Source organism: Lutjanus erythropterus, chromosome 4, assembly GCF_056507025.1.
Source record: "Lutjanus erythropterus isolate fLutEry1 chromosome 4, fLutEry1.hap2, whole genome shotgun sequence".
Taxonomy (NCBI): Eukaryota; Metazoa; Chordata; class Actinopteri; order Lutjaniformes; family Lutjanidae; genus Lutjanus; species Lutjanus erythropterus.
Window position 1 is genome coordinate 32,726,685 of NC_139320.1, and position 54,642 is coordinate 32,781,326.

The window sequence follows — 54,642 nt, forward strand, 5'->3', positions numbered from 1 at the left end:
TGGATGATTCTTTGAATAATTACAGTTTACAGCCTCATGATTTGTTATAGTTTATGTTTCTTGTCTTTTCTGTCTGATGTTGGTTTTTATTTTAAGATTATGACTGTAATCAGATTAATGAAACTGCTTGTCTGTAATTTGCTGTAGACTACACTGTGAAACCAGCTGCTCAAACTAATTATTTGTGAGTAATAAATTAAAACTTAACTTTTGTTTAAAGGTTCTACTAAGTTAAAACTGTTGTGTGCCAGAGGAATTTTGTGTTTATTGAACTCATAATTTTTAATTAATAAGGGAAATGGGTCTAAAACATAGATATTTTAAAATATTTCAGAAAACTATTTTATGTATTACTCTAATAAATAAAATGAAAATGAAATGAGTGAAATTTGGTACTTTTAAATTATTGCAGTGAGAGGGGAGAATAAAAACTCTGAGCTGTAATGACACTGCGCCTTAATCAATGATTTTAATTAAACTGGAATCAAAGAGCACATGTAACACTGGTCTCCTAAAGTCCCAACATACCGTCACTCACTCACACACACACACACACACACACACACACACACACACACACACACACACACCCAGTTCAGAGTCTGTGCACATGAACGTGGCTCCAGAATAAAGATGTACAGTGAAGATTCGGGATAAAAACGTGGTGGAAAAAACAGTTTTTTAATCAACTTGACATGTCGGGGCTTTAGGAGACTTGGATTACAGCAGACGAGCAGCATGGAAACATTTTATGTTTTTAATTTGTTGTTTTTTGATTCTGAAAGTTTCCCAACAAACAACAGACGGAGATGAAACAATGAAAAGACTCATTTAAACGATAGAAAAAGATGTTGTGGTGAGTTATTCAGGAGTGTGTCGGTCAGTGAGATTATCTTCAGGTTTCAGCTTCAGGACTGAAACTGGATCCATCAGACAGGAAACGGTTCTGGTTTCACTGGTTTCTGTAGGAGGGACGAGAACTCTGCTGAACTGGCTCATTCAAACCTGCAGAGACTCAAATCCACACAGAGACCATCTGAAGGATCTGAACCGTGGACACTAACTGAACCAGACTGACATCAGTGAAGACCGTCACACCTGTCCTCCGTGTCCCTGTGTGTCCTGACAGTGTCTGTCTCGTGTGAACTGTGTCCCCTGTAACCGCAGAACGATCACCTTTCACACAAAGCTGCACTTTTCAGGAATTAGCTGCAGGATTAACGGAGAACAAACAGCTCGACGCCTCATTGACGCCTGCAGAGTCTCAAAGATTTCAGTGGACAGAAAAGATAGGTAGTTCAGATTCACCCCACAGACTGTGAGTCCTCTGCAGCAGCCGTGGGTTTGAATCCAGCCTGTGGCCCTCTGCTGCATGTCCTCTCTGCTCTGTTTCCTGTCCTAACATCAGCTGTCCTATCAAATTAAATATATAAAAACACACTCTCAGACATGTTGACCTGCAGCACCTCAGACCTAAAGATCTTCCACTGTAATTCTGTGAGAACGCTCCTCGCTGTTCTACTCAGAACCGTAGAACCCCACAGAGAGAGGAGGACCATCAGATCTACAGTCCAAACTCTGCAGGACAGAAGGTGCACAAGTTCTGCAGCTAAAAGTCCAATACAGAGACACTCAGAGTGACCTCTGACCTCTGTAAATCCTTGTTATTGTGGTTCCTTCTGTGTATGACGTGTATGACATCACAGTTACATCACAGCTCAGTGATAACGTGGTAACAAAGAGGTAATAATTACTAATACAGCAGTTTGGTATTAAGAATGTAATGTATGTATTACAGTAATAAATGAACAAATACAAAATAAATAATAAAAATAAATACAAAGTAATAAATAGAAACTAATTTAAAGAGAACACAGAGGCAAAAATAGTAATATTTTAGTAAAAATATTCTACTAAACAAATACATCATCAGTGTATCAGTGCAACATTAGTATTAAAATGGTCAAATGGTGACATTAATGTATAAATAAATAAACTGATGATGAGCTAATATAAGTTGATGTTTTCATTATATTTTCATTTAATTATTTTTTTATTAGTGCAATAACAGAAGAAGTACTCAGCGGCCACTTCATTACGTATACTTGTTCAACTGCTTATTAACGCAAATATAATTATAATAATATAATAATAATAACAGAGCCCCTGTGGGATGTGGTGGAACAGGAGATCTGTGTGGTTACATCATGTTAACATGGACCAAAATCTCTGAAGAACGTTTCTTGCACCTTGTTGAATTTATGACACGAAGGCGGTTCTGAAGAAAAAAGGGGTCCAACCTGGTACAAACAAGGTGTATGTTAACAAGAGAAATAAAAGAAGCAAAGTGTGCAGGTGAGATTAAAAGTATTAGTAAATATTAGTAAAATACCTTCAAAATATCATGAAAATGTTTGTTATTATTACCCTGTTATATGTTACCATGGTAACATGGATCCAAATAATTAGAATCAGAATCAGAAATATTTTATTGATCCCCAGGAGGAAATTGTTCACGTTACAGATGTTCCCATTCAAGAACAGAAAAATATATTACATAGAGAACAAAATGACAATATAATAAAATATTTACAGTAATGTGCCTTATTTTCCCAAACAGTGATATACTGTTGTAGATCAGTATAAATAAATAAATAAAGTTTGCTTTGTGACATTTTATGTTTTCATGAAAAACTGAAAACTCACCTTCTAACAGAGACAATATACACCGCAGGATTTTACTGTTATTTATATTTCTGTCTTTCAGTTTTCTAACCCTATATATTTTTTTGTTTTTCTTATTGGACAATATTTTTTTTAATTGTCCTCTACATCAATTTATTTTACCTGAACCACACCATGAAACAATTATATCACTCATATCACATCCATCCAGGGTCGTAAACAGCTGTTCAAACATGATTAGATTTCAGGTATCAGAATCTGTATCTGGAAGGAAAAATGATATTTTGACATCTTTAATGAAACGTTTGAATACTGAAGAAAGATCAGAACATTAGTATGAACATAAGTTTTTCATCAAACTTAACTTTTCAGTGAATGAACTTTGTGTTTTCTCACTGATGAAGAAATAAGAGTGAAATAAAGTGAAGAGTGAAACACAGATTGGTCTCAGTTCAGCAGTCAAACACTGACACCTGCTGATTCACTCAGTCACAGCTGATCTGTGCTCAGCTTTCAGTCTCTTTCCTTCATGTTCACACCTGAAGTCACCTGTAAACACACGACTTTCAAAATAAAGCTCTGAATCTGGACCTCATACATTTATTGTGAAATTTTAACTGTTCAGCTTCCTGTCTGATGAGAAGATTTTACCTTCTGATCATCAGTCAGAAGGAGCAGGAATCCCCTGAAGATGAAATCAAACGCTCCTCACAGCCAATAAAAAGGAAGCATTAAATCTGCGAAATCTGCAAACACGCTGAAATTTATTCAAGATTATACAAAAAAATCTAAAATAAATCAAATTAGAGAATAAAAATGACATCTTTATAGCTCTGTTTGCTCTGTTTGATATTCCATCAGCTCAGTAAAATGTGAAATATCAGTGTTGATTTTGCCAAAATGATCATTTTTAATCGCAGTTAGTGTGTTTATTGATCTGTGATTGATAAATATTGTGTTTCCATAACAGCCTCATTATCCTTCACTGATGTATTTTTGATTAATACTCAGTTTAACGTCTTTCCAGGATGATTTTAATGATTTTTAAAGCTGAAAGTGTGCAGGATGTCTCGACTCATGATGCAGCTCCACCAATCAGACATCAGGATCTCTGTGCAGCCTGAGAGGAAAAACCCAGGGCAAAAAAAAAGCAAAAAAAAAAAAACATGCATCAGAGTTTATGAACTCATGTGAATGATGTGGACAGAAAGAAGAAGTCTGAGTGAAGAAATGACGGAAGTGAAACTGAAAATGTGACAAAAACACACGATGAAAGAAACATGAGGGAACTCCTGAAGATTAAACAGACAGAAATAAAACTTTTCTTTTTGAATATAAATCTTTATTCATCTAAACCTCAGTAAACATCGTGAAGTCGTCAGTGTGTCGGTACAGACAACATGCAGATCATCTCATGTTGTTCACTGACAGCAGAGAGGAGACGTATTCCTCATTATTGATACCTGTTACCTTCAGATCAATGAAGTGGTTTTTTCCTAATCTATCAGACGTTCAGAGTGTGACCGGATGTTTCAGTGTTGGAGGAAGTTAAACAGGAAGTTTTTACTCACTGCTTGTATGTTTCTTTGATGTCACAGTCCTGGAAAACACAGCAGCACCTGTCAGTCAGCTTTTTAATCTCACCTGTGTGTGTGTGTATGTGTGTGTGTGTGTGTGTGTGTGTGTGTGTGTGTGTGTGTGTGTGTGTGTGTGTGTGTGTGTGTGTGAAGTGATGACACTTTAGAAATAAACAATAAAACCAGCAGATTTTTAACAGAAGCCCTGAAGAGAAAAAAATCTGGTGATTCATTTCCTCCATGACCAATCAGCTCACTGGACCGATCTGCAACAGGTTGGTATTTTTCCAGTTTTAGTGTTTTTGGAACTGAGGGATTCAGTAACTGCAGCTGATTTTATCCTGCTTAAAACTTTTTAATATATCTGTTAATTCATAAATACAGAAGAAAAAAATAATTTAGATTAGACTCAGAAAATGAATCACCAGAATCTTTTTTCTCGCTTGTCTCTCAGGGATTCTGTAGGTTTTATTTCCTGTTTCAAGAACAAAACAATGTAGAAACTGCTCTGAATCAAAGTGGTGATAAACATAAATCTACTTAAAAAAAAAAAAAAGATACAACAGCAGGACCCGATCAGATTCTATAACATGTGAACAATTTAAAACCTGATTTAAACATCAATAAATGTGACACATTAAATCCAAAGATTTAAAATCAGACATCAGAACATGTTGGATCATGTGATCAATAACAAACATTCAGACTCAGTTTCAGGTTCAGGACAGAAATATAAAATAAGGCATTTTCATTTTACATGTAGTGAGTTAAATATTTTCCATTACAGGACATCACGAAGTTGCATATTTGATCAGAGTTCATGCTGTTTTTACTTTATGTTGGAATCAGCTGAGATGATTTCATCTCACCTGCTAACAGGAGTCAAACGCTACGTTCAGGTTCTGTGGGACAGATGATTTTCACACCATCAGAGAGTGAAAGATGATTTTAACAAACATCTGTCAAGCTCAGTGGGGGACATCTCCAGCCGCTGCTCCCCCTGTCTGTGGGCCACAGTATGATGTCAAAAATTAAATATGATCTAGCTCTAGACATTATTTTGTTTGATTTAATTATTTTTTTCTAGTTGTTGAATATGAAATTAAACTACCTTTCAACTACAACTGACTGTTCCTTAGTCTTGCTGCTTTTTCATCTTGGCTATGTTAAAAAGAAAACAAAATTCTGAAGATGGTTCAAAGACATTAGTGGAGGACCTGTAAAATAAGATGTAGTCACATTTTAAGATGGCTAATGTTAGCAAAATGCTAACTAATGGTCTATCTAATGATTGATATCAAGCTAGCCTTTTGCTACAGAGCAAAACACTACCTAGTTAGCTTATGATTAATGTAGCCTAGATTAGCTAGTTAGTTGGCTAGTTCTTTGCTAACATTAGCTAACTTAATATGTGACTTTTGTCACATTTACAGGTCTTCCGTCTTCAAAATGTAGATTTCTTTTCAACATATACACAGATCTACGTACAGGAAACACTAAAGGACTAAAGTTGACAGAGGTTCCAGAAGGGACGGGACTTAAGAATGTCAACTGACATATAAACACAATTCTGCATTTGACAAAAGCTCAGACAAAACACCCAGCTTCCATTTTCATCAGAGGTATTAATGATTCAACGTGTCCAACGGAATAAAAAATATATAGAAGCTACTTTTTGTTAAGTATGATGAAAAAATATTTTTAATGGAAATCTAATACATTTTCAGAAATATTTTTGCTTTCTTGCAGTACTTGAATGCCGACATGGCCCCCATAGAAGATGACAACACCATCAGTGGCCCCAATTTGAGTTTGAGACCCCTGGTCCAGTTGAAGTCTGTGACGGAGCAGCAGAAACTGCATTAGCATTAGCATGTGTTAGCAGTAAACAGTGAGGCTGACATCAGTCACATCAGATTACAAACAGAATTGGATTACATGATACATCATTTCCTGTCAGTCCTTCATGTGTGAGAAGGTTATTTGAATCCAGCGTCGGAGTGGCGGACTCCGCCACTAACAATAAAGACTAATGTAATGTAATATAATAAGATAATTACAGAATGCAAATACACTGAATGTCTGTTGCTAAATAAAAGAACATCAGTAGAATAAAAGCATCTGATTTAATGAAGATATGAAGTTTAATAATTCCATGATGTTTTTCCGTATTTCCGATGTAACTTGAACGCAGCATTACTCACAGTCTCAAAGGCGCGGTCACACAAATGCTAATTCAGGGGAGTGGCCATTGCCTGCTGAGGCGAACATCTTTGCTGCTGCACATTTGTGGTCACACCCCCTTGTTAGTGACGGGCCAAAAGGCTCAGTTGGGTTTCGTGTGAAGCTGCAGAGTCAGTGTCATTTTAAGCCCCTCCCCTTCTTCTACTGACATCAAATTTCCACAGAAATCTGCGAACCGATCATCTGCTGTTGTTTGTGTTTCACTCCAGCGTCGTCTTGCTGACAGGTGGAGTGGGCGGAGTCAGAGTCTGGGTCAGGTGCAGGGTTGTGGGCGGAGTCTGGAGTCGGGGTGGGTTCCGTTTCTGGAACAGGGTCCGACCGGGTCTCTGTCCGGTCATGTGACATCTGCTGCAGCTCTGTTTCTACTGTTAGCTCCGCCCTTCTGTCCTCCACCTGTGCAATAAAACCGGCGCACCCTGAGCAGCTCCTGCTGTGCTGTGACCCCTCCTCCCTCTTCAACCTGCCCCTCCCTCTGGGCAGGACCTGTCTGTCTCTGCCTCTCTGATTGGCTGAAGCTCGCCTGCCACTGCGGCTCTGATTGGCTCTGTCTCTCTGGCTCTGGATGCGTTGTGCTCTCTGCAGCGCCATGGCGGCGAGGTCTGAGTGAGACGACGTGCTATCGATCAACCGCCGGCCCAGAGCGAGGGGCCGCACGGGCAGCGCCAGCCTCAGCCGCAGCCAGAAGCGGGACCGCCGCGGCTCAGATCGACTCCCTCGCCATGTGACGGTGGTGGCGGCGGCCTGACGGAGCTGAGCAACCTCCACACAGGGCAGTTTACTAATTGAGCGGTAACCAATGGCGACGATGGAGGCCTGGTGGCTGTGTTGAAGGTACAGACCCAGACGACACTCCAGGAGGCTGAAACTCTTCTCCGCCAGGAAGTCTGGACTGAGGACTAAGACGAGGCGGCGGCTTCGCTGCATTGAGTGCAGGATGGCCTCTGATAGGTCTGAAGACAACAAACAGGAAGAAACAACTTTATCAACAACTTAAAGGGATAGTTCAGGGTTTTTGAAGTGTGGTTGTAGGAGGTACTTCTCCATAGTGTATTACACTAAACCGACAGAATGAGCTGATGTGAATGGAGTCAGCAACAAAATATATTTTAGACACTTAATAAAAGTCCACCCAAAAAATCAATGTCAGTCAAGTATGTGGCATATTTAAAATATTTTCACCACTTAACAGAGTTTTCTGACAGAAAACCACTGTTTTATAAGCCAAGTATCACTCTCTCCAAACCGACCAAACTCCATTGACAAAATCAATAATTTTACCTCAGAACAAAGGAGCTCTTGGTCTACTGCTGCTTCAATCTGTTTATTTGTGTAATTATGTGACTAAAGCGAAACCAAACTAACATTTTAAAACACAAAACTCACACAACACAAACAAACCGATGGAGGCAGCTGTAGACCAGAAACTCCTGTGTTCTGTGAGCTAGAATAACCAATTTCCTCAACGGAGTTTGGTTGGTTTGTAAAGAGTGATATTTGTCTTATATAACGGTGGTTTCCTGTCAGAAAAGTCTGTCTGACAGCAAAGAGGTGAAAATATAATGATTATCACATACAATTAAACTGGTGTTTAAAATCCGTGTTGCTGCTGACTCTGTCCACAGCAGGACGTTGCTTATCTTCCTACACCAGTAACTCCTGCTGCTTCTCCAAACTGTGGCCGTGTCGACCTCCATCTACTGCAGGTAACACACTGACTGTGGAGAAGAACCTCGTAGAACCACACTTAGTGATGGTAGAATTTCATCCCAAACAAGTCTGGTGATCGCTGACTTTTCTTTTTATCAAACTGCATTCATGTTAACATTATTGTGCTGTGGTACTGCAGGTGCAGATAAATAGTTGAAAAATTTGGCACGTTTAATTTAATTATTACAGCGTCAACTTGAGGTCGGAGCTGTCAGAGTATCGTGTGTAATTTGCAGCACACCTGATAATTGTTGGTGTTTCTTATGTTTTTTTGCTGCACAGTTTAATCAGAGAAAAACAAACAAAAGTAAGTTTTCACAGGGTCGCATTTAGGTAACATTCAACTAAACATGACTTCAGTAAGTAGACAGTTTTTGAAAACATGACTTCAACATTGATGGCAAGTTGGACTTGAACCCTGGTCTTTCAGGTCTCACAACATACGTTTAGACCACTGGACCATGAAGACAACATGTCTGTCAGCAGCTGCAGTCGACACTAAACATAAACTCAGTTCTGCAAACAAATAAACACAACATTTTGCCTTTATTCTGAAAAAGACAATTTTCCTGCTAAGCTGTTTACATGAATAATGAAAACAAATATTCCTCTAATATTCCTGTCTCCATGCAGCTGTGCATGCTCTGATTATAGACCCTTCTTTCTGTCAAAATAGTATTTCTTTCAAAGTTTGGCAGTTTTTTGAGCGTACAAACACAGCCTCCCTCTTTCAGTCATTTAACCACCTTCTTGAAAAGGTCAGCATTGTGATATTTATGCATATCCAAAAACATGTTCTAAATATTTAAAGACAAATGTTTGAAAGACTAATCTGCATCTGCATTGGGACACAACTTGTTACACATCTTCTTATGTTGTGAGGCAATGACTTAAAGTGAGATATCCAACATATCTGTTGAGTTTAGCAACTGTAGCAGTTTAAGTTTCTTAGAGCCAGAAATGTTAAGGACACAAGAAGAAGATTTATTGACGATGTCAAAGCTCAGTTTTAGAGAAGAAGGGACTTTAAAAAGCTTGAAGAGTTGATCAGGACTTGAACCAGGAGCTTTCTCTTCTCCAGTGAGCTGACTTCCACTCTGAGCTTTCCAGGAGTTTCCTTCAAAGCTGTTTAAAGAAGAAGAAGAAGAAGAAGAAGAAGAGTCCTCAGAGATACAACAGAGTTCAAGAAGCTTCTCCCCTAAAGACCCGGAAAGTCCATCCCAGGTTTAGTCTGTCAGGACTGATGAAGGTGAGTTCCTCAGTACTGAAGATGGTCCAGTGGGGAAGGACGCAGGCTGCCGCTCTGGAGACGTGGGATCGAACCTCAGCTCGGACTACCTGAGGTATGTGATAACGCTGTGTGTGTGTGTGTGTGTGTGTGTGTGTGTGTGTGTGTGTGTGTGTGTGTGTGTATGTGTGTGTTCAAAACAAAACCCAACTAAAACTAAACTCAAAATCGCTCAGACCGCCGTAATCGCTTCGCGTGCATTTCCCGTCGTGAATTTCCGCCGATCTCCAATTTCAACACAGCCGATCTTCAAGGAACCCAGGAGCAGGTAAGTCCGGTCCAGCTAGCTGGCTTGGTAAAAGCCAGCTGGTGAGGCTGGTCTCTTTTCTCATCTGAATGATTTTTGACTTTTTATTTACAGAAAATGACAAATGTCAGATGCAACAGTTTTTTCAGTGTTTTCACAAATTTGTACGTTGATCATGACGTGACTTGAACAGCAGTCGCTAATCCCTCCTTCATTTATACATGTTGATTATGATGCTGCTGCAGCTCCACCTACTGGCCAAACAGCACCGACACAGATACTTCCAAAAACCTTGACTTGATTATTGCATATTTGACTTTTTTTGTCTGAATAATAGGTGAGATTTCCAAGTAGGGCTGAATGATTTTAAAGAAATATCTAATTGCAATTATTCTGACTAATTCTGTAGTTGTGATATGATTTGTGATTTTAGAAGAAAGGATCATTTTTACCTCATTGTTCTCATTTTCATTGAAAAACACATTAAAATGATTTTGGTGTGTTACTCTGAATTTGATGTGTTGCCACCTCTGCAGCACCACAATATTTAATATAAAATGGTATTTTGAGACACTTTTCACCTTTTGACCATTTCAAAAATTATTTCAATTCAAAGTTAAGCCTTATTTCGTTTGGGAGCTGCTGCTGTCACAATCACTAAAACTCAGAAGAAGATAAAGAACAATCCTACGAGACAGGAAATCGGCTCCCGTCATTATAGATTTAACCACATATGAGATTATCTTGTTTGTGTATTTGTGCAAATGAAACACATGAAATGAAAAACACTGAAGTGAATGATGATGGTGACATGGCATTAGATGAAAAAGTCATTTATTCTAAAAAATAGATGAAATACTGTAAAAAACCTAAAACACAACATTTAGAGCACAACAAAGTGCAGAACACATTCTCCTATTACAATACTGTTCTTTTAAAGTGTTAAACACAAATAACAGTGTACGTTTTAAAATAAAATTACAACTTGATGTAGCTGATCTATTGCAGATATACTGAGTGTGTAAAACAGTGAAAAAACAACAGTTAAAATATAAAAAAATGCAGAATAATAGCAACATTTTTAAATTATTAGGTACTTTTTACTCTAAATACATTTTCTTTGACTGATATTTGAAACGTTGCAGAACGTTTGCAGTCCTCAGTGTTTCCTGTTACATTTCATAGCTGTGGTGGTTTATAAAAGATTGTGAACATCCCTCTACGCAGACGACACCCAACTTTATCTCTGTGTTAGAAACATTCAGGCTCCTCTGAGAATAAATCTCACTGTGTTTGATGACTGTTCACCTTCAGTCAGGCAGGTCAGAATTTTCTGTTTTCAGACATTTTTGTTTGTCATGAGAAACTAATGACTCAGTTCTTTTCAGTCTGAGCTGTCGATTTATGAATTATGCAAATACTGACACTGATAATATACCCCGACACACTGCTGTTAGCATGTTTAACATTAAATATGCTAATGCATGCTAATGCTAGCCTTAGACTCAATGAATGTTTGAGTTGAAATGTTAATCCTATTTATTACAGGTTCAGTTTATTTAACCTCTTGTGTGTGTCTGGTGTAAGAAGGCGCAGGTGTACAGTATATTTTTGATTTGACTCACAGGTGTTTCAGCCCTTTGGCTGCTGTGATTGGTCATTTCTACCTTCTCTGCACAAACAGCAAGAGGTAGACCCAGAAAACAAGCTTCAAAGTAAACACATAAAACACCAGGTTGGCCATTTCACTGAAATACTGCAACCAGTTTTCTTAAAGGTCACACAATGTTCTGTTGTCCTGACAGAAACTAACATAAAGTACACACTGAGAATCAATGTGATGATAGTGTGCAGATGAATGTGATTTATGGTTATGATGCTGAAAATGAAAGAAAGCTCATACTAATACTGACAAGTTCATTAAAAGTAAATGACATTAATCTGATGAGCACCGTTTCGTTCATCTTGGAGCTGCTGATGAGCGTTTAATCACCGTTTACTTTTTTAATATGTTCGTCTGAACTCTGTTTTAAATTGTCCCACTAACACTTTCATATCTGATATGGAAGCGTACTGCATAAAGCACATTACCATCTCAACACCACCTGTTCGTGGTGGGACAAGAGTCCAAACACCTTTTGAAACACCAAAATATAATTTTCTCATGAAAACTGATTTGTTACAGTATTACCAAATTAGAATTTTAAACTTTAGGAACCCATCTTCTACACACACTGATGCATTTAAGAAATATAGCTAGACTTTAGCCGTGCTAGCAGCACAGCTCTGTGGATAGTAACGTTAGTCCAGACTGAAATATCCAAACAACTGTTGGATAAACTGTCATGAAAGTCTGTACAGACGCTGACGGTCTGCAGAGGATGAATCCTACAGATGTTTTCTCCAGCAGCAACATGAGGCTGACATTTTTGATTTTAATTGAAACACTGAAACAACTATCAGATGGATTAGCATTATCCTCCGACCCTCCTTCTGGCGCCATCCTCAGGTCAAAATTTTCATTAGTTCAATACTTGTGCTACTTGAAATACTGGTTTATCGTCAAGTACCTGCAAAAACTAAAGTCAGCTGGCGTCCTGATGTGAAAATGTTTCATCTGTCATTGTAAATCACAAGTAAACATCCTCACAGATCAGCGAGCATCGCTGTCGATGAAAATAAAGTTTAAGTAGAAAAACACTGAAGATTAGTCAGGCACTGTAAAACATATTGTTTTGTATTAGAGTCTTGAGTCTCAGTCCCTGTCTGAGGTGACGTCCGTCTCGTCTACGCTGCAGAGTTGAGGACTTTCTGCGGGTCTTTGACCGTGTTGGTGATGAGCCCTGTCTGTGAGTTTGTGCTGTTCTGACTGTGCAGCCTCATCAGGACCGCCTCCTTACTGCTGCCCTCCTCGTCCTCCCTGCTGCTAACCCGCCTCACGGGTAACTCCACCCTCAGCCTCTTCCAGAAGCGGGACGTCAGCTCTTTGGACTTGTCCCCCTGCCATCGGACCAGCGCCAGGGCCACCCGGGCCCTCCTCAGCTCCCTGACCCAGCTTTTCCTCCGGACCGGCTTGTACTGGATCAGGATCACCCGCAGGTGCCCGCCCCGCGCCATGCCGTCGATGCCGGCCTTCAGCTCCAGCAGCGCCTGCGAGCCCTGAGAGGCATAGCCTGGACTAACGACCACCAGGAGGCGCCGGCTACGAGCCACGAAACTCAAAGTCTCATCTGTGATGGCTGCAGGGAGAGAGGCGGGTTAATGATGGATGGATGGATGGATGGATGGATGAATGGATGTGTTTCAGTTTGTGTGTGTGTCAGTAAAGGACCACAGGGAATAGCAGCAGCAGCAGCAGTAATGTTTCTGGATAAAGGTTTAGCAGTAGCAGTGTTAGCATCAGGACTGGACTGTGTATAAAAGCAGATGTAGTAGCTGAACCTGCAGCTGTAATAATAGAAGAAGAGGTAGTAGGGGTTCTCCTACATGACCCGGTATCTGTGGATACCTGCAAAAAACTAATGTAGCAGGTAAATATCTATGTAAACTCACAGTCACAGGAAGAAAGTCATGCAGGCAGCAGGTGAGAACAGAAACATTTTTTTTGTGAGTGAGTGCGTGTAGTACTGCAGTGTGATTGTGTGTAGTACTGCAGTACAGGTAGTACTCACTCCCTCCTGGCAGGCTGTCTCTGTCAAAGATACACACTGAGTATCCCAGCTCGTTCTCCAGAACGCTGCGCAGCGTCGACAGAACAAACTGCTCCTCCTCGCTGTTCCTCGCATACGAGATGTACACGTCGTACTCCTTATCATCTGCACACCCACACACACACACACACACACAGAGTGTTTCTTACAGATGGGCGTTTTCAGTTTGGGGAAGAACATTTCCATGTTCTTATCTTCACAGGAAACAGTCAAAAGTTTCATGAAATGTCAAAACACTGTCTGATCTGATCGACTTCAGTCAGCAGTTTTAGTTTTAGATAAAATCCTGAACATGTACATAACTTACATAATTTAAAACTGTTCCATCAGTCTGAGAGTAAAAAATATGCAGAGTGACATCAGTTAGAGCTGCAACTAACAATTATTTTTATAGCCGATTAATCACTCGATCTTTTCTCACTGGTTGTTCGCTTGTTAAATGTAAGAACATGGTGGAAAATGTTGATCAAAGCCCAAGATGACGAGCAATATTTGAACATATTTCTTTGTAAAATGATTGTGGTGCTGCAGAGATCATTTTTATTATTAAATGATTAGTTGTTTGGTCAATAAAATATCAGAAAATTGTGAAAAATTTAACCTGTCACAGTCCATAATATGCCAGAAAATGTCCAAGATGATGTCCTCAAATGTCTTGTTTTGTCCACAACTCAAAGATATTCAGTTTGTTTGTCAGAGAGGAGGAAAGAAACCAGAAAATATTCACATTTAAGAAGCTGAAATCATAGAATTTTGATTTTTTTTCCTCAAAAAATGACTCAGTCTGTCTGGTCTAGTATTTGGCTTAATGTAAAACTGGTTTAAAAGTTTTTAAATCAGACAAACCTGAGTGTTTAATGATGAAAATAACCTGCATCGCTCTGCACGCGCTCACCAAATCAAGATATTTACAAACAGTACTGCTTTTGTCCACAGGTGGCGCCAGATCATCACAAAATAAAAGCTCCTTGCAGCTTCTTTAAGTAATAAAAAATAAAAAACTTTTACAACCGCTCTGTTTGTTTTCCTCTGGTCCAGTTCAGGTGTAACTCAGTCAGAGTTAAAAGCTTTAAAGCCATAAAGTGAGAAGACGTTTCAGCTCCAGACTCGCAGTTTGAGGGTTTGATCGAATAAATCTGTCAGGATCTGTTCGACTGATTCCAGCTTTAATAATCTAAATGCTGCGACCGCAGCCAGATAGAGAAGATCATCACCATTAAAACCCAAGAAATTTAGTATCAGGACGTAAAAACTGAAGGAGAAGCGGCAGATTTTACAGTTACCTCCCACAAATGTGTTTTTCAATTAGACAAAAAGGTGCTAAATAATCTGTGGACACCTGCAGGTTAACGAGACTGATGGTAACAGGACACACATACAAAGAATAATTAACTCAAAACTACTGCAAGGAGCTTTTTGATTTTTACTCTTTAATTATTCTGGAAAATATATTTTAAAAGATCAAACTCTTGTAACAGGCCAACCTCCTGGTGATTAAAGGTTTTTAATAAATGTAGACGTCAGATGAAAAATCTGATGTGAGGAGGATTTGAACACATATTTAAAATGTCTGAAGTTGTGAATTCTTCACCAGAGCAAGTAAAGAAATTAAAGAAATGACAGCAAGGTAACTGTAAGTCATTTTTTTGGTTGGACATGATTTGATTTGTGAATTATAAATAAATAAAAATGAGCTGATCTTGTCACCTGTGTGTCTCTCGTCGGTGCCGAACCAGGAGCGATAAAGCAGCAGCAGCTCCAGCCAGAAGACGTGATAGATGACGAAGAGGAGCAGCATGAGGACCAGAGTCACACCGAGACCACAGCCCAGCTCCACGGACGGCAGGGACACTGAAACACACCTGAGGGTCAGCACCTGTCCAGGCTGCTTTAAAGGAACACTCTGTCATTTTTTAATAAATCAGTCAGTTTCATCTCTGTGCTTCTCGTTCTCTCCTCATCTCAGATTATGTTTTCTTTCAGTGGCAGTTATGGGCTTCCATACACCACAGTGTCTGCTCGTACTGTCAGAACATTTCTGAAACATCAGATACTAAACAAGGACAAGGACTGAACCGTTTTGAAGAAATATCTAATTGTGATTGTGATATGATTTTGTGATATTCGAGGCAGGTATGATGTAACACATGAAGTCTGGATTTACTGCCTCATGTACGAGTCTCTGCTTCAGGAGCCTCAAATGTTTCAAACTGTTTAAGCTTCAGTGTCACTTCAAAATAAACAGGAGCTTCACAGTGATCAAAAACCAACAAAGAAGAATCGTCCAGCTCAGAGATCAAACTGATCTGTATCTTCAGACGCTAACAGGGGGATTTATCATAACGTCTGAGTATTAGATTTTGATGTCGCAGCAGAGAGGAGACAGATTCATTAACTCCGTGGCTCCTGTCAGAGTTCGAGGTGCGCTCGTTTTCCTCACCCTCCTCCTTCAGCTGAGCCCTGCGGGTCAGGAAGCCGACGGTGTTCTTCACGGAGCAGTTAAACTCTCTGTTCAGGTCTTCAGACTGGAAGTCCTGGATCAACAGCTCACACTCCATCTGCTGGTCGCCGAAGTCGTACGTCAGCTCTCTGCAGACAGACACGCACATCGTATATTTCAAAATAAAATTACATTCAGGCTGAACTAATAAATCCTGTGTTTGACCCTGCAGAGACCTGCTGAGCTCTAGACCATGATTCAAACACATCACTGATCCTTGACTGTGAGGGAGAACTACATTTATCAAGCAGGACACAGACTTTATTTTGAAGAGACTCAACAGTGTGAACGCTGCAGACCAGAACGGCTTTATGTCTTTATGAGGCAAATCTGAGTCAAGTTTTTCATCATGAGTCCGTTCATGTCTTAGGTTATGTTGTCTGAGTCATGTCTTCAGTTTCATTTGCGTCTCTTTGCAGTCATTTTGTGTCTCTTCGTGGTCATTTTCACTTTCTAAAGGAAACAGTTGACTGACCAAAAATCCCAAACTGAAAGCTAAAAAAGGATAAAAAGCTGTGCAGAGCTGCAACACTGTTCACGTTAAAAAGTCATTTTATCCACTCTGGATATGAAAATATTGATCAGTGCAGCTTCAGGTCTCAGAGAGAAATCAGTTCAGTTAATGTTCCCTCTAACATTAATCAGTAAAAATGAATCAGCTTTAATAAACCGAATCAAACTCAAATCAAAACTTTCTGTCTATATTCTAAAATGAATCGACTGCACGGACTGGAGCTTTAATAAAATCAAATCATTTCAATCTGATCATTGTTTCCTTTTCACCTGGCGTTTTGGAAGAATCGATGATGGTCTGGAAGTCTGTCCAGCCTCTGCCCGTCAACCGTCCACCAGATCTCCTTTGACTGAGGCTCCAGGTAGGGGAACAGAGCTTTACACCAGAGACGCACCTTCGTGTCTGACAGGGACGAGAAAATTTACAGTTAGACCTCAGCAATTTTAATTAAAACTTCATTTAATACATCTTTGAATAACGATACAGCTGGTCTGTACGTTACGACATGAGCAGGATCAAACGTCATGTTTGGTCTCATAGAAAGATGATGATGGTGATGATGATGATGACCACACTTGTGTGTTGTGTGTTGTTGTTTTGCATCTGTGGTCGTTTTGTGTTTGTTTGGTGTCTTTGTTTCACAGTTTTGCATATTTATGGAGCTCATCTTTTTATTCGTTTTCACAGTTTTCACAGGATCTTCCTCCCCGACATAATGACTCTGTGGATCCACCTAGTTTGGGGTTCAGTGATCCCCTGCAGCAGGGCAGTGTCCCCCTGTACGTATACCAACCCATGACCAGGTCCGTATTCTCATGAAATGCTGTCCACCATGTCTGAGCCTTCAGACAGGACAAACAAAAGGTTTCTCCACACCACCAGCATGCTGGGTCCCCTCTAAACCCAACCCTACACAGGCTGTTTCGCATTTCTGTAGTTGTTTTGTGTCTCTCTGTAGTCATTTTGTATCTCTTTGTAGTCATTTGTGTCTCTTTTTGGTCATTTTACGTCTCTTTCTGGTTGTTTTGTGTCTTTTTGCAGCCAGGGTGTGTTCCTTTGTAGTCATTTGCGTATCTCGGGTCATTTTGACTCTCTTTGTCTCTTTGTGAACATTTTGTGTTTCTTTGCAGCTGTTTTTTGTCTCTTGAGGAACATTTTGTGTGCTTGTTTTGTATACATTTCTAAGAAAGTGAGGTTAAGTGTTTTGCTGAAGGACATGTGGACAGGAGGAGCTCAAGGACTGAACCATCAGTGTGCTGTTCCTGTTTTACAACAGAGGCGTTAACATGCTGCAAGTCTTGGATGGAGATGACTGAAGTTCACTGAATGACCATCAAACACTGAGGAACTCTTTGTCTCCCTGTCTCTTTGTCTCTGTCTCCCTGTCTCTCTGTTGCTCTGTCTCCTTCTCTCTTTGTCTCCCTGCCTCTCTGTTTCTCTGTCTCCTTGTATCTTTGTCTCTCTGTTGCTCTGTCTCCCTGTCTCTTTGTCTCTCTGTTTCCCTGTCTCTTTGTCTCTCTGTCTCTTTGTCTTTCTGTCTCCCTGTCTCTCTTTCTCCATGTCTCTTTGTCTCCGTGTCTCACTGTCTCCGTGTCTCCCTGTCTCTGTCTCTTTGTTTTTCTGGCTCCCTGTCTCCCTGCCTCTCTGTTTCTCTGTCTCCTTGTCTCTTTGTCTCTCTGTTTCCCTGTCTCCCTGTCTCTCTGTCTCCATGTGTCTTTGTCTCTGTGTCTCCCTGTCTCTTTGTCTCCCTGTCTCCATGTCTCTTTGTCTCCGTGTCTCCCTGTCTCTTTGTCTTTCTGTCTCCCTGTCTCTTTGTCCCTCTGTCTCTTTGTCTTTCTGTCTCCCTGTCTCTCTGTCTCCCTGTCTCTTTGTCTCCGTGTCTCCGTGTCTCCCTGTCTCTTTGTCTTTCTGTCCCTCTGTCTCTTTGTCCCTCTGTCTCTTTGTCTCTACATGCAGCACACTGATCAGAGTGAACTCAGGCTGTAACCCTGCTGTTCACTGACTGTCTGCTCTCATCAGCAGTAATATACACCATCTCTACAGTATATATGAACATGTGACGCGCGGTTTGATGGCGAGTGCGTCCGAACACGTCGTTAACGGCTTGTTCTGTTTTATGAGCTCCTGCAGCCTAATTCTGTACGGACGATTAACTTTTCGAATGTTGAACCTCCTGCGAGCTGCTCTCAAAAAACCAATTTGCAGGAAGTTGTTGGCAGAGGAGGTGCTGCCTCTCCATCACCGCCACAGCAGCTTTATGTGCTCCAGCTGCAGGTGGAGGAGGAGAAACTGTAACGCTGCTGGAACAGACGAGTGGAAGCTCCCATCTGGATCCACTGCACGCACTAAAAAATGATTACAGCAGCAATTATTTAATACCTGCTCACGGTGACTGCAAAGTAAACAGAAGAAAAGCTGAGTTTTCTGTTTGTGTCAGACTAAAACAAACTCAAGAGACGAAGAACAACTCCATCATTTTTTTTTACCTTATTAAGATGTAATCTAGTTTTTGCATCTAATATTTTAGTTTATATTGTGCTCATATGATTAATATGATCATTGATACAAAGCTAAAAAAAAAACACCAGTAAAACCAGTAAATAAGGACTTATAGATAATAAGGCTGCTTTGTGCCTCTGAAGTTGTTTTGTGTCTCTTTGCAGTCATCTTCTGCCTGTTTGTAGTCATGTTGTGTCTCTGTGGTTGTGTTTTTGTCTCTCTGCAGTCATCTTATGTCTCTTTGCCGTTATCTTGGGTCTCTTTGTAGTTGTTTTGCTTTTTTGTAACTCTTCTATGTCTCTTGTAGCAGTTGTTTTGTGCATCTTTAGGGTCATTGTGAGTCTTTTTGTGGGTGTTTTGCATCTTTTTGTGGTCATTTTGCATCTCTGGGGTGGTTGTGCATTTCTTTCTAATCGTGCTGTGTCTATTTGTGTGAGTCTTTTGTGGTTGTTTTGTGTGTCTTTGTAGTCATTTTACGTCTCGTTTGAGTACAAGAGACAAACATCCTGTGAGGAGAGCTCACAGCTGTTGTGAGCTCTAAACCAAAAACATTCATCAGTATTTTGTCACAATGTCAAGAATATTGCAGAATATTTTGGTATTATTTTAGGGCCGTATTGTCCACCCCTGGTGTCCACTTTTCTCATGGTGGACAGAGACATTTTCCAGAAGCAGCTCCTGCATGAATGGCAGAGTGTCTCCTGCAGGGCTGCTGCTCCTATAAAGACATCAACCTCCAGAGGACAAATCACAAATATCAGCATTATTATTAAAACAAATGTCCGGCGGCCGGATTGGACCTGTCTGGTTTGACACTCCTGAACTACGGTTTTAAAAATCTTAATTAATGATACTTCAGTTTAATTCTCTGACATGTGGCGCTGTGGTCCTGATGTTGACTCACGCTGTCTGACAGTGTAGAACTGGTCTTCAGCCGGGTTCAGGATACTGGGAAATTTGGACACAGCGGACGGGTCTGACAGAAGAAAACAGAGCACAGTTTCATTCAGTCATGTCTGCAGCAGCAGTAGGGTTTCTGTTAACAGTACGTTCTGGTCGTTGTCTCACAGACTGCGGTGATGTTGATGCTCCTGGTGAAGTTGAGGCTCCGCCCCTTCCTCTGGTACTGGACAGTGCAGTAGTAGGAACCCTGATGTGTAGCATACATAATGTGAAACTCCAAACTGTTTCCTGTAATCTCAGGGTCATTGTGGAACACTTTTGGTACACACCGCTGAGACACAGAGGACAGACAGAGACAGGACGAGACAGAGCAAAATAAGTTTAACATTAACATCACTGACAGGTTCAAGTGGCGTTTAAACAAGTTGACAGAAATGGTTTAATACTGTCACTGTGAGCTCAGTTTCTAACGTTTAATCAGAGAGGTACTGAAAGGTGATGCTAGGCTAACAGCTAACAGTCCCCTTGCCTCCAGTCTTAGAGCTAAACTAGAATAAACAGGGAGTAAAGTGATCTTCACCCTCTCAAAACAGACAGTTAGTGTTTGTCCTAAAACTGAAGACAGGTTTAAGTCATATCTAAATAAACCTGAAGTCCAGTGTGACTCTCGTATGACCGCAGACAGACCAACACGTTTCAGCGTCTCACTGAAACTATTGGAAAAGTCTGTTCACAGTGAAATCAGCAGAAACATGAATCATTATGGAGAATCTAACCCTTTCAAAAACATAAGGCTGGTTTGCACCAACAAGGATTAATTTTTAAACCTGTTTAAATCAGGGTTTAACTTTAAACTGTGCTGCACCAAACTTCAGACTTAACGTGTGATCCAGTATTAACTCAAAGTTAACACTTGAGGAGGTTTAACTTTAAAATCGCTGCTTTTATGAGAAGAATTGAGCAAAAACAATCAAGTTGCTATGAGAAAATTAAAGGACAGACTGAACCCAATCAAGTATTTTCGTTCTGTCACTCCAGTCGATCTGTTTAAACAGTCAGTCAGTCTCTTTTCTCCCTCACTGTGTCTCCTGTGGGTCATTTTGCTCCAATCATTCAACCAACAAGTTTTTATCAAAGGAGGAGAAATTAGAGCTTCATAAGAGCTGATAACTAGGCTGACTAACTAGCTAGCTAGCAAACAGTATAATATTTTGTTAATCTTTTTACTAGCTAAATAACAGTTTATATGTTTGCTAACTTTTTAGCTAGCAAGCAAATCCTGCAATGTTGTGTTAGTTTTTAAGCTAGCTAGCAGACACTAGAACATTTTAACTTTTGAGCCTGTTAGAAAACGATTTTGTCAAAGAATACAGAGAAGTTGAAAATGAACACCCCCCACCCCATACCAAGTCTCAACAGCTCTACAATGTATTTACTCAGTCATTTATTTATTTATTTAGACAAATATTTATGTATTTGTTTATTTATTATGTGTGTTTTAATTTGGGTAAGCGGGTGTCCCTATACTGATTTAAGTCTACTGAATTTCAGTTTACACTGATAAACTTGGATTTACTGAACAGAAATTAGTTAAAGTGAGCAACAGAGCTCATCTTAATTTAAACCTAGATTAACTCATTTTAAACCTGGTTTTGCTGAACTAATCTTCATTACTCTTTGTTGGTGTAACCAGTCAAATGTTTAGTTTTTGTCAGTTTTATCATCAGTGGCTCAACATGCCGCAGTAACAGACAGGTGGATGGATCAATGTATTACCTTGCTGTCGGATTTCATTCGCAGCCAGGTGACAGTTGCCTCGCTGTCGGCCATCTTGGCGGCATCCTGCAAGTCTGGACAGTCCAGCACCTTCCCCTCCTGCAAAGGGATGATCACCTGACTTGGTGCCACGGCGACCGAACGGTTGCAGGGGCCCCGGACTGCCTCGTCAGGCCGCAGCACCTTCAGACGCATGGCGATCTTACTGCAGGATGACTTGTTACTGCAGGACAGAGACAGGAGACACAACTCAACCTCCATCATCATAGCAACAGGACCTGGAGCTCTCTGATTGGTTGTTTCTTACAGCAGTGCTCTCTGAGACTTGTAGTTCACCTTCTCTCCTAAAGAGACACAGAGGAGGACTGAAAAAAAAAATCTAGGACAGTCGCAAAGACCAAACCACAAACCAGCTTTCATTTCCGAAACATCATGGAAAGACGCAGCTGCGAGTTTCTGAGAAAATAATCAGACATCATCAACCATCAGGAAGCAGGATGTGACATCAGACAGGAAAATAAAAGTAGATCACATCAGACAGACTGAGCTGTGGGCAGTGATGGTGTGAGTCACATGATCACTGATCACACAGTTTCTACAACCGCACAGATGTCATGGCCCAAAAATCCCTAAAATTAATTCAGCAACACAAAAATAAGCCAAATAAAACTAAGTCTGTGCAGAGAGGACGAGCAGAGAGAGACAGACATGTCATTTCAGAATAAAATTTCACAATAAAAGTCTCCAACCATAAATCTCTCTGTCACCTAACAACATAACAGAATAAAATATTTATTCTTTTAATAGGAGGTTTAATATCGATTCATGTTAGTACACAGAAACTAAGACAGGCGTTTCCAGGTAACAAGTTACAGAATGAAACATATAATTTAAACAATGTTAGCCATTGTCAAAGTTTGGAACATGTGCAGGAAGAACTTCAAAATAACATGCATAGAAATAATTTTCACATTATTTTGAAGGTATAACACAGATAGTCGCATCGAACACTATGATACCATCAACTTATATTTACTCATTATTATCAGTTTATTAACCCAGTAATGTCAACATCTTTGAATCCAAATATTGCATTAAAATTCAGGTCAGTCTTTACAGAACTTCCCTTCGACTCGTGAGAACAGGAGGGACAACCCGAGAACATTCTGCGTCCGGCTTGTGATGTCGATCAGCCGAAGCTCAGATAACGTCTGCGTGGAACATTAATGCACTTCCTGGCAGAGACTGAACACTGATCTGCATCTACCATCAAACACCGAGTGTGTGTGTGTGTGTGTTTGTGTGTGTGTTATTCATGTACTAAGTGGCATTAAGTCGTCCACTTCAGACTGATTTATCTGACTCCTCTCAGTCGATTGGAAGCTTCCACTTTGTGGACGGCGGATGTTAATCTTAGTCTTACATTTTTTTAATATTGTCTGACATTTTATGGACCGAATAGCTGATCGATTATTGGAAAAATCATTGCTAGAGTGATCACTAATTAAGAAAAATAGGTCCAAACGTGTGCTCCACCTGTTTTCACATGTTTGGACGTATTTTTCAATTGACAAGATTGTGACAGGATTGATTGATCGATTAAGCTCCACCCAGGCTGCAAAATGGGAGATAAACATCTTTGATCAATGCTCCTTAACTGGGCGTCAGCCTCGCGTTTACATGCATATTGTTGAAGAAACAGACCTGACACGTCACTAGATCACATTACAGCCTGCTTCACAGCTGACGGCTGCAGAGCTTTCCATCAATCTCTCTCCTCAGGACCACCATGGAGTGTTTTAACTCTGCAGCCCTTCCTCCTCCTCCTCCTCCTCCTCTGACCTGCAGACCTCCTCTCAGCTGATGAACTGATCCTGTTTGCCGGGTGTCACACATGCAGCTCTGGACCGTCGCCAGCTGACGACTCAAATCTGAGTCTCCATTTGTGTAATCGTGGGAGGATCAGCAGCAGCAGATCTTCAGACGCTCTCAGAGCCACTTTAGCTGATTAAGTGTGGAGGGAAACGAGACGCAGAGAGGATCGAAACTGATTCTATCTGAAGGACCTGATGTTAGAGCAGCTCCTGCTTCTTCTTTAAAAAATCACTGGATGACACTCAGATCACTTTGTTTTTGTAATTTCAGTCCTGATCTGATCTTTTCTGAAAGGGAACTTACAGAAGGTTTTTCTCTCACTTATTTAAACCTGCAGGGCCCACAGCTACACTAAAAACCTGTGATGATATTTGTTAAAAGACCACATTTGCAGTCAGTGGGACAATAGAGACAATAAAATAAACAAAATCTTGCGTCAGAAGCTGGTCAGGTGAGACTAACAGGTTTAAAGCTGCAGGATGTACCACACTTCTAAAAAAGAAACGTCCATTATAAGATTAGTTTTAGGATTTTATGAATCAATATCAGATCATGCAACAGAAAATTTATCTGAATCAAACTGAATCTAAATCTTTTTTTTTTTAACCCAGCCATAGTAAGAGGATGCTGATACCACTGATGAAGATGAAGTGGACAAAGAAAACGTCGAGTCCCAAACTAACAAACACACCGAGTCCTGTGACAGGTCACACTGCCTGAAATGTCTCATCATCAGTCTCATTACTGATGTTTCTGCAGGATTCTCTGCACAGAGCGTGATATTCATCTTTGTGACCAAAAGTCTCTTTATTTCTGTCCTTGACTGGCATCTCGTTTCCTTTCCTTTCCTTTTATTTTCTTAATTTTTCTTAGTTTAACACCACCTGTCAGATGTCAGCAGCTTGTTTGTTTGTGGTTTTCGAATGACACTTCAGTCTGTTGCCCTTATATGGACTTGTTGGGGGATTTCTGTGTGCTGATTACAAACTGGCTCAAACACGTTTCACCAACACACTTAAGTGGCTAAGAATAGATTCGGCTGTCAGCGAACGTTTCATGAAGTCGTCATACATCTGTCTTATTTTCCTATGACTGCTTTTTTGAGAATAAATACAAGAGAAAAGTAAGAAAACATTCATGTATAAAATCAAGTTAATGAATTTGAGAACAAAGTGGGCATTTTTGAAACACACCTTCAACGAATAAAGTTTTTAATCCACTATGTGTCATGAGTCTGGAGATCAGATCTTCTCTGATACGTTAAAGGTCACATTTTACGCAAACTACACTCACACTCTCCAGTGTCTCTGAAGTCCCCAAAATATGAGAAAAGCCATCATCTCTCTGTTTTGTCTGTTTCTCCTTTCAGAAATGTGATTTCTTAAAGGCCATTCAGATTTGCCTCCTTTATGATGCCACAAAGGGCTTCACACCACCTTTAGACAGGTGACTGTCCCGCCCACTGAATATTTAATAAATCACAGCCATTATAAAGCCTGTAAACTTGTTGTATTAAAACCCCAAAATAAAACTATGAACTCTTCAAATTATGACTTTCCTTCATAATATTTCAACCCTATGATCAAAATCTCCCCCAAAATGCCTCTAATACTAATCAGCTGTACAGCTGCAGAAAATAGTATTCACACTCTACATTTTTATTTTTTGTGAAGAAACTATTAGCTCATTGTGTCACTTTGGGAACCAGATGTTTAACTCTGCATTAACCAGATGGGTTTAATTACCAAATGTTAATATGAAGTCTTACCGCAGCATGCAGATGTACTGTCCGGTGTCGGCGGTGACGGCCGGCTGCAGCCACAGTCTCTCTCTGTCTTTACTGAGCCGCGAGCTGCACAGAACCACATCAACGTAAATCAGACACGATTCAATTAGAACAAACTCTGATGTTCTGAGTGATGCTAATCGAGCCGCTCGTCTCCAAACACCATCCATCCTGTCCTGAGGGGAGATCGTTACACTCCACTTACCGTCAGAGAGGGAGAGCGTGTATCAGTGAGGGAAGACTCAGGGTTCAGGGGAACATACAACTCTATGAACACAGGACCTTAGGAACTTAGTATGCTGAGAACATAGGGACCTGGGAACACAGGACCATGGCACATACTAGGAGGAACATAGGACGCTAGGAACTTAGGACCCTGATGAACATAGTGCACTAGAAACATAGGACCCTGGGAAAAGAGGGCCATCAGACATAGTATGTTAGGAAGACAGGATCCTGGGAAATAGTATGCTGGAAAACATATGACCCTGGGACGCAGTACCATAGGAACATAGGATGCTGGGAATATAGAACAATAGGAACATAAGCCTATGGGAACATAGGACCATGGGAACATAGGACCCTGGGACATAGTATGCTGGAAACATAGATCTATGGGAACATAGGACCCTGGGAGCACAGGACCATGGGAACATAGTATGTTAGGAAAATAGGACCCTGGGACATACTGTAGTATGTTGGGAACATAGATCCTGGGTCACAGTACGCTGGAAAACATAGGACCCTAGAAACACAGCAGCTTAGGAACATAGGATGCTGGGAATACAGAACAATAGGAACATAGGACCATGGCAACATAGGATCCTGGGACATAGTATGCTGGAAGCATATGACCCTAGGAACATAGGACCCTAGGAACAAAGGATACTGGAAACATAGAACTATGGGAACATAGGACCCTGGGAGCACAGGACCATGGGAACAAAGGATCCTGGGAACATAGGACTTTGGGAACGTAGGAGTTTCACTTTTATTTTCTGACTACAGCTCTGGCAGTGACTGCCATAAAAGAGTAAAACCAAAAAAAAAAAAAAAAAAAGGAGTCAAACGATTCAGAATCAGCTGATCAGGATTTCCTGCAGTTGTACCTGGATGTGATTGGCTGCTCCAGGTCGTGACCCTCGGGGAGGCGGTACCAGTAGAGGTCGTGTCCGGCGCTCTTGGTGGAGGTGTAGTTGTAGACGGAGGGATGAGAGAAAAGAGGACAAGAGAGCCAACCGACCTCCCCCTCCAGGACGGAGACCTCCGCCTCTCTGGACTCCCCCCAGTCATAACACATGGGCTCTGAGGGGGTGGGGCAGAGAGGTCAAAGGTCAGATCAACAGCAGAGAGTCTGTTCAAATGGAACCGAGAAACACAACAAACTGTAGAGGTGGAAGAAGAGCATTAAATCAATACATCTACAGCAAGTATTGATCTTTTATTATTAAAGTTATGAATACTGTGAATACAAATTAAACTTCATGGTGTTAAATTAATAAACTCAGGCGCTTTTTCAGTCCACTAGGTGGTGTTGAGATTCTGGTGAGGTCAGCAGAGTTTTTATGACGACGTCGAAAATCACATTTCACTACAATAAAAATGATTGACTGAAATTGTGTTATGTGATACGGTTAGAGGAAATGATCACTTCTGCATCACAATTTTCACATTCACTGAGAAAAAAACGATAGAAATTACAATCTTGTCATGTGGAGCGCACTGATGCGCCCCACATGTTTGTTTGCACCTGTCTTTCCTGTAACAATTATTTTAATTGCAGAGAATTTTTTTTTTTATTTAAAAATGACTCAAAATAATGAATTGATTCATTAATCCTGTCACAATCTTGTCTATTTTTCAACTAGTGAACAATCTGGCAATATTTTTTCAACTAACTGATTAGTTGTTTAGTCAATAAAATGTCAGAAAATGTTGATCAGGGTCCAAGATGCCGTCCTCAAATGTCTTGTTTTGTCCACAAAGAGAGAGGAGTACAAATTAATCAATTATCAAAATAGCTGGCAATTAATTTAATAAGCGATGAATAATGGTTGCACCGTTAATCGCTGTAGTCCTGATAACTCATCCTGGACAGAGGAAAAGGTCAAATGAGCGAAAAGTTGAGTCTGTTGTCACAAAGTTCTTTTCTAACTTCATGATCTAATGAATGATGGAGTGACGTTAAAGAACACAGGAACGTCTCTCTCTCCGTCTCCCTCTCTGGCTCTGGTCCAGGCTGACGCTCCCGTCGGCTCTGATTCAGAGTTTTTATGCAAGAATCAAACAGAGCTTAGTGGATGTCGTCGTTAACTGGCCTCGTTAAAGGAACAACGTTATTACACTTCCATCTCATTAAAGAATTAAAAGCACAGAGGGCAGCTGCTCCAATAAAACACTGGAACTGATCTGAGCTGCAGTCAGGAGGAGGAGGACCTTATCTGACACTCTACTGAATCTTCTACTGCTTCTCTTCATCAGATTCTGGATCACACGCCGCACAGAATCAGAGATTCTAACCAATCAGAGCACAGAGAGAACAGACTGATAATATTTTTGGCCCCAGATGGACAGATTTCTGACCCTGACCTTTATTCTGAAAATATCTCAGCACTCAGCGAGTTATTTTTGTTCGGCTGGGAAAACTTCTCAAACAGCTGATTATACAAGTTACTGTACATGAATCTCACAGATTCAGCATTTTCAAAGGGCTCCTCTGACCTCTGACCTGACCAGTTTATGTCCACACAGTGCAGATTTTTACATGCAGCACAGGCTAAATGTTTTATTTTCACCTGTTATATTTGAGTATTTCTGGACACTGTGGTCCATAATCGGAGCTGAACATCAGACACTGGTCTGACTGAAAGCTGAGACTCTTATCGATTCACTGACACCAGCTGTTTTCATGTTTGATGATGTTCATCTCCATGGTAACCATTAGTAACCTATAGTGACCTCAGAGTATGGATGAAAATCTTAGACAAATCTACAAAATGTCAAACGTTTTTGACCCCAAATCACAGCATCGATTTCTCTAACGTGTTACTCGAGGTCCTGGTGTCTCAGTGTGATATTTTGGAGGATTTCTGATTAATCAATTAGTTGTTTGGTCCCTGAAATTTCAAAAATAAGAAAATTGTTGATCAGTGTTTCTCAAAGCCAAAGATGACATCTTCAGATGTCTTGTTTTGTCCAAAATCCAGAGAGGAGGATAGAAACCAGAAAACATTCACATTTGAGAAGCTGAAATCAGAGAATTTGGATATTTTTTTAAATTAACAAATGATCCACAACAATTAATCAATTGATTAATCCTGTCTAAATCTTGTCCATTTTTCAACTAGTGATCAATCTGGCGATAGTTTTTTTCGGACTCAAACCAACTAATCAGTTATCGAAATACTCACAATCAAATAATCATCGCAAAACTTAAAATCTCAGCGCTAAGCCGCATCTCAAATGTGCAAAATCTGCAGTTCTGTTTGGGGCTCAGATAAAGAATTTAGTTTTATCAGCATGAAGTTGTTTGCAATATTTCTAACATTAAAAGAGACGTATGATTATTGGATCAAACAAATAATAACAACAGGAAATCTGATGAAGTCTGGAACAAATTTAACAATAAATGACAAAAGAAGATGTATAATTAAATATCATCTGCATAAAACAGCTTATAGTTATGCGTTTGATGACCTGCTGATTAAGATGTTAAGAACCCTGATTGCTCTGAATGGTGTTTTTTTCCACATTAACTGCTGAGGCTCATGGGTAGTGTAGTATTTACAACCACTCTAGACGCCTTGACCATATTAAAAAGAGAAACTGCAAATCCTCACTGGAATTCACGAAACACTTAAGTGGCCAATTAATCATCAAAATTAGCAGCGACTAATTACCTCCCAGTTGATTTGATTGGCTAATGGCTTCAGCACTGACTCAAACATTCAGTCGTCAGCCAATCAATCAATCAAATCACAGACAGTCCTCATTTATAATGGACGAGTTAATGAGATGGAGGATGAAGACGATGATGGTTCAATAGATGATAACAATACTGATGACTAATGTGTTCCTTACAGAAACTGTTCCTTACAGTCCCACAGACCGTCCCCTCATCACACTGGGGATTTACTGTCCAACAGTGATTACACCGACTCCAAACAGAGTACTGGAACTACATGACAGATCAATCACAACTACCACAAGAGTTAAGATGCACAAAAACATCCTAGACCCTCCTCAAGGAAGCTGCACAAAAATCTCCACTGATCGAACCCCTTCAGTCTATTAGAGCTAAAACTGAAAATGAGCCCTTCACCTCCCTGAAGGATGAGTTCAGTTTCTTCAACCATTTAAAAATATCCTCCGCTGGAAACTGTTCAAAGATGACAAGAATTTTATGGGTCACTGAATGTCTTAAATGTATTTTAAACACTGGTAAAACTGACTAGAACCAACACTGATGCCACTTGAAACACAAGAACCATCTCAAGAGCTCGTTGAGACGTCCTTCACCGTCCTCGAGGAACTCTGGAAGTGGACACTTACAGCCTCAAACAACTGACAGAAAACTGCTCAAAGATACCAAGAACATCAAGAATCACCAAAACCCTTTATGCCTCCACCTCGGAGAACCCTAAAGCCCTTTAGACCTTTGCAAAAGAGCCCAAGAACTACAGAAACAACCCAAGAGCCCCTTGAAGAAGTTCTACAACCTCCTCCAGGAAACCCGAAACTGGATGTTTGCAACTTCTTAAAGATCCACTGGAAACTCTTTCAAGATACCAAGAACTTCAGTCTCCTCCAAATACCCCTAAAATCCAAAAGTACCATTAGAACCCCATAAAGGATAACTGATATGACATCAGGAACTACAAGAACCACTTGAAGAGCCCTTGAAACCCCTTTAAGAAGCCAGAGTCCCCCTTAAAGAACCCCATTTCAAAGTGAGTCTTCAAAAGACAACAGGAGTGTCAGAGATCACCGGAGCCTCCTTAATCTCCTTCAGAACCAAAGTTAACCCCAGAACCTGAAAGAACTTTGAGAACCCAACAGAAGACCACCTGAAAGGGACACTGAATCAACTTCAAGAACTAGAAGAACCATTTCAGGAGCTCCGAAAACACTTGAAAGAAGTCCTAGACTCACAAGGACACTAACAGGAGGAGCGCACGATCGTACGTCCACGTGCTCACATATTTTTCATTTGACAGAACTGCAACTGGATTAAATTTTCACCATATTCTGACATTTTATGGACCAAACAACTAATTGATTAATCATAACAATAATTGACAAATTAATTGATAATGAAAATAATCATTAGTTGCAGCCCTACATTTTATTGTTGAATTGAGGCAGCAGCAGCTGAAGGACCAGGGGCCCAGTCTCGGGTCCAGAACCTCGGTTTGAGACCGCAAAGGGTCGGGTAGGACAGTTTCAGTTCTGCTGGTTCTCAGGATCCTGAACGCTGAACGTTGGATTAATGGAGGCTCTCTGCAGTGTGTGTGTGTGTGTGTGTGTGTGTGTGTGTGTGTGTGCGTGTGTGTTGGTAATTGACCTGTCAGGTTTTCCCGGCCTGAGTATTAGTCTTTCTATTAAAACCTTCTTCAACATCCATCCTCCTCCTCCTCCCTCACTATCCATCCATCCATCTACAGTAATACCTCCACCCTCCCCCCAGCACTACCATCCATACATACACACACACACACACACACACACACACACACACACACTATCCATCCATGTGTATCGTGCTGCTGTAAGTCTCATATTATCCTGCAGCTTTTAGTTTCAATCTTAGCGGCTCCATAAAGACACGATGTGATAAATGTCTTGGATATTTCAGCTCAGAAACGAGACGTAGTAAAAGAAAAATGTAAGTGAACAATTTTATCGTGCATCGCCAGACTAATTCACAAATGAGAAGGGGGGGGTCAAAAGTAACAATAACTGGGATTTTTTCATCTTGTCTGGTGTCTAATTTTAGTGGATCATAACATGGACTCACAATTCAGCCTCTAAATGCTTCAAGGACAATCTCCCAGCTTTTGTTGCGAAAACTAGGCCTGAACAATTAAATTAAATTTTTTTTTAATCGCAATCATAATATGGTCCACTGCAACATTTCTTGAAGGAAAAATGTGTCAAAATATCATTTTAAATCAAACCGCAGAGACGTCCTGGTCTACACAACAAGTTCTACAGAATATGTAAGTAATGATTATTTTCATTATTAATTAATCTGATTGGTTTAAAGAAATGCAAACAAGGCAGGGCAATTTTCCCCTATAACAGAATGTGTACATGTGGAGCCAGAACTTTCTCCAGCTCTGAGCGCTGTGGAGAGACGTCTGACTACATGAGACGAGGTTTGACGTCAGTTTGATCCCAGTGGTCACTGACGGTACTGCAACAGTAAATCTGATGTTGTCTCAGTGTAAATCTCCAGAACATTAAACATATTTATATCTACGGGGTTTTAAGCGTTGCAGCAGTTTGTTGGTGTAATAACTCAGTTTCTCCCAAAGGACTGATTCAGATTTCATCTCATCTCGTTCACTCACTCACATCAGATCCATCCATCTACCCTCCACTATCTGTTCCTCCATCCATCCTCCTCCAGCCCGACCTCCCACTGTCCACCCCCTCCTCCCCTCTCCGCCTCCCTCCTCCCTCAGACAGTGTTACAAATGACCCTTCTCTCTGGAACCATCCATTCCTCGTCCCACGGGGCGAGAGCTTCGGCTTTTAATTAACCTCGCTCTGCAGAGTCGCACACAACGACGGAGGTTTTTTACCTCCAATGCAGCTCACAATGTGGACGGTTAAAAACACGTCATCAGGATCATATTTCATCTTTTTATTCCTCATGTGTGGGTTTCTGCTCTGCGTGCAGAATATAATTAAAACACATCAACCACATCAAAACCAAAAAGATGAAAATCCAGAAAAAAAGTGTTTTTAAGGTGGAATTCCCACTGTGTCCCAGTCGGCTGCTTAACTGGGCTGAACCGGTGTCATTGATTGGTCTGTAACAAGCTCCAATCACAGAGCAGCTGTCAACCTACCTGACAGGTCGCTGGACTGACTGACAGATCGGGGGATGCTGAACGCCAGGATGAAGAGCAGGAGGAGGAGGAGGGTGACGATGAAGGCCGCCCTGCAGAGAGACAGAGACGCTGTTAATGCAACGTTCAGTTTTTATTTTACATTAAAAATAACAGCCCGGCAACAGATGGTGAAGCACCTGCTGCAATGTCACTGCAAAATATATAATTGTGATTATTTTTACTGATATTAGCCTTTTTTTTTTTAATAATCAATTAGTGGTTTGGCCCAAAAACTTTTAGAAAATTGTCAATTGAAAAACAGGTCCAAACATGTGAAAACAGCTCCACCTGTTTTCACATTTGCACCTGTTTTTCAACTAGAGATCAATCTGGCAATAATTTTTCCACCAATCAATTAGTTGTTTGGTCCATAAAATGTCAGAAAATGTCCAAGATGACGTCCTCAAATGTCTTGTTTTGTCCACAACTCAAAGATATTCAGTTTACTGTCAGAGAGGAGGAAAGAAACCAGAAAATATTCACATTTAAGAAGCTGAAATCAGAGAATTTTGAATATTTTTTTCTTTCTATCTGTTGTCCCTCTGTGAGGACATTAGTCGTCCTCTTTCTCTTTCTCTCTCTCTCTGCGCTCCTGCCTGCCTATGTCAGGGTCTCTCGCCCATCCTCCATAAATCTGCTGCAGCAGCAGGGTGAAGGTGGAGGAGGTGGTGGAGGGGGCGGAGTCAGCTGCAGCTCGTTATGGGGAGACGAGATGAGATGGATGGATGATAATGACCTTCACCTCTTCTGTTCATGTAAAAAAACGTGTGTGAGTGTGTGTGTGTGTGTGATGATTTCCTGGATCAATATGTGATTTCTGTCTCTGTCTCACACACACATAAATAAATCAGGACGTTCTCACAGCTGATTCAACAAAACGTTTTCGAATCCAATAAAAAAAAAAAGAAAATGAAAAATGAAAATGATTTACATCATTCTTTTTTTTATTGAAAAACTAAAATGTGTGATTTTTTTTTTGCAGGAATCTGTAACAAATGAAGAAAATGTGAAAAGGTGATCATTCATTTTCACACAGTTGCATCATGGTCACTTAGCAACTATCATCATCTCTGTCAATAAAACTAAACAACTGGTCTGGATTTCCAATTTACAGACATTAAAATACAAATAATCAATTAAAAATAAAGTAGGGGAGACCAGGAACGGTTGTAACTGAATTTTTGTGTTTACTTATTTCAAACAGCAAAACTTTATTTGGCTTTATTTTTGTTTCTAGTCTTTTCCCATTTTGGTGATGGTTCTTGGTAGAAATATGTTCTTATTAATGTTAAAATAAAATGTTTAAATGTTTTTAAAACACATTTAACTGTTTGTCATTCATTTGAGTGAATCTACATGAATCTGAAATTTGAATCAGATCACTGATGATTATTATTCTACAGAAAAATACAGCTGATGTACAGATGAAATTATTACACTTTACTACACATGATGGCTGCGTATTGATAAATATATAAATACATTTTACAAGATTTACATTTTGGTGTTACTTCATTTTAAAAAGATAAACTAACAGAATAATCTCAGTCTGGTGTTTCTCATGAGAGATCACAGAGTTGGAGGTCAAAGGTCAACATGATGTCGATGGACGTTCTATTGGTTCTGGAGTTCTGACACTTCCACTGTTAAAAGTTTTGCCTTTAACTAATATTGTGCGTCCTGTGATTTGAAAAGTCATTTTGTGATTTTGATGTAATTTTGATTAATTGTGCAGCCCGCATGTAAGACATGTAAACATCAACTCAACACTAAAATCATCATTTTACATGTCAAATATCATATTTACTGATACTCTACTATATTTTATCTAATGCCTTAAATAAAATTCTAAAAAAAATCAAATACTATTTAAAGACACATTACTCATACAGCTGATCAATAGTCCAGTATTGATCAGGTGTGATGTCTTGTTGTTCTCTGATGTTAAGAAACTTGTGTGATCGGTTCTGTAACCCAGCGGTTCCCAAACTTTTTTCCTTGTAGCCCCTCAGGCCAAAGACAAGCTCACATATATACACAGGGAGTTAAGAATTAATCATTAATTGATTAATTGCCAAATGAGAATTTAACTGATTAAACTTAATAAGTAATCAATAGTCTAGAAATGGCATTAACTGTACCTCATTTGACACTGTTTTGTTTGTTGGGGTCGTTCACTGGATAAAGAAACTTAACACTGAACTTAAATAACTTAGCTAACACATTTAAATAAGGAAAAAGAGGAAAAAAATCTGTTTTATATCTTATTAATTCTTGATAATTAATCAACTGTTAATATTTTCAACTATCAGTTAAGAAAAAACAGGAAGTCAAGTCATTTTCAAACATGAAACTTTATTTTCTTTTAATTTGTCTCTCATCTGTTGGTTGATCAAAGCACAGTAACATCTGATTTAATGTGATAAATATGTTGTTTATCACAGCTGGAAAAGATTGAAACTGCAACTTCACGAACCCTAAAACTGTCATTATGAACGTGCAGACCTGATTCTGACGACCTCTTGGGACCCCTCTGTGATTTCTGGCCCCAGGATGGGAACCAATGAGGTCCAGTTTAATGCTGTAAATTCTTATATAATGCAAACATTTGATGATCTTACAGAAAATGGTGCACTGCTGTAGTTTTAACAATATATAAAGTAGGTCTGGGTGATATGGACAAATCACATCAAATGATATTTATGACTAATAATCACCAGTAAAGTGGAAGTTATCCAGATATACACACACACATATATATATATATATATATATATATATATATATATATATATATATATATACATATATATATATATATACATATATCTGTCCATATATCCAAACATTAGAAGTGAAAAGTCTATATAGTGTAAATAGTTGAGTTTTGACCAGTTTAGGAGTTTTATATTATATATTTTTTAAATTCTTTTACATATATTTCTTTGTATTTTATCAGTTTATTTTATCAATATTCTCTTGTCTCTCCCTCCTGAGTTGCTGTAACATGTGAATTTCCCTGCTGTGGGAAGTTTTTCTAATGTTATCTTCAGTGTGTAACAGAACAGCTGTGACAGAACACTTATGACATATCACCATATATATCCATATACAAAATATAACACCATCTAGTCTCATGTCACAATATCGATATAATATCAATATAACATCAATATCCCACCCAGCTCCTGCGTCTGAGAGCTGAGGTCCAAACTCACTGATTCACCATCAGGAATCATCAATACAATCAATACACAGATTTTCTTTGTTCTGACAGTCAGTGGAGGTCAGAAGGTGTTTGCTTTGGGTGTGAAAATATGGATAAAATATAAAAATAATATAAAAACATCCAGAAAAACACAGAAGAAGAGCAGGTTAGTTAGAAGACTGAGGACAGAGTTTGGGTCTGTTCTCTCTGGAACAGGATGCCTTCGATTGTAATGAATTATATGTTTAAAAAAATATCACAACTTTCTTTTGAAGTTTTCACTTGCTCCTGCAATTTCATTACAAAAAACAAGCTGATGCGTCGCAAATTTTTAGAAGAGCTGCCGTGGCGTTTTAGCAACAACCCCAAAAAACAGCCTGCGAAAATCCTGGAGGGACTGAAGTTCACAGGAACAGAAAGAGACGGTGAGGAGACGAAGAGAACAGACGGACAGAGAGAGAGAGAGAGAGAGAGAGAGAGAGAGAGAGAGAGAGGACCCCAGGAGGGACATACAGAACAGAGCTGCTCCACAACACCATCCATCACACACACACACACACACACACACACACACACACTGCAGTTTTCATTTACACTTTTCAATCTACACTTCTAAACCACAGTTCTAGTTCTTTGTTCTGATTGGCTGAGCTGCGTCTGACGCCTTCATAAAACACTATAAACACACGTAATTTTGGCTCGTTTTTACCGCTCGACGCCACCGTGAGCTTTTTTAGAGCCACACTTCATCAGCAGGTGAAAGTTCACGAGGAAAAGTCAACACTGCACAAAACTGCAGCACACACAGCAGGATGTACACACGTGGTTCAACCAAAAAACTGATCGATTATTGGAAGAATTATCACCAGGTTGATCACTTGTTGAAAAATAGGTCCAAACATATGAAAACAGGTGGAGCGCTCCACCTGTTTTCACGTTTAGACCTATTTTTCAGTTGACAAGATTGTGACAGGATTCATTTTTCTGACATTTTTTAGCCCAAACAACTGATGGATTAACCCTAAAAATGATTATTGATTGATAAAGAAAATAATCATCAGTCACAGACCTACAAAGACGTTTTCTTAACAGCAAGTCTCTGCAACATCACAATAATTTTACAAACATAAATTAGGTTTTTAATCAAATATTGCTCCTCCTGCAATTTGAAAACTGTTGCCTGACTTTAATATCGATCAGTGCTTGCTATCAATTAAAAAAAGTTGCAATAACAATATCCAGATAAATGTTAATAATCAACCTGATCTTGTTTTGTTCTGTTTCTGTTTGTGTGTGTATGCATATACATATTATATATGCACATAAAAAAAGGGAAATGTATTAATTATTTTCTCTAGTATTTATTGACTTACTTGATTATTGTTGTTATTATTTTTTTCTTTTGTAAATAATCTGTAATTATTTAAATCAGCACTCTAACCTGGTTAGGAGTTCCTACTGTTACTTTCTTTGCTTCTTGTCTTGCCTACAGTACACGTCTATGATGTTATTTATGTTATTTTCTACTATTGGTCTTTCATTTGTTAGTATTGTTGGTTTTATTTATTTGTGGAAATTATACACTGTTTTTATAGATTTTTTTTTTAAACTTCTTTGTGAAAATTACTTACTGTCACCAAAAGAAGGAAGGCAGGATGGGGACGGGCAGATTATCATAATAATAATAATAATAATTGTTATTATTATTATTATTATCATTAACTGATAGTTTTCTCACAGTTTCAGTTCATTTAGTGCTTATATAATGTATAATAATGATTATTATTTTACTTGTGAACAACAAATATTATTAACTGGAACATTTTGTATGAACGTCTCCACATTAGTCAGATGAAATGTTTATTTTGTATGATTCACATGTTTATATTATGATGCTATTTCTTCTTTAAACCAGATGACTGTGATTAAAACAGGAGTAAAGTTTCAGGAGTTCAGTTCTTGTCTAACTAATCACACTTCAGTGTGAGCTGACCAGCGTTTCCTACATTCATTTGTTAAGAATATTAGATGATGATGATGATGATGATGATGATGATGAAGATGATGATGAAGATGATGATGATGATGATGATGATGAAGACTCGCTCTCGTGCCTTCTGCCAGGCTTCAAGTTTTAATTAAAAACAGACATTTAATGATTAGAAGTGAAGATCTATAACGTTCTCCCATCCGTCATGAACTGCACGTCTCATGATGATGATGATGATGATGATGATGAAGAGGCAGGTGGACTGCAGTGTTCAGCTGTTTCTGCTGATCACTGCAGATCCCCCAAACTCATCTGATTGACGATAATCTGATTATCAGGCTGATCGATGGGGAACAGACAGCTCTCCCTTTAAAAAACCGCTCACTTTAAAATGCTTTCATCATCTGAAAATATTCAACTAAACTTTGTAAAATCACAGCACATTTTACTAATCTGTGGAGTCTTGTGGTAAATTCGGCTCATATTTTTTTCAGCAACAATGACAAATATCAACTTTCATGACTGTCTCTTTCTGTCCACCGCCATGTGTTTGGCGTTATCGGAATAAAAGGAAAGGGGTTTATAAAAAGTTGTAATGGTATCGATGTGAGCGCAGGCTGGTGTGGTGTATGTCTGCCGAAATGTAAAATACACCAGACTGAATAATAATAACGTGGAGTTGTGCTCTCAGCTTTTATGTAAGAGTAACGACAACCGATAAAAGAATAAACTGAGTATTTCTTTAGAAGACAATCCGCACGCAGGACTGTCAACACGAGCGAGCAGCAAACACGGGTCTAATCTCGGTTAAAACGTTGAACATTTACAGTCCTCGGTTACATGCTCTCATTCAAAACGACTTTCCGTGAAACAAAACCACAGAACTGCGTTTAATTATCAGCAAATTAACATTAATGCAACAGCAACACGAGAGCGCACCAAACTCCGTTGCGAAAATCACAAATTTCGGAAATAAAAGGCAGCAGCAGGCTGACTTACATTGACAGCAGGTCGGGAGGTTCTGCTCGGTGTCTGTCCGGTCCGGGTCGATCAGTCGGGTTTGTACAGCAGAGCGTCCCGGCGGGGCGGGCGGAGCTGTGTCGGTGGAGGCGTGGCGGCTCCAGGGCTGGACTTTGGGGGGTATCCCGGTTAAATATGTGGTGTTTACTCTCTCTCTCTCTCTCTCTCTCTCTGTGTGTGTGTGTGTGTGTGTGTGTGTGTGTGTGTGTGTCTGTCACCCCACCGCAGCTCTGATGATTAACGGCCCCGGTGTTCAGGGCTCCATGCCGGCTGTAAATCTCCGCTGCTCTCCGGTGAGCGGAGCGTCTGTCCCGATAATTAATTAACCCGGACTGAAGTCACGTGATAATCAACTAATTAAAGCCAAACGCATAAATAAATAAATAAATAAATAAGTAAATAAATAAAATGTCGCAATTAAAGGAACCAAAACAGAGAAGTGAGACAGACAGCCAGGCCGAAGAAGTGCTGAGAGAGTTTTTAGGTAACGATCTATACAAAAGCGTATAAAAGTGTTAAAAACACGAAGTTCAAGTAGTTATTAACGTGTGTACATGTGTGATAAAGTGTGTGAGGGTGTGTATATGTGTCTACATGTGTGTGAGAGCGTGTGTGTGTATTAGATGTAGGAAGTAGACGCTGAGTGTATTCCGGGTGAAGCTCCTCCTCTGTGTGTGTGTGTTGCGACATCAGACTGATGATTTCCCAACAGCCCCTGTTCTCTGATCTGATCAGATGTGAAGTTTGTTCTGTTTCTGCTGAGTCATGATTCAACAGGCCTGACACTGAACCACACACACTGTAGTATTATCACAGGTGGAACAATACTGCACTAATTTTTAGATGTCAGTCAGAAGGTTTTTCTGTAACTTTGTCCCAGCAGTGAAATTTTGGACTGATAGATCACTCATTCTTGAGAACTGGGACAAATTGTGTCCTACTTAAAAAAAAGCACTTCAAAGTTCATTGAGGACTGGTTGATTAAATCTCTTCTCTTCAGCCTCAGTCACAGCATGTGTGAATATCTGATGGTGACGTTCAGCATATTAGCCAACATTTGTGTTGGAAATAAATGTGTGTATGTGATCAAGTCAAATTCAAATGAAAGGAATGTTTTGTTTTGTTTTTAAAGTTTTCTGTTTTATTCATACTCTTACAGAACAACGTGCAAATGTTTATTTTTTTAAATGTGCGACCAAACCAAATGTTCAGTGTAAAAGGTTGTTTACTGGATTGAAGGGATGAAGGGGTCGAAGAGAGGGATGAAGGGGCCGAGGGAGGGATGAACAGTCAAGGCAGGGATGAAGGGGTCAAGGGAATGATGAAGGGGTCGAGGAGAGGGATGAAGGGGTCAAGGAGAGGGATGAACAGTCAAGGCAGGGATGAAGGGGTCAAGGGAATGATGAAGGGGTCGAGGAGAGGGATGAAGGGGTCGAGGGAGGGATGAAGGAGTCGAGGAGAGGGATGAACAGTCAAGGCAGGGATGAAGGGGTCAAGGGAATGATGAAGGGGTCGAGGAGAGGGATGAAGGGGTCGAGGGAGGGATGAAGGAGTCGAGGAGAGGGATGAACAGTCAAGGCAGGGATGAAGGGGTCAAGGGAATGATGAAGGGGTCGAGGAGAGGGATGAAGGGGTCAAGGGAGGGATGAAGGGGTCGAGGAGAGGGATGAAGGGTCAAGGGAATGATGAAGGGGTCGAGGAGAGGGATGAAGGGGTCAAGGGAGGGATGAAGGGGTCGAGGAGAGGGATGAAGGGGTCAAGCGAGGGATGAAGGGGTCGAGGAGAGGGATGAAGGGGTTGAGGGAGGGATGAAGGTTTTGAGGAGAGGGATGAAGGGGTCAAGCGAGGGTTGAAGGCTTTGAGGAAAGGGATGAAGGGGTCAAGGGAGGGATGAAGGTTTTGAGGAGAGGGATGAAGGGGTCAAGGGAGGGATGAAGGGGTCAAAGGATGGATGAAGGGGTCAAGGGATGGATGAAGGTTTTGAGGAGAGGGATGAAGGGGTCAAGGGAGGAATGAAGGTTTTGAGGAGACGGATGAGGGATTTGAGGGATGAATGTATGAAGTAATAACCTCATTTGAGGGATTGTTACAAATATTTTTTTTATATTCGATTTGTTCTGTATAAGAAATATTGGCCATTTTTTATCAAAATCCGTTTTTTTCTCCCTTTCTATTACTGATATCAGTCCCAAAACTCCAGTGTCGGTGGGGAAATTATACCAATAACATTCTGACATGTTTTGCAAAAACCAACTAGACATCCAACAGCAGGAATTAGAGCCGACATAACAAGGCTACATTTATCTCCTGATTCAATATTATCGTGACATTTGGGTGCAGACTCTTAAGTTTTGCAATTCAGTATAATGATTTGCTGCAATATTTGTCTGTTTTTTAACATTAGACCATCACCAAGTTCAGTCATACACTTCAAGAGTATATCATGAGTCACATTTCATCAGCATCTCAGTCAGTCTTTGAGTTTTATTTCAGCAGCATCATTATTGTGCTGCTTATAAAAGGAGTGAATGAAATGCTTTTTCAAGTAAACCTCAGTCGTTCCTGCTCATCAAACACCACACACAGCACCTTTACACAGGAAACTGAACTTTAAAACTGTCCCTTTGAAACCCTGAACTGCATATAAAAGTGGTAAATAAAATATACAATAGAACAAATCAAAAATATATATTTTTTAAATAAAGTGCCACATTTAGCTGCTCCTGCTCAACAAGTAGTGAACATTGAATAAAATATAAAAACGTGCTGGCCTCTCCTGGTAGCAATGTCTCATCCAAGTAGCAGCTGTGGTTAGAGTTTGAGTTTTAACCTGTTATATGTTCAGTATGTAAAATAAAAAGGATCTATTTGTTAAGATAATATTAGCACATCAGTGGGAATTCCCATTATGTGTTAGCATGAAGCTAAAGAAGCACTAGTTAGAACCGGTGATGCATTTATATAAAAACAAACCGATTCATGAATTGTTAAAGAAAAAACAGAAAGAAAGAAAAACAAGGAGGAAAAACACAGTAATTAAGAGAATTGATTTTTTTTGTCTCACCCCTACAGAATAAATGATTTGATCAGAATATTTTTATGGGCTCATATTTTGTTCATATTATCTATTAATATATGGTTAATTTTCAGGACAAACCAGACAGAACATGTGAGTCAGGACTGTCTGTCTCTACAACTGAGTTTAGTCTGAGTTTTAGTTTATCCTCACTACACCCTAAAGTCAATAAGATACAAACTTCTGCAGATTAATTTAATGATAAGGAGATCAAACAGAACAGATAAAATCACATCAGTAAAAAAAAATCAGAAGAATCACACGTGATGTAACATGTTGATTAAAATGGTTTTATTTACATATTTAAAAGATCAAAGTTCTTCTTCTCTCATGTCACAGTTGTTGTCACTCAAACCTTTTCCTGGTGTAATGTCTCCCTCTGCTGGTGTCAGGATGTAAATACACAACAACTGACAGGCACTTTGTGTTGCAACAGATTTTTTTAACGTGACTCAGACACGCAAATGTTATTGAATGTGACAGATTGTTTTTATAATCACAGAAAAACAACAAAACACCATCATCGTCATCGTCATCATCATCATCATCATCATCATCAGCTGAGCTGCGTTCAGGTTAATCGATCAGTTCTGAGTCAGTGCTGTGCACTGTGTGTGTGTGTGTGTGTGTGTGTGTGTGTGAGAGAGAGAGAGAGAGAGAGAGAGAGAGAGAGAGAGAGAGAGAGAGAGAGAGAGAGAGAGAGAGAGAGAGAGAGAGAGAGAGCGCCCTCTGCAGGTCAGAGTGTGCACGTGCATGAAGTAGCGTTCACAAACACCTACTGCAGTTTGTTGCAGCATTAATAAACTCCAGCTGGTGAAATTAAACGATATTAACATTCAAACAGGAAACAAGTAATCAGCTTTGCATACCTTCATAATAAAAGTCCTGCAGCTCCTTCACGACAAAAGTCGTCTAGTGTCTTCACAGTAAAAGCTCTAAAGTTCCTTCTAAGAAAAAGTCTTAAAGCTCTTTCACAGTAAAAGTCCTACAGCTAAAGTCCCTTCACAATAAAAGTCTTGAAACTCCATCACAATAAAAGTTCTAAAGCCCCTTCACAGTGAAAGTCTTACGACTAATCTTTTACAATAAAAGCCCCAAAGCTATATCTCCTTCACAATATAAGTTCTTAATCTCCTTCACAATAAAAGTTCTAAACCTAAAGTCCCTTCACAGCCATCCAGCTCCTTCACAGTCAAAGTCTTGAAGCTCCATCACAATGAAAGTCCTAAAATTTCTTCACAGTAAAAGCTCTAAAGCTCCTTCACAGTAAAAAAGTCTTAAAGTTCCTTCACAGTAAAAGTTTGAAATATCCTTCACATTAAAATGTCTTTGAGCTCCTTCACAGTAAAAGCCTGAGAGCTCCTTCACAGTATAAGCTCTAAAGTTCCATCAAAATAAAAGCGCTAAAGTTCATTCACATTAACAGCCCTAAAGCTAATGTTCTTTCACAGTAAAAGTCTTTAAATTCTAAACATAGTAAAAGTCCTAAAGCTCCTTCACAGTAAAAGGCCTTCAACTCTTTCACAGTAAAGGTCTTTAAGCTCCTTCACAGTTAAAGAACTCCAGTCCTTTCAAAGTAAAACCTGTTAGTAATCTCAGGTATCTAATCCTGAATCCTGATCAGGTGTCTCTGGGTGTTTGTTGCTGTGAAGCAGCTGCTGTGATGCTGATCTGTTGATAAAAGTTAAATTAGTTTCTATTTCCTGATGAGGTCAGGTGATGGTGATGCTGTCAGTTTGTCCGTCTGTCCACTGCACCATATTTCCAGTATTTAACCCACAGTTGCAGACAGACAGAGAGTCTTCTCATCTTGTTTTGTGTCTCGCAGCTCTTTTCTTGTCTCCGTGATGTCGGCTGAAGGTTCAGCCTCGTTCAGCAGCAGCAGAGTCGTGTTTTTGTGTCGCTGCTCGTTAAAGTTGGATGAAGCGGTGCAGCTCTTAAGACATCAGAACATCAGTGTGTAAAGTGAGTGTATTTATACTGCAGCAGAGTGGAGGGATGCTCCAGCAGCTTTTATCCCCGTCCGTCCTTCTGTCTGTCCCACTCAGTGTTCTGCACTTCGCATCAGGAATAACAGAATAACAGAGAGCTTTTAACAAACCACAGGAACACTCAAGACTGGAACCACAAACTGCTCTTTAACTCGCTCTGTTCTGCAGCTGCTCTCACGTTTCTCTTGTACGCATATTTTATAAATGCAAGTCAGCTTGATTCTACAAATGAGGATTTTATTTTGAAATTGATGCAGATGGTGTAGAAAAACTGAAACAGCAGAGAAAAGAACCAGATATTTTTCCATTCTTACACTGTAAAAACTAATAAGTTCGGTGTACTCAAAAAATTATGCAAACTTGTTGCCTCAAAAAAAACTAAGTTAAGTAAAGTTTTAAAGTAAAAATAACTTGTTTATTTTGAGTCCACAATACTTAAACTAATTTGTTAATTGTGAGCGCACAATACTTAGACTAATTTTTGATTGAATTTTGATTAATTAAAATTAAAATTTAATTTTAATTAATAATTGCACACTAGTTAGATTAATTTGTGTATTTTTGAGTTTCCCAAAAGGTGTGGAATTTACATAAAGTGTTTAAAGTCCTGGGTTGTACATTTTTATCCTTGTTAGTCACGTTGCAGCAGTATGACCACATGTTGTTGGCGATATAACGGATAAACTAAGTTATCCCAAACTAGCGAGCACATAAACCTGGTGTTAAATTTCTACAAGACAGCATAAAATGATTTACTCATCAAATCAGTGTAGCAAACACAAGAATCACAGTAATACTGACAGGAATGGTCACTGTTGTTGAAATGACATCCACCTGCAGTTTGACTTAATCAGTATTTAAGTTTTAAAATACAAGAAATTGTGCATTTTTTCTTTAACAATATGTATTTATATAATATTTACTGAAACTATTTCAGTTGGCTTAATCAATAATTTTAATTTAACTGTAATCAAAGAATGCGTCGAACACTAACTCAATATATTTAAACTTTGAAAACCTCCAACTTTTGAGTTTGTGAACTCAAGAAAATTGTGGCAACTGATTGCTTTAAAGTTTTTTGAATTCTGCAAACTTATTCAGGTTAAGCGTGTGCAGCCTAATCTCACTTCCTGGTTTAAAAAAGATGGGAATGCTGTTCAAACTCTGTAAACTTTCAATTTTTAGACAAATTCATTCAATAATATTTCGATCAGATGTGTCTCAACCACAACATGTCGACTCTGTAGTCCTTCTAACTCAAAGATCAATAAGAATTATGGTTTAAAAATGCGTATTTTGATCAACATTAAGAGACTGAGACACTTTAAAAAACAAAATGGCTGCTCACTACAACGACGCTGTGACATGAAATAAATTGAACATTTTGTCGACTCCGTCAGAATCTGACGTGACGTCTAATAAAACATTTCATCAGTCGGAGGTCGGCTCTTTACAGGAGTTTGATATTTTAAAATCAGGATACAGTTTTGTCTCAGTTCTCAGGAATGATTTACAGACTCTGACATTATGTTCTATATGTTGTCTATTTAAAGGTCTATGTCGCTGTTTTTCTTCTGAATATAAATAAAACAAAACTTCATTCAATGAAATCTTAATACAAAAGGAAAAATCGAGGTCGTCTGAACGCTGAAAGCTGCTGAAACTTTAATGATGAGACATGGAAACCTTCAGGCTCCACAGTTAACCTGCCATGATGCCTTCAGAGTTCTTCTTCTTCTTCCTTTAATGTGTTTTATGTCTTTTTGTTCATGTAGCGGCTCTGCAGAGTCACAGAGGGAGAAACTGATCGACCTGAAACTCCTCTGACCAGCTGCTCACAGAGAACTGAACACCTTTGACTTAAATGAACATCTGAAACCAGGAAATAACTTGTGTTTTAATAAACGTCACTGACATTCATCTCTTCATCATCCTGCAGGAAACAGTGGTTTCACTGGTTGTCAGGTTGAGTTTGTATCATTTAATTTTTGTCCTTATATTTATCCAATTTCTAAAAAAACAACAACTTTGCAGTGGACACAAAAGAGACATTTATCTGGAAGGATGAACATTTAACCACTGAAAAAAAAAATACAAGAACTGTTACATCACTGAAGTATTACTCAGTTACAAGTAAAAGTACTGGTGAAAGTATTCTTCTAAAAAACTACTGAGTAACTATCAGTTACTTTTTAATAGTTTACGATTAAACATTCAGTCAAAGAAGTTTCTGTTTCTCCAGATCTTTGTTTATTATTGTTACTCTTTTGTGCTTGTCTGGTTTGTTTTTGTGTTATTTACCTTTTATCCTTTAATTTATACAAAAAATTAAAATAGCAAATCTTAAAAAATCATTTTTGTTTGTTTGTTTGTTTATTTTTTATTTGTATATCCTGGTTTTAGTTTTGGTCTGTTTATAATCAGATCATCTTATTCACCACAAAAAAAATCAAATGAAAGGTTTGGACTGTTACTCTGTACTCAGCTGTGATTGTAAATGTAACTAAGTAAATTACATATTACAAGTAAAACTAATGATCTGAAAACAACATGGTTTTATAACGACTTATAACCATCTTGTGTAATGTTATATCTGCTTATACCTCAGGAACTGATAATCACATTATAATTCATTGTAATAGTGATTATAATGCATTATAAAATGGTCATAAGGTGTTACAGCTACACTACAATCCTTTTCTGAAAGTGGCCTGAAGATGGAGACTCATGTTTCATTTTCATAATAGTTAGCTGTAAATAAAAAACATTGAATTATCATGAATTCAAAGAGAAAACAGCTCTGCTTCTGTTTCTGTTCTGACAGGATTCATTTCTGTGTTTTGAGCCAAAACCACAAATCAAACAAGAATTATTTCTCATAATTCTGCAGAAATTTAAAATCAGTGAAAAAGTTCAGATTATGGGACAAACGATGCTCCATGCGTTTTGCTTCTTTTGTGCAAAATCAGCTAAATCAATTTTTCAACACATTATTTCATTATTAACTATAATTTACATTTCCATAAACACAGTATAATGCATTATAAGTACAGTACATGAACAGAACATGGGTGTCATAGGAAGATGTTCTTTTTTGTTCCGCTTAAGAAAGAGGAACATGAACAGGAAACAGGAAACAGGAAACTTTTCATTAAACAGAACTAAACAAAACAAAAGTCAGACACTGAATCTTTTATATTGTTCTTTTTTATTTTTCAATCTTTTTCATCCTGCTGCGTATTTGCGATGACGTTGTTCTAATATTATGATGCGTCGTTATATGAAGGTGAGTCAGAAAAGGTGCAAACATCAGCAAACACAAAGAAAAGACCAAAGATTTCAGCTCGACCAACACGAAAGTCTCAACGCGGCGACGGCCCAGCATCCTCTCCACCGTCGGCAGAGGGCCTCTGTCGCTTGGTAATTATGACATCATCAGTTAGCGCCGGCGGATGTCGGCAATGCTGCAAACTTCTCCAAGCAGACAGCGACAGCGCTCCCTACAGGCCGAGTTTCGTATTGTTTTTTGGATAAAGTTACAGTGAGAGTTCAGCAGGTCAAGTTTCTATTGTTGTTTTTTTGTTTTGTTTTTTGCAGTTTAATGAGAGAAAAACACTTTTTATTTTTATTTATCGAGGATGTGAATGTGACAGTAAAGCCTCTGAGTCGACCTGCTGCTCTCTCTGAAATCACAGACTTTAACTGCAGAGCGTCCTTTCTACTCGCTCTGCCTCTGAAAAAACATTCTCACGATGCCTTCAGGTGCAAACACATTTACCATAAACACAAATCACATCATGAGGAAATTTCCATAATTACTTTTTTTTGACCAATAAATCACAACCATTAGGTCATAACTGTGTTTCACATCCATGTTTTGTCCCACAGGACCTGAACGCAACATTAGATTCAATTCTCTGTGATCAGCCTGTCGGATTATTGCGTCCCTGTTGTGTTCAGGGTCTACAAGAGTTTGTGCTTTTTTTCAAAGCCTTCCTTTGCGATGCAAACTTGTGAAAATCAGGTTTTGTAGAAACGACTTAAGGGCGTCTGAATACAGCGAGGAAACACACAAAGACTCTGGAGAGCAGAAAAATGAAGTTTCATCTGAAACTTTGAGACGTTCTCAGACGTTTTTTTGCAAAATCTTTTCCTCACAGGTTTGTCGATGCGTTCAAGGACGAATCTGAAAATAAGTCTCAGGTCTCAGCATCAGACTCAGTTTGTTAATTATTTTTTACTTTCTATATTTTCTTAAAATATCACGTTTTTATTTTCAGGGTTGGGTTGTGACAGATTATGTGATCAGATTACAACAAATCAGCAACTTTAATCTGCCCATATTACATTTGAAGAATGAGTAAATAGATTATAGTTACATTATCAAGGATTACTTGATTACATCTTTAAAATATGGTGATTTATTATCATTACAAAGTGTGTCTGATGTGTTTCTACACTAAACTGAATTTTATTTTAAATTGAAAATGTTTTGAATTTTTCAGATTTTCTCAGATTTTTGTTGCTGCGTCAATTTTTTTTAATATAAGATCAAATATTTTCAATGTTTGATTGTGAAGTAATCTAAAAGTTTTCAGATTTCAGATTGGATTTTAATCCAGGGATTAAGTTATTAATTAAAAAATTACCATGTAATTATATTCAGTAACTGATTACATGTCAAAGTAATCCAACCCAATCCTCCTCCTCCAAAAAAAAAAATAAAATAAAATAAAAAAAATACAATTTTATTTAAAATAAAGAGAGTTTAATCTAATTCTCTCAAATAATTTCAGTTGATTTGAAGAACTCAAATGTATTTAAGCCTATTTTTGCTGATTTCATGGAAAAAAAGATGCTGTGATGAGAAACTTTCAGTTGGGGGGACGTAACAATATTTTGAATATCACAATAAAAAAGGTCTCATTAACCGACTGTGACGATATCTGCAGACTGTTAATTATTTTATTCTATTATTTTGATTTGATTTTATGAAAGAGCTGCAGCTGACTGCTGCTCGTACAGAAAGTCAAACAGTCAAAGATAAATCATGACTTTTTTTTTTTTTTACACACGTGCTTCGATCATGACAGCTGCTTTAATTTTACATTTTCTTATTGAAGAAGGAAGCAGAAGCACTTTAAATTAAAAGAAAAATCAAATTTTCTACAAACGAAAATGCTGCACACATCATTATTATTTAATAAGGAACATTTTTCTAATTTCTCATTTTTCTTTGTTCTTTAATATCAAGATAAAAACTGTAACATGGACTTTTTTCCCATGGTTCTTTTTTGTATCATTACATCCCGATGAATTAGTGTCTCTGAATAATAACTTATTATTTAACTCATTATATTGACTTTTTTTTCCCATGATATTGGCAGAAATGTGCTTCCAAATAAATACATCCGTAAAGTAAAAAACAAAAAACAGATAAAGAGAAAAACAAAAAATTAAATTCAAAAGAAAAGTGAATAAAATGTTTTTAGTTAAATTATAATAAACATGACTCACTTTTCACAGACCTGAGAAATATTTTCACAACGTCGGTGTCACAAGAATAAAAACTGTAAAATCAATGAAATCAATAACCTCTCTGTTTTCATGATGTGATTTTGTGATCAGGCTGTTTGATTTATTCTGTCACCTGATTGGCTCACACGATGTCCAGAAACAGACAAGACAGAAAGGACGCTCGAACATTCGGTGTGTAGAAACATGAACAGTTCATTCATTCACTCATCACAAACGTTTAACGGACCAGAAGAGGAAACTGTCCAACACGTCTTCAGCGTCTCTACGTGGTCCCCTCGAGGTCCGACCCCCCCCCCCCCAAACCCCCCAACCTGGAAGACTTTCTCAGAGGCAGTACGGTGGATTGTGATTGGTTCCTTCCTTTCCCTCCATCAGTCCTTCAGTCCATCATCCATCTGTCCATCAGTCCGTCAGTTTTTAACCAACAAAAATGAAACATCTCAAAAAACAAAACAAAACAAAAAATACAGCCAATAAGAGTCAACCTCTACAGCCCCGCCCATCCCGCCTCAGCCTCCTTTCACTTCCTGGAGTTCAATATGGCGGCAGAAACAGCAGCAGTTTAATATCGGAGCAGGTCAGCTGTCGGCTGGAATAATGTTGCTGAATGTGAACGTTTGTTTTTTCCAGCTGATGTCAGCTGATGGGAGGCGACTCAGTTTCCCAAAAATCATCTTTGGATGAATTTAATCTCTGATGCATTCAAGCACCAAACTAATAATCAGTTATTTCTCCTTTTTTTGTTTCTTTTCTTTTCTTTTACTGTGAACTGTTTGCATTATTATTTACAGCTTAAATACACTTTCTACTTCAACATTTGTCCTTTAACTGAAACATTTTGCTCTTTTTTTTTAAATTAGAGTTTTTAAATTCCCATTTGCTCACAACTTTATTTCTGATTCAGACGTCAAATTTCAAAACATTCAAAATTTCTTTTCATGTCAAAAAAAAAAACAAAACAAAACAAAAAACTCCCCCCAAAGACTGTCAAAGTCTTCCTGTAAATTTACAGCTTTAATCTGGTAAATTCTGTGTTTTATTCTCAGAATATTACCCCCCTCTGCAGGCTCTGTATTTTATTTTATGCTTGTAATACAGTGCTGTAGATAACAGCTCTGTTTCTTTATATTTTGAGCAAAAACCACAAATCAAACCAGACTTCTCTCGATAAGAACCTTTCAACTTCTGCAGCAATTTAAAATCAGTGCAAAGTAAAAAACTATGGCACAAATGATATTCCATACATGCTGCTTCTCTCATGCAATACAAACTATATAAAATGTTTTTAACACATTATTAACATTACTTTTATTAATATAATTATGAAGGCAGTGATTGAACTTCTAGAGGAGGAAAGATGTTTTTTGTATTATTATTCTGAACGGCTGTGTAACTCGCTGATTTTTGTAAACGGGGAAACGATCAAGATGTTTTTGGGAAAACCGGTCAGTAACGTCTGAGACGAAGAGTAAAGGGTTTGAGTGAGAGAAGAAGAAAAGGAGTGAAGTTGAAGTTGGAGAGGGCAGTGCAGCGACTCAGTCTGAACGTCTCTGTTTTTTTATTTCACATAAAACATTTAAAGGCTGTTATTTTCATGTTTAAGTGTGCGTTGATTTCCATAGAAATGAAGTGAAAGCAAAACTTCTCCTAAAGCTGATGAATGAACTAGTGAAATATTCAGGTGGGATGTTGAAACTGTTGAAGTTTGCTGCTGAGAAACGATGTGATGACGTGACGTTCAGATGAGGTCGGAGTGAAACAGCTCACAGTTTTCAGGGCAGTGCTTGTCGTCTAAACGAAGCAGGGCAGTGTTAAAATGTGTTACCAAATCCTCCCATCAGCCGACACCTGAACACAACACGGCGGTAAAAGATACGACAGGAAGAGAGCAGGAGGTATGACCGGAGAGAGAGAGAGGACGGTGAAGCCAGACCAGACTGACCTCACAGAATTCATCACTCTGTCTTTAAAAACTCAAATTGAATCTGCTTCAGCTGCGGTTAAATATCCTTATATCTCCTTAAACTAAAGCCGCCTGAAGACTCCATTACCCACAAATCAATGTGTTTAAAGACCGAGCAGCGAGCGTACTCCATGTTTTTCATCTTGTGACAGTTTTGTCATTAAGAAGTGACGTGAGGACAGAACATTATTCAGAGAAACAGGCGGAGTCTTCAGGTTATTTTTCATCTCTGCTGCAGCTTCAGCTGGAGATATACTTGATGTTGCATGATGGCTGCATTGTGTATCCAAAAGTGTTACTTGTGCACGTTGACGGAAATGAACACGTCACATCCCCAAGAATTAATATGCACAGGCAGCGTAGCAGCAGTGTGGGGATGTGACAGAGACAGGGGTCAGTTGGCACGTCAGCAGCAACAGTAATGGTGGAAACTTTTGAAGCTAATAGACCAAAGTCCAATTCACACAGGACAAGTGTTACCTGGTGACCTCTGGTAACTGGCAATTACTGCAGAGGTCGTCTGTGATCATAATCCCGTGTGTCTCAGTTAGTGCTCAGATTTTACCAAACACAGAGGTTGTGTGATAATATTAGTCTTGTGCATTTGGGGTTGTACGTTTTTTGATTTTTTTTGTTTTCTCCTCACCATTTTTCAGCTTCTTTCTCAGTCAAGAACTAACGAGGCTGTGTTGGCAATTATAACTGAGAGTTTTGACATTCAGGGATCAAACTCAGGAACAAGATTTCACGCAGAGCCATGACGTCATATCCGAGCGATAATGTCAATAAATTTGACACACATACAGACTTTGTTTATCCCGTGTGGACTTGACACATGAAACACAGAGCTTATGATGCTTCGTTGCCGCTGCATTGCAACAGACACGCTTGTCAAAATGCTATTTTGACTACTTTTTCTGCCGTGATCTCAGAATTGACCCTTCTTAAGCCCCGCCCCTTTTATACTTTGTGCTCCAATAACAGTTCTAACTAGCTAGCTATTCAATCATTAGCTAGCTAGTTAGATAGCTTATTGCTCTGTAGCAAAATTCTAACTGTCCATCTAATCTACATCAGTCGTTAGCCAGCTAGTCAGATAACTTAAGATGTGACTTTAGTATGTGTCACTTTAACAGGTCCTCCACCGACGTCTTTTCAAAATCTGGTTTTCTTTGCGACATAGAGGAACTGAGTGAAAGGGCAAAAGAGGCGGGACTTAAGAAGGTTCAATTAGCAAAACAGGATTCTCCTTGAGCGTCACCTTGTTAATTGTTTAAACATTGCAAATCCAGGAAGTCTTTACAGTCTGCGTTCTGTGTTTCTATGTGAGCAGATCTCTTCACGATGCAGCTGGCTGTCTGCATGGGCATGTGGTTAAAAAGCAAGTATATCTCCAGCCTGAGAGGCAGAGAACGTCCTGATTCCCAGGTTCTTTCAATGCATCATGAGTAGAACATCTGGAGAATTTTAGCAACGTTTCTTCAGGGACATTTCAAGCCCACAGCAACAAGAAATACAGTTTTGTTTTTTCTTTACTGGATATTAGAGATGTGATGTGTTGGCTGCAGGGTAAAAACTGCATTATTTGGCAATAATCAATAATAAAAAACAACAAATCTGGTCTCAGGGAAAACTATAACACATGAGTTTTAAAGAAAAATACTTGAGTTTTTGTGTGTAAATTCAACTAACCAATCAGTACCTAATAATCAATAATGATAAACACTGTAGCCAAAAGCTGACCTGTTCACTGTCAGTTCAAGACTTCAACAAAAAGAACCAATCACGGAGCAGGAGACGCTGCTGTAATACTGACTGGGGGCTGATGACATCATCATCAGGTTGCCTTTGGTCGGATCCGAACATAAACCACGCCTCTTTCATATGATTGGCTCGTGAGCTGAAGTCGTTTTCCTGCCCACAAAGTACACTCTAACACGCTGTTCACAAAAAAAAAGATACATGTGCATGTTCATCCCAATCAGCAAGTGCATCAATCAGAGCTCAGCGCGTCGACGGCTCGAGTGCACTGAGCTGAAAACAAAACGTACAATCGTGTTCAAAGAAGGACAACGTGTGAAAGTTTAGGCTCTGAATACATGCTGTGTCAACACATTAATATCCTCATCAATATATCATATCTCACACACTGGATCGTATCATAGAGTCTCAGGTCTTAGGTCCGGGCAGGTCTCAGAGTCGAGTTCAGTCCTGTTCAGACCGGATCAGAGTTACACAACACAGCTGTTAGTGTCTCCATTAATCATTTAAATCCCCCAAACGGCTGCGGGGGCGTCGCTATGCTTTTGGAAAATACATCATGCAATATTTCTGCCTGCAACTTCTCAACACTGTGGAACACTAAAACTTTTCTTCGTCTGATCAGACCCTGAACGCAGCACGGGACACAAACAGGAGGAAGCGTTTTCATCCTGTTGGGTCCTCGTCCTTCACATCCTTGCTCATCATCATCATCATCATCATCAGAGCATCAGTTTTCAGGCTTGTTTCATTTCTATGAAAATCAACTGTCAGCTGTGCTTTCTGTTTCTAAGATCTGATTGTTGTTGTTGGTGCCTTCAGGGACCCTCCGACATCAGATATTCAAGAGTCGGCTGCACTTCGCATCTTTACTTAGCTTTCTTTGCCCTGGGTTTTGCCTCTCAGGCTGCCCTGACTGTTGAATCACAAGATGAGAGCCAGTGAACACGAAAAAAGTGTCTTTGCAAAAATGTTTTGTTTGATTAACAATATTATGGAAGGTATATTTACCAATTTCATCATAGTCTTGCACAGCCAGACGTCTCTCCACAGTGCTCAGTGCTGGAGAAAGGTTTGGCTACATGCATACACATTCTGCTAGACTTATGTTTTTGTTGACGTCGATCTGTGTTTTTGAATCCAAACTTCCACCCAGGGCCGGCCCAAGCCTTTACAGCAGAATTTGATGTGACAATAATAAATTGCAAAGAATTTGAAGCCTTCGTAGGGGCCCTCTGGTGGCCATGAGGGCCCTAAGCAGGCCCTTATTTTGCTTAAGCCTCAGGCCGGCTCTGCCTCTACTTTTGGTCTTCTTGGTTCCACCTGAAACCTAAGACTCTGACACGGTTTGACAAGGTTTGGATCAATGTTTTATACAATCAATCCTGTCCGAGACCACACGTTCCATGTTTAACATTATGTGTAATACTGGAGTGGATCCAAGAAGACCCGATCGTGATCAAACAACACTGATCATGATGGAACCAGAGCATCTGTGGCCACAAGGTGGTGCCAAATTACAAGCGCGAGCGAGTGCCAAAGCACAGGTGGTGATGGGATGGAGTGCAGAGGTCAGACTCTTCTTGAAGAGCACAGATTGCAAATTAGCAATGCTAATGTTAGCAACAAACAAGCAACTGTTGTTATACTTTTATAATGGCAAACC

General features: G+C 39.2%; 1 protein-coding gene across 1 annotated transcript; it reads right to left on the minus strand.

Annotated features, from left to right (window-relative positions):
• Positions 1 to 6,498: 6,498 nt before the first annotated feature.
• On the minus strand, positions 6,499 to 39,036 carry il1rap (interleukin 1 receptor accessory protein). Its single transcript, XM_084716675.1, has 13 exons — positions 38,627 to 39,036; positions 32,388 to 32,479; positions 26,421 to 26,616; positions 25,294 to 25,377; positions 21,647 to 21,873; positions 20,040 to 20,309; positions 19,876 to 19,947; positions 16,742 to 16,874; positions 15,899 to 16,047; positions 15,166 to 15,309; positions 13,420 to 13,563; positions 12,652 to 12,987; positions 6,499 to 7,456 (listed from the first exon to the last, which is right to left on the minus strand). Coding segments are annotated over exons 1-13 (2,649 nt in total). The 5' UTR covers positions 38,629 to 39,036; the 3' UTR covers positions 6,499 to 6,656.
• Between the last annotated feature and the right edge of the window lie 15,606 nt (positions 39,037 to 54,642).

Excerpts from the sequence above, each read along its gene's own strand:
- il1rap (XM_084716675.1), bottom strand. Across the intron at positions 16,875-19,875 it reads GTTCTACACTGTCAGACAGC|ACACGAAGGTGCGTCTCTGG; the intron begins GTGAGTCAACAT and ends CGTCCCTGTCAG. Across the intron at positions 12,988-13,419 it reads AGACAGCCTGCCAGGAGGGA|CCATCACAGATGAGACTTTG; the intron begins GTGAGTACTACC and ends CTCTCCCTGCAG.